Raw genomic sequence first — 72,089 nt, 5'->3', positions numbered from 1 at the left:
GGAGTATGTTTTGGCTGGCCAAGATACTATTGCCATCCTTAAACAGAAATCAAAGGACTTTGATTCTTTGAAATTCTCTTTGACGGAGCAGATATCCGAGCTTGCTGATAAGGAGGATAGCATCCAGCAGCTAAAGACTCTTCTTGAACTTGATGAAGAAAACGAAGAAGAAGATGACGATCATACTGATGTTGCGGGAGGCGAAGGTGCGGAGCATAAAGATGCTGCACCATGAATTTTTCTGTTCTTGTAACTTGATCCTTTTTTGTTTGTTTGTAATCCCATTTTTGTAAATAAAGAAGGTTTTATTTTTTATCCGGTAAACTTTGTTTATTTCTCATAATATAAGTGTTTTGTAGGATCTTCTTTGTATGCCAATAAAGGATTACATAATAATACAAGTCTCGTATGACTGAAACGAAAATTTTCATAACTAAGGCATAAGCCGAATTACAAGAAACGAAATTACAAAGGTTCTTAACATCTAGTTAGGCACGCAGGCCAAAAGAAAAACCAACTAAATGTAACATTTTCTTAGTTGGGCCCCATTCCAGGTTCTAGGGATCTCTGCCCCATCCAACCTTTCAAGTTTGTAGGCACCCTTGGATAGAACTTTTTGGATTCTATAAGGTCCTTCCCAGGTAGGATCCAACTTGCCCGAAGGCTCTTGCCCGGAGGCTTCATTATTGCGGAAGACAAAGTCTCCCGCATCGAACTCACATCTTTGAACCCGCGAGTTATAATATATTTGCAACTGCCGTTTGTAATTATGCTCGCGGATTTATGCTAGTTCTCTCCTTTCCTTAAGGAGGTTAAGGTTCATCCGGAGTTCATGATCGTTATCTTCAATCATGAGAACTCTGGCGGACGGGATTCCGATTTTGGCTGGAATCATGGCCTCTGTGCCATGAGTCAAACTAAAGAGGGTTTCGAAATTACTGGAATTTTTCTAAGTGCGGAAAGCCCATAACACATGGGGCAATTTTTCGACCCAACCCGTCCTTTTAGTTCCTAGTCTGGCCTTGATTCCTTCTTTGATTTTCCGATTAGCTCGTTCAACTTGACCATTTGCTTGCGGGTGAGCTACAGAGGTGAAGGTTTGAGAAATGTGTAATTCATTTAGCCATTCTTGTAACCCACTGTCCGCGAATTGTGTTCCGTTGTCACTAACGAGCTCTAGGGGGAGGCCGAAACGACATACGATAAATTCCCACAAGAATTTTTTAACACTCGCTGCTGTTATAGAAGCAACTGGTTTGGCCTCCACCCATTTTGTAAAGTAGTCGATGGCTACTATTAAGAATTTGACCCGTCCAGGGGCTTCAGGGAAAGGTCCCATGATATCAATAGCCCATTTTTGGAACGGCCAGGCTGAAGTAACTGGAACTAACTCGTTCTTTGGTCGTAGCGTGTTAGGGGCATGCCTTTGGCAAGAATCACACTTTCTGATTTCATTTACAGCATCCAAGTGCATCCCCGGCCAATAGTATCCGGCATTCATTAACTTCGCCACGACCATTCGCGGGCCAGCGTGAAGACCACAAATGCCTTCATGAACCTATCTGATTAGGTAGTTCGTGTCCTCAGCATCCACACATCGTAGTAGTGGTCCGAGGAAAGAACATCGATACAAGACACCGTCAAGTATTTGATAGTTCAAGGCTTTGTGTTTTATCTTCTGGGCCGCTGTTTTTCCCTCTGGAAGTACTCCGGACGACAGGTATGCTGTAATCGGTGTCATCCAGGATTCCACTCCCGTTTGGATCACTAAAACCTGATGTTGCGGGACAGACGGGCGGTCTAATATTTCGATGCGGATGTCCTTGGTAAAGTGTTCGAAGTTTGTTGAGGCCAATTTACTGAGGGCATCCGCTGATCTGTTCTCACTTCTCTTTATATGAATGACTTTGCAAGAAGAGAATTGGAGCATCAGATCTTTCGCCTGTGACACATATGAAGCCATGATATCATTTTTTGCTTCGTATGTGCCGTTGATCTGTCCCACAATCAACATGGAATCCACTGGGGCTTCCAAATGCTTAACCCCAAGCTTTTTAGCTATCCTCAAGCCCGCCAAGAAAGCTTCATATTCTGCCTCGTTGTTGGTACTTTTGAAGTCCAACTTTATGGTATATGTAAACTCATGGCCTTCGGGATTGACTAGCCTGAGGCCTGCGCCACATCCCTCACTGCTTGAAGCTCCATCCGTAAATAAGGACCAAATCTGTCCTGATTCCAGAGGTGCTTGGGGTTGTTGCTTGATCAAACATTCTTTTTCTTTGTGATGCGGGACCTCTGTCACGAAGTCCGCCAACACTTGCCCTTTGATTGCTGGCCTAGGTTTGTATTCTATTGCGTGTTTACCTAGTTCGATGGCCCATTTGGCCAATCGCCCAGACAATTCTGGCTTGCTGAGAACGTTTTTGAGCTTGTATCCAGTTAAGACATTGATGGGGTGCCCTTGAAAGTACCTGCGAAGGCGTCGTGCAGCGTAGACCAGTGCCAAAACAAGTTTTTTTAGCATGGAATATCTTGTTTCTGGGTCTGATAGTGTTCTGCTGACGTAGTAGATCGGTGTTTGAACATTCTTGCGATCTGTCAGAAGGACAGCCCCGATAGCAATGTCTGAAGCTGATAGGTATAACGTTAAAGGTTCTCCCGCTTGGGGTGCTGTTAAAGTGGGAAGTTCCATCAAACATTTTTTAACCTCCAAAAAAGCTTTTTCGGCCTCCGCGGTCCACTTAAATTGTGTTTTCTTGAGACAATTTCTTAAAGTTGAAATGAAAGGATGGGACTTAGCTGCATGATTCGCCAAAAAATGATTCAACGCGACCAGTCGACCATTTAATGTCTGAACTTCTTTGAGGGAAAATGGGGAAGGCATGCGGGCTATAGCTTGAACTTTATCATGATTAGCTTTGAAGCCCACATCCGTGACAATCACTCCCAAAAACTTTCCTTCTTCCATTCCAAATGAGCACTTGGCCGGATTCAGCTCCATGTTGATACCTTTCAAGGTTTCGAACGTCTCTTCAATATCTCTCAACATCTAGTCTTCATCAACACTTTTTACTACGAGATCATCCAAATACACTTCTAAATTTCGGCCAATTTGATCTTTGAACGCTATGTCCATTAATCGTTGATATGTGGCTCCCGCGTTTTTTAGTCCGAAAGGCATCATTTTGTAACACAAAGTGCCTTGATCGGTACGAAATGCTGTTTTTTCCTCATCGCCCGCTGCCATTCTGATCTGATGGTAGCCTTTGTAAGCATCCAGAAAGCATTTGAATTTGAATGGTGCTACAACATCAACCTTGAGATCTATTTCGGGTAAGGGATAACAATCTTTGGGACATGCTTTATTTAGATCTTTGAGATCAATGCACATCCGCCATGACCCATTGCTTTTGGGAACGATAACTGGATTAGCAACCCAGGTCTGATAACGAATTGGGCGGATGATTCCAGCTTCTAAGAGGTCCTGAACTTGCTCATTCATTGCTTTTGTTTGTTCCGGACCCATCTTACGTTGTTTCTGAACAATTGGCGTAAACAACGGGTTTACCCTTAACTTGTGTCCGCAATGTTCCTCGGAACACCGGTCATATCCGCGGGTTGCCATGCAAAAACATCAATATTTATTGATAATAACTGTTTTAAGAAGGTCCGTACTATCTCGGAAATAGCAGGTCCTATTGTTACAGTTTGATTAGGAAATTTTTTGTTCAAAACCCATTTCTTTGGTTCAGTCTTCACAGTTTGTTTTGGAATTTTGCTTGGTTTTGAGCTCTCGGTTGCAAAGCAGTGCCGATTAACATAAATTATTGCTATGCCAGTGCAAGTAGGAACTCCAACTGCACCGTGTGCTGTGGACGGATGAGCAATAAAGTCACCAATCGCTTCTCGTCCAAGAATAATGTCATGTTTTGATGTTGCTGGCAGAACCAAAAATTCGACTTCCTCCGTCCTAGAGTGAATTCCGTCACTTAAGGTGACTGGGAATGAAATTAAACCCCGCAGATGCATTATTTCCCCTCCGAACCCCGATACTGGGGCGTGGATGGGTTTTAATCTTTCCTTATCTTCCTCGTCAAGCTGTTCAAAACATTGTTCATACATAATGTCGGAAGTACTACCGGTGAGCGAATAACAAAAATTTCACTTTGCTTATATAGTTATATGTACTTCTTACAATCTTATCATTTTAAGGCATCTCTAGCAAAGTTTTTTTTTTAAATTTATTCTTTTAAAACTAAAAAGGAGAAATTGACATTGTTGTTAGTTTCTACAACAATTACGATATTTGTAGACAATACGTCTTAGTTGGGTGGAAGAGAAAGGAGGGAACCCAACCAACCACTCGACTCCCAACTTCACAAGCATTAAACCCACTCTGTCACTCCTGCCATGCACATGCTTGCCCCCACTCTCACAATCATTTCCCCACCGCAAAACGCGTTCTTCATTATATACTTTCATCTCTAATATTTCTTTTCTTAAATCTTAATAACGTTAAATTTTAGGTCCGTAGCTATAGAAAAATCTTTTTAATTAGGTTTTGAATTTAAAACTATAGAGATCTCAATACTTAACCATCACCTCCATTCCATTAGACTAGAAGGCTAATTGGTCGTCTATAATATTTATATTATTAATATTTACGAATAGTAACTTTAACCATTACATATATTTATCTAAATTAGTGCTCTTCATGAGCTAAGTCAGATCAAGCTTGAATTTGGATTGGTTACAAGCTAGTTCTGGTCCAACCAGGTCGTTTACAACCGATCAATTTCTAGTAAGCTACTCCCGAATATTTTAAAGCGAGTTGTATTTGAATGTTTTCAAGCTATTTGAGCATTGATGATGACTTGGAGTCTTAGTTACACCATTTGATTCTTCGAAGTTAACAGACATTCTGTAACATTATAAAAAGAAATGTGAAATTTTTAATAGCATATGAATCTCTACAAAATAAGAATTATCAACATTTCATAATTAAATTGTACTACTAAATGTATAACATAATTACACTACAAATAAAAGAAAATTCAACATAATGCCGAAAATATACACAAGTTCCAACAAATTATCTAAAATGATGAATAGTTGGCCACCAAATTAGTGAAAAAAAAGAAAGGTTGAATCTATGATATAAAGCATTATCTGGGTGTAACTTAAACGAGCCAAATTAAGTTGAGCCATTGTCAAGCTCGAACTATGATTGTCTCTAAACCGAGCCAACTTATTTAAAATGAGTCTTTTTAAGCAGGTTTCAAGATAATTATTTGATCCGCTCTAATCCATGTATATATGTGTTATATCATGGTTATATAACTAATAAACAAAGCAAAATTAATGTGTCATATATTCTCAGGGTTGTCTCGTGGGTAAGTTGAATGATGTCACGGGTTTATGCATCCAGTTTTATAGGGTCCGAATCTTAAATAGGGGTTATGTATTATGAGTTTTTTAAAGTAGAGTTTTTTAGAATTGGTAGCTCGTCGATGAGCCGCAAGCTAAGGAGGATTGTCTTATATCTATTATCACTTTATATAATCCATATTCCATAATGGTTGGATACTCTATGGTGTTATATGCATAAAGAAAATAAAAAAAATGCCTTAACATTTTAGTTGGTTTTAGACTTCGAAAATATTAAGCGGACCTGTATATTGTATATTTTGATACAGAATATATACTACGGTATTTATAGTAATAAATCAAAGAAACCAACATTAACTTATATATAGCTTGGTTTATTTCGTAACAAAGCAACAAAACACGTGAATGATCCATTTCTACCAAATGTAGCATATGGCATAACTCCCGTTCTTTGCATTGTCTTACTTTGTTTCTCTAAGACAATTTGTCGTTATTCTTTTCAACAATATTCTTGTTTCAGAAACGTAAACTCATAGTCTTTTAAAATAAAACGAGAACAAGACGCATAACTTGTTTTACTCTTTCTTTACGTTAATCACCAAGGTAACATAAGTTTCAATAGTATAAAGAATAGATTTTTAAATCTTAATTGTCATACAAATCTTATGCATCGTCATTTTTTCAACAAATAAATCACCGAACCAAATTGTAATAACTGGTAATCACGTAACATGTTAGTTTTTTTTAATTAATAAATTATAGCAATATCATACTCAAATTAAAGAGAATAAAATGCTATTTTTTATGGTGTACTTTTTTAGAAAAAATATTAACGTGTGAAAAAGGTATGGCTGTTAAAAAGTCGTGGAGGTTAGTTGGTTTATAAAGAGGGGAAAATGTGTAACTGTTTAATAAATTAACTAATATTGATTGATGAAGGACCATTATTGTAAATTTATTATTAAATGAGCAAAGACTATATTACCCCTACATTTTTAAAATTCTATGCATTGTTACTTGTAAAATATGCAATAAAAATGGTATCTCTTAAAATTTAAGAGGTATCTCACTCTTATATTATATATATATATATATATATATATATATATATATGGGAGATTTCAATTAAGAACCCTTTGAGTTTTAAGAACTTGAAAGAACTCAGTGTAACGATTTTTTTTTTGAATTTTTTTTACACATGCATAATATATGTAAGTTACATACACATAAAAAATTACAGAATTTTTTACGCACCTAGTCGACTTTTTACACATGTGTAACGGACGTAAAAGTTAGTGTAACCACTTACATATTTATTCTCTCTTCTACTTTGACTTTTTTGCCAGATTTAATCTCAACCACATATTTCAATCCATTTGATTAAATGTGTGGCCTAGAATTGAGTTCTTAAGTTCTTAAAACTCAACATGGTTTTCAAAATATCCCTCCCATATATATATTTAAATTGCACCCTAAAAGCGAACATATTTTTCTCTTTAATTTTAGTATGGTATTATTATAGTTTTTTTCAGTTTAAAAATTATATATATAGTATTTTATGTAGGAGTGTTTATGGTATGGTTATGATGGTTTTTAAGCTAAACCGTGAGCCAAACCATTGGTAATGTTTTTTTGTCGTCGACAACTGAAACCGAACCTTTGAAAATTGAAAATCATCGACTAAAAGTTAAAGAAAAAAAAATTAACTGTGAAATCAAACCAATAACCGGTTTAAATGTTTTATGCTTTCAAACTGAACAATGAATACCCATACACGTGTTACATGATTTTCAATGTTTGTGTTTCTCGCTGCATCGTGCAAGCATCCGTCTAGTATCACATATACGCATGTTATTATGATAATATATTAAATGGTTTATTCATCATTTTATTAGTTGATTTTATCACTTTTCTTCTGAATTTTTAAAATTATAATCATGAACACAAATAATATATGCATGTGGTGAATATGCATATATAGATTTAAACAAAATGCTATCAAAACCATACTTTTGAAATAAATAAATCAATAGATTCACACATATGGGTGATTTTCATTTTTAAAAAGTTTTTTTTTATGTACGAAGCATATATAAAAGACTAATAAATCAACATGTGTGTGTGTAGAGTTTTAGAACAAGGGTGTTTGTGTGTTATTTTGATTACAAGTGGTTGGCTTAGACACTCTTATAACCGGCAGTTCACTCATATATAATACCGTAAAAGTTTAGATGCACCGATTATTAATTAGAAATTTAGAGTTATATTGTACTTAGTTTGAAAACATCGTGGTAGTTACTTTACATGTACCATCAATAGTTAATCAACATTTGTTAAAAAAAAGTTGTTTTCTAAGATAAAACAATACTTTACTCAGATTTAAAAGAAATGAATTCTTGATTTTATGATGTTACATTTTTTAAGCAATATGTTACAAAAGCGTAGTGTTTTTAAGATAAAACAATACTATATATATATATATTCAGACGTAAAAGAAATGAATTCTTGATTTTATGACACTACTTTTCTTAAACAGTATGTTACAAAAACTTAGTTTTTTTAAGATAAAAAAAAAATACTATACTCAGATTTAAGAGCAAGGAATTCTTGATTTTATGATGTTACTTTTTTAAAGCAATGAAGTATATGATAATATGAAATCCTATTCTCTCTTTTGAATGCAAAAGGATGCTGATAATAAAAACTAGCAGGTTGTTAGAATAGAGGTACACTCCAACCATCAACTTTTACATAGATTAAACGATATTTCTTCTATTGTATGATATTTTGCTTGATTCTTTATCTAGATGACTAAACGTAAGAATATGAAATTAATAAAATTGTGGAACTAGGTTTATAACAATAAAGTTAATAAAAATAAACTTTATTGTATATTATTAGGCCTGTAACGAACCGAATATTCAGTGAACTGTTTGAATGGAAGTTCGTTTAAGTTTGTTCATTTAATAAACGAACATACATTAACAAAAAGTTTGTGTTAATTTAATAAAAATAACGAATATGAACACAAATATTTATCCGATAAGTGTTCATGTTCCTTTGATAATAAATCAATGAACACAAGCATGTCATTATTCGTGTTCGTTCGATTCGTTACACATCTATAAATTCTATATATTATGATTTATAACGTGTAACGTGATTTAGAAAGTATTATTTTATGTGATGGTACACAGTGAGTTGAAAAAAAAATATAAAGCATTGAAAAATGTGGGGTTAGTTGAAAGATGCGAACGATAGACTAATAAATAACGGAAAGGTGTTGAAAAGCAGGGTGAGTGGTGGTGGGGGTCCATGCTACAAGTGGGTGTTGAATAACCAGCAATTAAAAAGGAAGACGTGGACAGGTCACATCTGGCGTACGGCATGGACCGTACGGCAGTTTACGGACACACTTTATACGTACTGATGCTTCTTTATATATTATATTAAACTTTTTTTTAAAAAAAAAAGTACTTAGAAAATGATTTCTTCAATTCCATGTTTTATTCCTTTAAACTTTTTTTTTTCAAAAACAAATTTAAGCATGTTTCTAAAAATGAATTTCAAACATATCGAGATGTACATATGTTTATAGTGTATATTTAGTTGAAGTTAAAAGATATTTATAGTGTATAGTTGAAGTTACAACTATAATGAAAAGTTTGACAATTATTAAAAGAAAGATGTTTGAAGATAAATTTAGCTCGGGTAAATTCTCAATTCAATAATATTTAAGGAATTTCACGTTAGATCTTGTTCTTGGCCGAACTTATTTCTAGTTTTTAATTGAATGAGTTGAGTGTGTACTAAAAGTAAATTGTTTTTCATTAAGCTAATGTGAAACAAGGTCCCCTGTCTACTAATCTTATATAAAGGAATGTAACAGATTATTACCATTTCATTTAGATGTTTAGTTATCATGTGAGAACAAAATTAATAATCAATTTGAGTTGTTTGGTAAGCGAAGTGGTGGGCGGCGGGCGGTTATGATGGTTGGTGGTGATGGGGATGGGGATGGGGATGGCATGTGGTGGTGGTGGTGGCGGTTAGCGGTGGTGGGTGGCAGCGATGGTGACTGGTGGGGATGATGGTGGTGGTATGAGGATGATGGAGGTTATGTAGGGTGAAAGAGAGAATAAAATGAAGAAGAAAAAAAAAGCCATGGTTGGTGGATGAATTGAACATGAGGTGTTTTAAGAGGGGGAATGAAATTGACTAGCCAACTAGGTAATAGGTGATTCTATTTAATTGATCAAACAAACATTCTGATTTTTTTCTTCATCTTTTAACAATGATTCATTCCATTCTACCTCACATTTTCATATATCAAACACTACTTTAATCCGTATAATCAAGTCCTTGAGCTTATCTAAAGATATTTATATCCATATTACGGATGTCCTCTTAAGATTAGAAGATAGATAACAATTGGACTTGATCAAGACATTTTGTATTAAAGTTTTACTAATGGTAACATCGTAGTTGTACAAATTTACATAATGTCATTTGGTCAGACTTGATAAATATTTCCCGGCCATTATTTTTTAATGCAATATAGATGACTCTTAAGAACGTATAATAAAAAAATGCTACGAAGTTAAAAAATTATAAACAAAAAATGTAATGTGTTAATAAGTTTTGGAGTAAAGTGACGTGATAGTTTGTATAATCATTTAGTCAAGTCAACAACGTTGAACATCAAAAGTAAATTTATTTCTATTAAATTCTATTAATTTCATTGCGAAAAGTTGCGGACGGGCATTTCACTACTGCGGTCAAGGTATTATGCTCTTCAGGGGTTGCACCTTTCGGTAAGGATACTTTGAACGCTTTGTTGTCTAAGCATCCCATCATGGCACCTCCGATTATGCCTGCTTCCTTGCTCTCTGAGTCTCCCCTTGTCGTGGACGTTGATAGTGTGCTTGGGTGCATTAAGTCTTTCCCTAAAGGGACTTCGTGTGGGTGGGACGGTTTGCGAGCCCAACACATTTTAGATGCGTTGTGCGGAGAGGGGTCTCCGATTGCGGATGGTTTGCTCAAGGCTATCTCTGCGGTGGTTAATTTATTTTTGGGGGGAAGGTGTCCTAAGGTGTTGGCAGAGTTTGTTGCGTCTGCCCCACTTACGCCGTTGCTTAAACCGGACAATGGGATTAGACCTATTGCCGTTGGGGCCATTTGGAGGCGGTTGGTCTCTAAGGTGGCTATGAGGGGTGTCGGGAAGGAGATGGTTAAATACCTCGGTGACTTTCAATTTGGGGTGGGAGTCCCCAGTGGGGCAGAGACCGTGCTTCATAGCGCGAACAGGTTTCTAAATCAGTTTCATTCGGATGGGTCATTGGCTATGCTTACTGTTGATTTCTCCAATGCCTTCAACTTAGTAGATAGGACGACCCTTCTACATGAGGTTCGGAGTCGATGTCCTTCCATTTCTCTTTGGGTGGATTTTTTATATGGGCAGTCGGCTAGGTTATATGTGGGTGATACTTTCATTAAATCCACCACTGGGGTTCAACAGGGGGACCCTCTTGGGCCTCTCCTTTTTGCCTTAGCTTTGCACCCACTTGTTCACCAAATCAGAGATCGGTGCAAGCTTCTCTTTTATGCTTGGTACTTGGATGATGGCACGATTATCGGGGATACTAGAGAGGTAGCCAAAGCATTAGATATTATCAGGTATGAGGGGCCTCGTTTGGGTCTTGAATTAAATGTTAAGAAAACAGAGTTATTTTGGCCAACATGCAATGGGGTGAAGGCACATGAGGGGTTGTTCCCTTGCGGGATTGGAAGGCCGGTGCTTGGCGTGAAACTCCTTGGTGGTGCTGTAAGCCAGGATGCGGGGTTTATCAGCAGTTTGGCTATGAAAAGGGCATCTAGCACTGTGGAACTGATGAGCTGTCTCCCAAGACTTCGGGATCCTCAATGCGAGCTTCCTTTGCTTCGCTCATGTATGGGAGTCGCCAAGCTTTTGTTCGGTTTGAGAACATGCCAACCTATGTATGTGGGGGAAGCTGTTTCTATATTTGACAATGGTCTTCGAAGGGCGATTGAGGACATCGTGGTTTGTGGAGGTCCGTTCTTTGGGGATCTCCAATGGAGGTTGGCATCACTTCCGATCCGTTATGGGGGGTTGGGTCTCTGTTCGGCCGAGGATGTATCTACATATGCTTTTGTGGCTTCGAGAGCACAGTCGTGGTGTTTGCAAGACCATATTCTTCGGGGTTGTGATATTTATGGGTTGGACTCTAATTATGGGTGTGCGATGGATCGTTTACGTACTTCACTTCCAGATTTTGATCTTAGCGGGTTCTCTAATAAGGACACCGCCCCCCCTAAAGCCCAACATGTTGTGGCGAGTGCCTTATTTAGTGGAATCGTCAAGAGTTTAGAAGTGAAGTTTGATCTATCCCCTCGCCAAAAGGCGGTGTTTGAATGCCTTCGGGCTCCTCGGGCTCAGGATTTTCTAACGGCCATCCCCATTGAAGGATTAGGCCAACGTATGTCGGGTTTGGAGTATCGGGCTATCCTTAAGTACCGGTTAATGATCCCTATGTTCCCGACGGATGAACCTTGCCCAATTTGTCGTAAGGTCTGTTTGGATTCTTTTGGTGACCATGCGGTGCATTGCAAAGAATTGCCTGGCTTTAAATACGGACATGATCTGGTTAGGGATGTTCTGTGTGATGTTCTTAAACGGGCAGGGATTTCTGCTAAAAAGGAGGCCCCTGTTAACTTTCTCACGGATCCTATTGAAGGGAGGTCTACTTTACGACCAGTTGATATTCTTGTGTTCGGGTGGGCAGGGGGGAAACACGCCTGTGTGGATCTTACAGGAGTGCCTCCTCTTGTTGGGCTCAGGGACCGTGGGTTTGTTGTGGGTCAGGCTGCGTTGAAGGCTGAATCGGGCAAAGTTGTTAAACACGAGAAAGCTTGTTTAGATAATCAACATGTCTTTCTACCATTTGCCTTTGATACATTTGGTTTTCTGGCTCCAGAGGCTGTGAAATTTTTGAGTAGGGTTCAGCGCGTCGTACACGGAACCTCTTCAGCTTCTAGGTCCCAAAACTTCGTTTTTTGCAGGATTGGCTTTGCTGTTCAAAAGGGGGTTGCGGCGCAACTTGTTGCCCGTTTGCCTGCCACTTTATTGTAATCGTTTTATAGTAAATTATATAAAACTTCATGAGTAAAAAAAAAAAATATGCATTTCTAAAACACAAAATTTTGTCCATAAATTTGAAATCTAAGGCTAGAGTTTTCCTGATATATTTAAAAAATGTTGGAACATTTAGTCTCTTAACATTAACTTCTCATTAAATGCCTAACAACCGATGGTCGGTAATGAGACTGGTTTTTCCTATAGAGACAAACAAGGGGGTCTTCCAAGTTCCAAGTCCTTACGACGGTGTCTCACAAAAATATACCATATGGGCCATATTACCACATTTCATTTGAGAATTTGATTTATGTTTAAATGTTTTGAAGAATTGGATTTTTTGCATTTACAAACAAGCAAATATTAAAAAAAAATCGCAATGTGTTATATTCATATTTCATTTTTCACCATTTTATTGTTTGTAGTATATCATCACCATCCTCCGTCTTCCAATATCCTCATCTATCATAAGTTGTACACATCTTTACACTTTCAGTTATTTTTTAAAAATATTAAATACATATAGGGCCGGTGATGAGAAACGGTTTTGAACCTTCAGAAATTAGAACTAAGGAACCGGCACTGAACCGATGTGGCATGACCATTAAGGTGTCTTACTTTACGCTTCCCGGTTCTCAGTTGTTGCCACTAAATGGTTCCTTGTTTAGCTTCGGGTAAAATCGAAGGTTCAAGACGTGAAACCGAAGAACCAGACTAGTCAATTCATAATTCTGATCCATATTTTGTAACGAGCGTTTCATATTCATGAGGCAAAACGAAGAGAGATGGTTTGTTAACAAACGCCAATGATGACCTTCTAACTAAAACCCTAATCTAATCATTTCTTACAAATGTTCGATCGCAAGTCTTCAGTTATTGCAATCCCAAACCGGAAGCAAGTCGTAAGTTCTTGCTTATGTTCTTCGATTACAACCGATCATCATTTAATTTTAATTTTTGATTGTTGAATTTGCAAAGTTTAGATTTAATAATGATTTGCATAGCCAATTTGATTAAAAATCAAAGTTTTGACCCATTTGATTTGCACAACCCATTTGATAACATAATCGACGGAACCGCGTCTTACGCATAACTAATTAGTGAGAACCGATTTTAGAGGTTTTGAAAGCAATCTGGCTCACTATATTGGGGCGTGGTTCCGATTTCATTTTCCAATCATTGTTGGTTTTGGTTCTAAGAGTTCCGATTGGTTGCACAACCCTAAATACAAATAATATTTATTACTTTAAAACAATATTTTCTTAAAAAACAAAATGTAAAGATAGGCTTATTTACAATTTTTCACTAATAAGAAAAAACATTAGATCTTAATAATTGATATTATGTATAAAAGTTACATGATAAAGATAAAAGGGTCATAAACACTTTTCTTTTCTTCTTCTTCGTATTTTCTTTCAAAATTTTCTTAATAGTTCGGCTCATTAAAGGATCGCTTTCATAAGATTAACTTAACCTTTTTTTTTATTATTTTCGGGTAAAGATGACAATGTTGATCGTCTCCCTTTACTTCCCTCTAGTGGACGTTGTGGTTCTTTTACGACTTTCTCATTAACCTCCTTGTTGTGGTTAATGTGACATCTTACATCCAAAAAACTTGTTTTGTATTTGTTGGGCATGGAAGTATTTGTTCTTTTAGAATGTTGAACCATTTCGAGAATGGTCGCCTACTTTAGAGAATGTCTTACAACATCCCAAGCCGCTATATGCGTAATGTAAGATTCCGAAAATTAATATTTTCAGTTTGACAATTTAGGAAGTTGATGGACTAGTTAGTTAGTTAACTAAAATAAAAATATTATTGACTCATGAAGCAACATGTGACTTATGACTAATCGATATGGAATGGCATGTGTCAACACCGAATGACACTTATCTTCACGAAACGACATATGGGTGATGACTAATCATGCAATGCCATGTATCAGCACATAAAAAGGAGTCATTACAAAGAACGACTCATGTTGAATTCTAGTAAAACATCGTGCTTACTCATTAAGTTTCCTAACACTATAAATAGAAGACTACAGAGTTCATTTTCATTCATCTCAAGCCTGAATAGTCAAGTTATGTCACCAGTAATAGGAGGTCAAGGAACATGATCAAGGGTCAATGTTATCGACAAGTGATCTTATATCTCCACATGATCAGTTAATTTTGTAAACGAAACACGTGTAAACTTGTTTTTAAAGCAAGAAATATTGTAAACGAAAAAGAGTTATAAATTCCATATGTTATGAAGGTAAATATTTTAGCAAACATTTTCCGCTGCGTAACCAAACTTTAATAAGTTAACAAAACAAGTACCAACTATTGGTCACATGATAGGCCCTCGAGGCCTAGGGATGGCAAAAATTCCCGAGCCCGATGGGTATACCTGAAACCCAAAACAAATGGGAGGGGTATACCCGAACCCGATGGGTACGGGCCGAGTATGAGATTAGGATTTCAAAATTTAATAGGTACGGGTCGGGTATGGGATTAGATGATACTCGTCCCGGTTACCCAAAACCTTTACCCGAATCATATACCCAAATCATATCTTCAAAATATTCTTTGTATTTCTTAGGCTGTGAAGCATATATATAAAATACTATATAAAAGTTATAATGATATTATTTATTTATTGTCACGCTTATATATATGGAATGTATTATATTTAAATTTGGAATAATTGTTATATGAATAAAAGGTATAAAATAATTATAATGATAAAAAATTGTAGTCTCAACGGACATACTCGATGTGACATTCGTCATTTTCGGTTTAACTTGTATTTGTATTTATATTGGAAACCCGACCCATTTCGTCTTTCGAATCCTTCGTTACTAATAAATATTGGATTTTATGTTTCATTTATGTTTCACAATTGTCTGATTAAGAATACACCATTTACGGTGCCTTAAAACAACCTTTTATTATTAAAAGCGAATTAAAACGAACTTTAGGGACCCAAATCGCCAAACAACCAAAGCTGAAGGGGTGTTTTAAACTAATGGATAACACTTACTTTTTTCACTACCATTCACCTAGTTTGACCATTTTAACCAATCAAAATGCATGCATAACTCTTATGAGTAACCTTTGTTTTTCCACTATAAATACAAGTCCAATGCACCCATTTTTGTTGCTCATTCTTCCTCAATACTCTCCCAATCTATATCTAAGTATTCATCTTTCAAACTTTTGATAGTTTAACTTCTCAAGGTCAAACTAATGTTAATATTTGTTCTAACTAATTCTTTTTAATTAAAGCTTGTAACACGGATGGCAGTGAAACTCGACCCCAATGGGAATACCCGATACCCGACATAATTGGGACGGGTCTTACCCGTCCCATTAGGATATGGGACGGGTCTGGGATTAGTTTTTAATTTTTTCGCAACTAGGAATTCTAATATACCCGATTACCCGACCCGATTACCCGATAATATGGACCCGTTTACCCGATTATATACCCGATATAATTATATATATATACACACACACACATGGTGTTTTGGACAAAAATCTGCTAAGGATCAAGTATCCAAATCTGTTAAGTGAGGTAAGGTGCTAACTTGACAATGACAAGTGTATAAGCGTGATATCGGTGGACACAAAGGTATGATTACGAGGGAAAAATCCCTTAACCAAGATAGTCTTACTTTGGTCAAAACTTATCAAGGTAATCTTTGGTAAAATAATTCCGGTCAAGGATTAACAAGATAATCTTTGGTCGGATTACTTTAGTCAATGATCAACAAGGTAGCCTTTAGTGGATGAGTATATGATTATCGTGGTCTCCGGCACAAAAAACCCCCGGATGGTGAAAACTATCACCGTCGAGTTTATTAATTAACAAAAAGGTATTACAAGTGTTTGTGGAGTTTATGATCGAGATTACATCGAAAGCTAGTGAATAGAGAGAGTGTTTAGTTCTGCTCTAGTGTGTGCGTAAGTACATGTGTGTTTCTAGCTCGATCATACTCAAATATATAAGGAAAAAGTAATTAACAAACTTAACAACTTCGCCCTATAAATCCGCTAGTCTTCCATTCTTCATCAACGTGCTCTTGACCACGCGCTGATAGTCACTCACTAGCGAACAAAGCGGTAGACCAGGTCTAGATACCGTTGTTATTATTTAAACGTCAATCTTCTAGAGAGTTCATTCAGAATCAGCAATGTTGAATTAGGATCCTGGATCCATGCTCCAGCTAAAGGTTGTCTTGTAAGGATAATTGATGCAAGTTCGTCTTACAGTTGATATACCTGTCTAACACATCACCATACTAAACGCAATCATTAGTAAACAAACAATACCGAGGATCGTCGATCCTTTATATCCTGATATATATTTCAAGGATAAACTATCCATAAGACAGTCAAGGATAAAGTATCCTCAGTATAAAAATCGTGGCCTAACACATGATAACAATAAAAAAATGGTATTTGTGTTCAATTGTCCTTTGTGTGTCCTCCATGAATAGTAATTATATATATATTGATTATATTACATCCCGCCACTCGCTCATCCTCTATAAATTACATAGATCTTATATATATATATTTTGGTATAATTTTTTCTTTTTGTTGAATTGAGTGTATCATGAAACTAGAAAAATAAATTCTTTTGTGTTGTATTTTCAAAACCCGATAGAAACTCGATGGGACTTGAGTCGGACATACCCGACGGGTAATTTTAATAAACAAACGGGTATACCAGAAACCCGTGAGTATACCCGATACCCGATTAATACCCGACGGGTCTGGGACGGGGTTTTATAATCGGGTCCGGGTCTGGGAATACCTAGACCCGTCCCAAACTCGACCCATTGCCATCCCTACTTGTTATTATAGTTTGTTTAAAACATACTTCCCTAGTTTCCTTGGCTTTCCCTTCTCCGGCCATGGTCGGTTTAGGTGTATTTCTAGGTGGGCTACATGGAGGACTATTATAGTCGTTGTTAACACTTTAAATTTGTTTAAGCTTATTACAATTGTTTAGTTTCTAGTCATTTTAGTTTCCAAATCATTTTAATAGTTCAATGGTATTTGGTGTTTTGGATAGAAATCTGCTAAGGATAATATATCCAAATTCGTTTAGTGAGGATTAGTGCTAAGGTGATAAAAACAAGTATGTATCGATTACAAACGCAAACAAAAGGATTTGTTACGAGGAAAAGCCCTTGATCTAGTTTGGTTCGCCGACACAAAAACCCCGGGTGATGACAAATCGTCTATCACCACTTTATTAATAAAAAAAGGTGGTACAAAGGTTGGAGTTGTTGATCAACAGATACAATGAATGTTATGTGTGTGCAATTACAGATAACTTAGCAGCTAGGGTATGTGTGAACGTGTGTGTTTCTAATGTTGATCACAGCTCAATATATAAAGAAAAAGTACAAGTAACTAACTAACAACTATATCCTATAAATCCGTTAGTCTTCCACTCTTCATCATCATGCTCTTTGACCACGTTCTAATAGCCGTTTATTAACGAATTAAGTGGTGGACTAGGTCTAGGAGTCGTTGTTGTTATTTAAACGTCGGTCTTCATACGAAATTCATCCATTAATAGTTATGATGACTAAGGATCCCGGATCCAGACTTCAGCTAAAGAACTTTCCAGGAGGATCATTGATCTAAGCACGTCTTCAAGAATAACATATCTCGTCCTTAGTACCCAGTAATTGGTCCTGTCATTCCGCTACTTCTTCCACTTGCTTAGTCTTCAGTCTCAACCATGTGTTGCAGGTGTCTTGTAGTGGAATATACAGTAGACTACGTCCTATAGCCGTTATACCTATTGTTTTGGACAAAAATCTGCTAAGGATCAAGTATCCAAATCTGTTACGTAAGGTAAGGTGCTAACTCGTTAATGACAAGTGCGTAATTGTAATATTGGTGAACACAAAGGTTTAATTACGAGGGAAAAAGCCCTTAACCATGATAGTCTTACTTCGGTCAAAACTTATCAAGGTAATCTTTGGTAAAATAACTCCGGTCAAGGATTAGTAAGATAATCTTTGGTCTGATTACTTTAGTCAATGATCAACAAGGTAACCTTTGGTCGATGAGTATATGATTATCGTGATCTCCGGCACAAAAAACCCCCGGACGGTGAAAACTATCACCGTCGATTATATTGATGGTAAAAGGTATTACAATAGTTATGGAGTATATGATCGAGATTACAATAATAAGCTAGTGAGTAGAGAGAATGTTTGTTTTTTCTCTAGTGTGTGTGTATACAATGTGTTGGGTGTGGTTTCCTAGCTGATCATACCTCTATTTATACATAAAAGACAATAACTCAATGGAGTTATTAATATTAAAGACTATTAACTAATTTTCCTAAAAATCCGCCATGTCTTCAAGACAAACGTAACAACCACTTTGACCACGTGCTCCATTACTCAGGCTGCGAAAAAGGGGGTAGACCAGGTCTTGGAGCCGTTATACTTGATAAATATCAGCCTTCATATAAGATATAATCGTTAACAGCACCGAATACCGAGGATCCATGATCCTGTCAAAGCTCTGAAATTCTAAAGAAGGACAACTGATCCAGACACGTCAATATCTTCTTGACTGCAAGTTTATGGATAGACTGAGTCTTCTAACCGTTATACCTGCTTAATATAAGACTACACATGAGAACAACCATTAGTAAATAATAAGTACTGTAGATCCTTGATCCTGACGGGATCTGAAACACACGCCAAGGATAATTGATCCAAAACATATGCCAGGATAACATATCCACAGTATCAAATTTCTGTGCACTAACAATTGCCTCCAAAATAGCGGTTATGATAAGATCACAGCTGTCATTTTGCTTTTGAATTCAAACTTCCTGCAAAAACATATGAGATTTGACAAGTTGGATATAATTGTCATATTTCAATGGAGTTTCCTTGGGAACTTCCCTTTCCGGCTGTATATCTTTCTCCCTGCAAATCATGAACAACTTGTAACACCTGTTTAACCCGGGTGGACGGTCCATTTTTTGAATGGTGAAATCCGGGTTAAGAATTTTGGTAAGTTTAATAAATAGTATCTTTTAACTATCTGTTGATTGTCTGTTATTTTGAAAGTTTGTCTGATATAGCTTTAGACTTGTTGAAAATTTTGAGAAATATTCTTTAGTAAAAACTTTTTAGGATAAAATATCCTTGTAAAAATAAACCAGGATCTTAAATCCTTATAAAAATAGATTGAGAATAATGAATCCTTATATCTATAAAGATATAAACTGAAATCAAATAAGTATAAACCGATAAACAGAAATCATATCGTAAGGTCTAGTTAGACCTAAGTTACCATAAGTAATGATCCTTCTGTGATCCCGCTAGAAGCAATTTAAGGATTTTGAATTTATAAGTCTTGATCTTCACAATGAACTTAGAAAATCTTTTGCAAACAACTTATAATATTAACTGGGATTAAACCCATTAAGCTGGGGACAAGCCCATAAAATAAACTGGGGACAAGCCCGTGCAACTGGGGAAAAGCCTGTGTACTGGGGACAAGCCCGTGAGCTGGTGTTAAATTGGGGACAAGCCCAAAAACTGGGGACAAGCCCAAACTGGGGACTGGCCCAAGGATACGGATGTCAACTGGGGACTCTCCCAAACCGGGATTTAGCCCAAACGTGAGATAACGTGAAAACGTTGTAAACCTTAGCTAACATGAAAATGTTAGAAACCTTTGTCTTGAGATAACGTGAAAACGTTATAAACCGGTGGTATGGTACGTCTACCATAAATCGTAGGATCCTTCATATAGTCGAAAGCAACGAAATTGTCAGCCACTAAGCGTGTACTGGTCCCGCTGCCCCGGACTATACGTTGGATAGCGTGCGCTCCAGGCGAGAGTGTAGAAACTCTATTTATAAGAAAGGTGAAAACCTTTAAACCTTAGAGGATATGACCATCAGAGGTCATACCCAAACGTGGGCTAGGCCAAGGAAAATAGCGATGTACCTTAAGCGTGAGGGAGAGGTGGCCAACCTATTAGTCATTGAACCTCTTATTGAAACCTACAGTGTTACTTAAAACTTGGAAGAGACAAATCGTTAAGAATACATTATCCTTAAAATAATAAGAAATTGAAAAGAATAAGTAATCAGATAGATATTACCAATTTTGGGATCCTTGACCCTTTAAGGATACTTGATCCTCAGAGGATACTTGATCCTGATCAGAAAAAGTATTTCTTAAGGTGGATAGCATTCCATGCTCTTGGTAACCTGTTGCCTTCCATAGTGAGCAAATGATATGCCCCTTCCCTGCTTCCGACTCGATCAGATAAGGACCTTCCCACTTGGGTGCTAGTTTCCCATATGCCGGATTAGTTGTGTTTTGGAAGGCTTTCCTCAAAACTAGATCTCCTTCTTGAAATCTTCGAATCCTGATATTCTTTTTGTATGTCCCGGCTACTCTTTGCTGATATGCTGCCATTCTGATCTTCGCTAAGTTTTTAAGTTCTTCCACAGTATCCAAGTCTTCGAGAATGATTTCTCTAATGGCCTCAGGATCACAGATGTTTGTCCTAGCTGTTGGAACCACCATTTCTGTAGGGATAACTGCTTCTGACCCAAACACTAATGAGAAGGGTGTTTGGCCTGTTGCATTTTTTGGTGTCGTCTTGTCGGCCCAAAGTACATATGGTAGCTCTTCGGCCCATTTTCCTTTCTTGGATCCTAGCTTCTTTTTTAAGTTGTTGATGATTATCTTGTTGCTTGACTCTGCTTGACCATTAGCTTGAGGATGCACAGGAGTAGAGGTAATCATCTTGATGCCCCAACTGTCACAAAAGTTAGTGGATCTTTTCCCGATAAACTGGGAACCATTGTCACAAACAATTTCAGAAGGGATACCAAATCTAGTTATAGTATTTCGTTTAATAAAGGATATAACTTCCCTTTCTCGGACTTGCAAGAATGCTTCTGCTTCAATCCATTTGGAGAAGTATATGTCATGGCAAGCATAAAGACCTTTCCACCTGGAGCCTTTGGTAGCTTCCCAACAATGTCCATTCCCCATTTCATGAAAGGCCATGAAGAGGATATAGGATACATTGGTTCTGCTGGTTGATGAAGGATATTTGCATGCCTTTGGCAGGCATCACACTTCTTCGAACACTCTACTGCATCCTTCTTCATTGTCGGCCAGAAGTACCCAGTTCTATGTATCCTGGAGAATAATGCCCTTCCTCCTGTGTGGTTGCCGCAATCTCCTTCACAAATGTCTTTAAGTACTTCTTGGATTTCAGGATCATCGATGCACCTCAAGTATGGACCTGCAAGAGATTTTCTGTAGAGCATATCATCTAATAAAATATATTGTGGTACCTTGAGTTTGAAGGATTTCGGATTCTCTGTGGCTGGAATTTCTCCATCTTGGATGTATTTTTTGATTGGGAGGATCCAAGATCTTTGGCTGGCTTAGGATAATGGATCCAAAAGTACAATCTGTTTGTCACTTGTTATCTCCCCAACTTCTTGCTCTCCTATTGCTGGCAAGAGTATGTGGATAATTGGGATCTTTGTATCTTCTGGAATTTTCAATGACGAGGCTAAATTTGCTAAGGCATCCGCCCCGGCATTTTCCTCTCTTGGTACCTGAATAATACTAAACAACTCGAAGGATTTTGCTAATTCCTTCCCAAATTCTAAATATTTGATCATTTTCTCACCTTTCACGGCATAAGAACCTTTAAAGTGGTAAGTTATAAGTAAAGAATCTATATAAACTTGAAGATACCTGATCCTCATGCTTTTTGCTAAAAGTAAACCTGCGACGAGTGCTTCGTACTCTGCCTCATTGTTGGTGGCTTGAAATGCGCATGCAATGGACTGGGGTATTATGTCCCCTTGTGGCGATTTCAGTAGTATGCCCAATCCCGTTCCTCTTACGTTGGATGCTCCTTCTGTGAAGAGGATCCAAGGATCCTTGGCTTCTTCTAGTTGTTGGACTTCTAAATCAGCCTCCTTTTGCATGTCACTGCTGAAATCAGCAACAAATTCTGCTAGTGCTTGCGATTTGATAGCTGTTCTAGGCTCATACTGAATGTCATATGCACTCAGCTTCACAGCCCACTTGGCCATCCTTCCTGACAATTCCGGTTTTCTAAGCACATTCTTAACAGGATAATTTGTTCTCAAAATAATAGTATGAGTCTCAAAATAATGTCTTAATTTAGTGGAAGCCATAATCAAAGCAAGGATTAATTTTTCAAGGTGAGAATACATGGCTTCTGCATCTAAAAGACTTTTACTTACATAATATACCGGGTGTTGTTCACCTTCATGATCCTTGACGAGGACGGCACTTATTGCATTACCTGAAACTGCTAGATACAGATATAAGGATTCTCCATCCACTATTAGAGCTGGAGCTGAGGATAAGTAATCCTTCAAGGATTTGAGCGCAGCATCATGCTTTTCTATCCATTCAAACTTCTTATTCTTTCTAAGAATGCCGTAGAAGTCTTTGCATTTCTCGGAGGATCTTGAGATGAATCTGTTGAGACTGGCTATTCTTCCCGTGAGCCTTTGGACATCCTTGGCATTTGTAGGCGACTTTAGGTTGATGATGGCTTCAATCTGCTCAGGGCTTGCCTCAATTCCTCTTTTAGTCACCATATATCCCAGAAACTTTCCAGCCTTAACACCAAAGTGGCATTTTGACGGATTCAGTTTCATATTGTACTGGTCAAGGATATTGAAAGCTTCTTCGAGATCCCTGAGGTGATCCTCGGCCTTCTTTGATTTCACCACCATGTCATCTATATAGACTTCCATGGTTTTGCCTAACTGATCCTTGAACATCATGTTGACCAGTCTTTGATATGTTGCCCCTGCATTTCTTAGACCAAATGACATAGCAATATAACAATATATGCCGGTAGGAGTCATGAATGCCATATCCTCTTGATCAGATGGTTCCATCTGAATTTGTTGAAATCCAGAGGTAGCATCCATAAAGGTAAGCATTTCATGTCATGCCGTTGCATCCACCATGGAGTCTGTATGTGGTAACGGGAAAGGATCCTTGGGACATGCCTTGTTTAAATCTGTAAAATCAACGCATACCCTCCACTTTCCATTCTTTTTTGAAACTACAACCACATTAGCTAACCATCAAGGATACTTAACCTCTCTGATCATACCGGCCTTAAGAAGTTTTTCAACTTCTTCTTGTATGATCGCGTTCCTCTCAGGAGCGAATTTCCTTCGCTTCTGATGGACGGGTTTAATTTAATGATCAAGGCCCAATTTATGAGTAATTACCTCCTTAGAAATACCTGTCATGTCTGAAGGCAAATGTGGATTTTCGTCGCTTTAGGAAGGATATTATATCCTCCTCGATCTCGTCAGGCATACAGGATCCTAGGAACACCTTCATGTCTGGATCTTCAGGATCTAAAGATACTTCTTTTAGGTCCTGCTCTCGAGCTTCCAGTACATTCCTAGGATTTTGCAGTAATTGCTATGCTATCGTATGTTTAGTTGTCGGCTTCATGGATGAAGTGTAATAATTCTTGGCCTCCACTTGGTCACCATCTATCCTTACTACTCCCCCAAGGATTTGGTAGTATGATGCATTGGTGGTAGGTTGAGGCCACCGCCTTCAATCCATGGATCCAGGGCCTACCTAAAATAACATTGCAACAAGAAAGGTTATCAATTACACAGAATTTTTTATATGAATTTAACCCTTCAATATAAATTGCAAGGTTGATGTCCCCCAATGTCTTCTTGATTTCTCCGCTGAAACCGACTAGCACTGATGTTCTAGGGGCGATCTCGAAATCTGGAATGTTCATCTTCTTAAGGACATCATGCTGGATGATGTTGACCGAACTTCCACCGTCCACTAAGATCCTGCGTACATAGTGGTTAGCAATAAATAAAGTAATAATTAAACCATCATGGTAAGGATCCTGGATGTTTAGTTTGTCTTCCTCATCGAAGAAGATCTTTTTGTCTGTCGTTAAAGTGGTGGATACTATTGGTCGGTCTCCGTTGTCCAACTTGATCTCTTTGGCGAGCCTTTTTGCTGCTGAGAAGGAAGTTTCACATATGTCGGATCCTCCAGAGATGAAATTGACCATTCGTACATCCAGTTCATCCTGGTGAGGATCCTGGATGCTCGAATCGAAGAATATCCTTTCATCAGTTATTCGAGTAGTGGGGATGAGCGGTCTTCTTTCATCATCCAACTCGAATTCTTCTGTGGGACAAGAAGTTTGAATCATGCCGTATTATCTGGAGACGAAGTTGATCACGTGAGCGTCTGGTGGTGGTGGTGTTGCTTTTTGTGGAAGATCTTCAGGATCTTGGATTTCTTCCTTCCCAAGAGTTCTTTAAAGTGACCCTTACTCAGGAGGTATCCAATTTCCCTCCTTAAGCCAATACACTAGTCTGTCATGTGACCAAAATCTTCGTGGAAAGCACACCACTTAGACTTGTCTTTGAAGGTGGTAGTCTTCTCGTTCTTTCGGGGCCACCTTGATTTTTCCCCTAGATCCTTCATGGCACAAATTAAGCCATGGGTATCTATGGAGAAACAATACTCAGAGATTCAGGAATAGTCTTCATCACCATCTCCTTTTTCGACTGCTCGTACGTTTTGATTGTTGAAGTTGGTGTATGGCTTTGAGTTGTTGTTCCTGTATGAGGATCCTTTATTCTTGTCAGGGGATTCCTGTTTTGTTTGAGCCCCAGACGATCCTGGATCCTCTTGTCTTCTTCCAATCGTATGAATCTGAGTGCCCTGTTTCTTACTTCATCTAGGTTCCTGCACGGAGTCATCACAAGATCATTATAAAAGGGGGAGCCCTTCTGAAGTCCCATCTTGAATGCTTCAACAGCGGTAGCCATGTCAATATTATGGATTTCTCGAGCTTCCCTGCCAAACCTTGTAACAAAATCCCTTAAGGATTCATCATAAGGTTAGACAACTCTATATAAATCACTAGTTAACTTCTCAAATTTCCTACTACAAGAAAACTGGCTGTTGAACAAGTTAACTAAATGTGAAAAAGATGTAATTGAATAAGGAGGAAGACTTATCAGCCATTTAAGTGCAGATCCTGTTAGTATGGATCTGAAACCCTTGCATAGATAAGCTTCCTTGAGTCTTTCAGGAATTGGGTTGATCTCCTTCCTTTCCATATACTGAGCCACGTGTTCTTTCGGATCAGTGGTCCCATCATACACCTTCATGTTGGGGGTTTGAAAGCGTTTCGGGATCTCCGCATCGCATATCAGTGGAGCAAATCTGGACAGCTTGTGGCTCCCTTCTGGTATTTCAGGAATTGGACGGACCATTCCTGGCACGCTGGATATCATATCCTTAAGCTTCTGCAGTTCCATAGCCATAGCCTGATTGATACCTGTATCCTGCATAGAGCCAAGGTTAGTGTCTGAGGATATGTGATTATAGGCGTTACCTCTTGGTTGGTTGAACGTTGGCATCCCAGAAGTGTAGTTGGGATAAAAAGAATCTGCGATATGAGTTGGTCCTCTAGAAGCTATGGTCTGCATAGGTATAATGTCTCCTTCATGGACCTCCGAAGACCTTTGATGTTGAACCCCTGTGAATCCTTGATCCTTGAAGAAGGATCCTTGATTGTGGATGAAGGATCCTAGTGGTTGGGAGTTGAAGGATCTTTGAAGATACAATCCGGAGGATCCTGGTTGAAGGATCGATGGTCCTTGCTGAAAGCTTGAGGATCCTTGAGCTGGTTGAACCATGGACTCTTGTTGGAGGATAGATGATCCTGGCTGGAAGGTCGAGGATCCTTGGGCTGGTTGAACCATGGACTCTTGTTGGAGGATAGATGATCCTGGTAGGAAGATCGAGGATCCTTGAGTATGCTGACCCACGGACCCTGGTTGAAGGATGGATGATCCTTGCTGGAAGATCGAGGATCCTTGAGTATGCTGACCCACGGACCCTGGTTAAAGGATGGATGATCCTTGTTGGAAGATCGAGGATCCTTGAGTATGTTGAACCACGGATCCTGGAGTAGAGAATTCTAGCACCCTAGGCATCAAGAGAGTCTGATCCTCCGATGGCCTCTTTCTTTTCTTGAGATCTTCAATTTCACGTAGGATCCTCTGGTTGGTTTTGTTTTGCTGCTCCATGTATGCCTTAACTTGTGAAAACATAGCAGAAACATCATTGTTAGATTTGACCACCGAAGTGGCAGCAGTGGTTTTTGAGCTCTGGAGGACTGGAATTTGTGTCTTGTTTCCAGCCGTGGTAGTCTTTGGAGCTCCCGTGATTGGCGGAGGCATCGGCGGCAAAGTCCTTGATGAGAAAGGAACTGAAGATGGCATGGTTGATGAAGCAGAGTCTGATTGAGAGGCCATTGATAGTGATATGGGTATGAAAAAGTTGAGAATGATAAGAATAATATCGATTATAGCACCAATTGCTCCACGGTGGGCGCCAAATTGTTTTGGACAAAAATCTGCTAAGGATCAAGTATCCAAATATGTTATGTGAGGTAAGGTGCTAACTCGTTAATGACAAGTGCGTAATTGTAATATTAGTGAACACAAAGGTTTGATTACGAAGGAAAAAGCCCTTAACCAAGATAGTCTTACTTCGGTCAAAACTTATCAAGGTAATCTTTGGTAAAATAACTCCGGTCAAGGATTAGTAAGATAATATTTGGTCGGATTACTTTAGTCAATGATCAACAAGGTAACCTTTGGTCGATGAGTATATGATTATCGTGATCTCCGGCACAAAAAAACCCCGGACGGTGAAAACTATCACCGTCGATTATATTGATGGTAAAAGGTATTACAATCGTTATGGAGTATAGGATTGAGATTACAATAATAAGCTAGTGAGTAGAGAGAATGTTTGTTTCTGCTAGTGTGTGTGTATACAATGTGTTGGGTGTGGTTTCCTAGCTGATCATACCTCTATTTATACATAAAAGATAGTAACTCAATGTTGTTATTAATATTAAAGACTATTAACTAATTTTCCTAAAAATCCGCCATGTCTTCAATATAAACATAACAACCACTTTGACCACGTGCTCCATTACTCAGGCTGCGAAAAAGGGGGTTGACCAGGTCTTGGAGCCGTTATACTTGATAAATATCAGCCTTCATATAAGATATAATCGTTAACGGCACCGAATACCGAGGATCCATGATCCTGTCATAGCTCTAGAATTCTAAAGAAGGACAACTGATCCAGACACGTCAATATCTTCTTGACTGCAAGTTTATGGATAGACTGAGTCTTCTAACCGTTGTACCTGCTAAATATAAGACTACACATGAGAACAACCATTAGTAAATAATAAGTACTGTAGATCCTTGATCCTGACGGGATCTGAAACACACGCTAAGGATAACTGATCCAAAACATAAGCCAGGATAACATATCCACAGTGTCAAATTTCTGTGCGCTAACACCTATCAAATATTAACCTACACATGAGAAACAATCTTTAGTAATACCAATTGCTGAGGATCCATGATCCTGACAGGATTTGACTAAGGATAACTGATCCAAGAACATATTCCAGGATAACGTATCCACAGTGTTAAATTTCCGTGTCCTAACAATTTCCCCCAAAATGGCGGTTGTGATAAGTTCACAGCTGTCATTTTGCCTTTGAAATCAAACTTCCTGCAAAAACAGATGAGATTTGACAAGCTAGATATAATTATCAAATATCTATAGAATTTCCTTGGGAACTTCCCTTCTGGCTATACATTTAACTCATCTTATTCTCCCTGCACATCATGAACAGCTAGTAACACATCTTTAACCAGGATAGATGGTCCATATTTTGAATGGTGAAGTCCGGGTTAAAACTGTAAGTAAGTTTAATAAACGACATCTTTTGACTATTTGCTTGTTACTTGTTGTTTTGAAAGTTTGTTTGATAGAGCTTTAGCTTTATTGAAAGTTTTAAGAAATAATCTTGAATAAAAAGTTTTAGGATAGAATATCCTTGCAAAAATAATTTAAAAATCTTAAATCCTTAAGTAAAAGGGTCTACAAAGATCTTAGCCAAATAAATGTAAATTGACAAGTAGAAATCATACCATAAGGTCTAATTAGACCTAGGTTACCATAAGTAATGATCCTTTCGTGATCCTTGTAGAAGTAAGTTATGGATTTTGAATCTATAAGTGTTGATCCTCGTAATTGAACTTAGAACATCTGCTGCAAACAACTTATAATATTGATCGGGATTAGACCCAACAAGCTGGGGACAAGCCCATAAAATAAACTGGGGACAAGCCCGTGCAACTGGGGACAAGCCCGTGTAACTGGGGACAAGCCCGTGAACTGGGGACAAGCCCGTGAACTGGGGACAAGCCCAAACTGAGGACTGGCCCAAAGATACGAATGTCAACTGGGGACTCGCCCAAACAGGGATTTAGCCCAAACGTAAGATAATGGGAAAACGTAATAAGTCGGTGGTATGGTACGTCTACCACAAATCGTAGGATTCTTCATATAACCGAAGACAACGAAATTGTCAGCCACTAAACGTGCACTGGTCCCGCTGCCCCGGACTATACGTTGGATAGCGTGCGCTCCAGGCGAGAGTGTAGAAACTCTAATTTATAAGAAAGCTGAAAACCTTTAAACCTTAGGGGGTATGACCATCGGGGGTCATATCCAACCGTGGGCTAGGCCAAGGGAAATAGTAAAGTACCTTGAATGTAAAGGAGAGGTGGCCAACCTCTTGACTGTTACACATCTTATTAATTTCCTGCATTGATACTTAAAACTTGGAAGAAACAAAAAATTTTAAGAATACGTTATCCTTAAATAAGTAATAATAAGTTTACAAGGATAAGTGATTAGATAGATATTACCAGTTTTGGGGATCCTTGATCCTTAGAGGATACTTGATCCTGGTCAGAAAAAGTATTTCTTGAGGTGTATAGCCATGCTCTTGGTAATCTGTTGCCTTCCATTGTGAGCAAATGATATGCCCCCTTTCCTACCTCCAACTCGATCTGATAAGGTCCTTCCCATTTAGGTGCTAACTTTCCATCAGCCGGATTGGTAGTATTTTGGAAGGCTTTCCTTAAAACTAAATCTCCTTCTTGAAATCTTCTGATCCTTATATTCTTGTTGTATGACCCAGCTACCCTTTGTTGATAAGCTGCCATTCTGATCTTGGCCAGGTCTCTGAGTTCTTCAACAGTATCCAAGTCTTCAAGAAGGATTTCTTCGTTGGCTTCAGGATCACGGATGCTCGTTCTTGTTGTAGGAACCACCATCTCTGTTGGGATTACTGCTTTTGATCCAAATACCAACGAAAAGGGTGTTTAGCCTGTTGCATTCTTGGGTGTTGTCCTGTCGGCCCAAAGAACATATGGTAGTTCCTCGGCCCACTTTCCCTTATTGGATCCTAGCTTCTTCTTTAAATTGTTGATGATGATTTTGTTGCTAAACTTCGCTTGACCATTAGCTTGAGGATGCACTGGTGTTGAAGTAATCATCTTTATGCCCCAGCTGTCACAAAAGTTAGTTGTTCTTTTCCCAATAAATTGGGAACCATTATCACATATAATCTCAGAAGGAATACGAAATCTAGTTATAATATTCCTTTTAATAAAAGATATAACTTCCCTTTCTCGGACTTGCACGAATGCTTCTGCTTCAATCCATTTAGAGAAGTAGTCCGTCATGGCAAGCAAAAAGACATTTCCACCTGGTGCCTTTGGTAGCTTACCAACAATGTCCATTACCCATTTCATGAAAGGCCATGAAGAGGATATAGGATACATTGGTTCTGCTGGTTGATGAAGGATATTTGTATGCCTTTGGCAGGCATCACACTTCTTTGAATACTCTATTTCATCCTTCTTCATTGTCGGCCAGAAGTATCCGGTCCTAAGTATCCTGGAGAATAATGCTCTTCCCCCAGTGTGGTTGCCGCAATCTCCTTCGTGAAACTCTTTAAGTACCTCCTGGATTTCAGGATCCTCGATGCACCTCAAGTATGGACCTGCAAGAGATTTTCTGTATAGCATTTCATCTAATAAAATATACTATGATACCTTGAGTTTGAAGGATTTTGGATTCTCCGTAGCTGGAATCTCTCCAGTCCGAATGTACTTCTTGATTGGGAGGATCCAGGATCCTTGGCTGTCTGAGGATAATGGATCCCAAAGTATAATATGTTTGTCACTTGTTATCTCCCCAACTTCTTGCTCTCCTAATGCTGGCGAGAGTATGTGGATAATTGGGATCTTCGTATCTTCTGGAATTTTCAAGGATGAGGCTAAATTCACTAAGGCGTCTGCCCCAGCGTTTTTCTCTCTTGGTACCTGTAGTATACTAAACATTTCGAAGGATTTTGCCAATTCCTTCCTAATTTCTAAATACTTGATCATATTATCACCTTTCACGGTATAAGAACTGTTAAAGTGGTTAGTTATAAGTAACGAATCCATATAAACTTGAAGATACCTGATCCTCATGTTTTTGGCTAAAAGTAAACCTGCGATGAGTGCCTCGTACTCTGCCTCATTGTTGGTAGCTTGAAACGCACATGCAATGGACTGGGGTATTATGTCCCCCTGTGACGATTTTACTAGTATGCCCAATCCTGTTCCTCTTATGTTGGATGCTCCATCAGTGAAGAGGATCCAAGGATCCTTGGTTACATCTAGTTGCTGAACCTCCAAGTCAGCTTCTTTCTGCATGTCACTGCTGAAATCAGCCACAAAGTCTGCGAGTGCCTGCGATTTGATAGCTGTTCTAGGCTCATACTGAATGTCATATGCGCTCAGCTTTACAGCCCACTTAGCCATCCTACCTGACAATTCTGGTTTTCTAAGAACATTCTTAACAGGATAATTAGTTCTCAAAATAATAGGATGAGTCTTAAAATAATGTCTTAATTAAGTAGAAGCCATAATTAAAGCAAGGATTAACTTTTCTAAATGAGAATACCTGGCCTCTGCGTCTAAAAGACTCTTACTTACATAATACACTGGGTGTTGTTCACCTTCATGATCCTTGACAAGGACGGCACTTACTGCATTACCTGAAACTGCTAGATATACATATAAGGATTCTCCATCCACAAGCTTCATTAGAGCTGGAGCCGAGGATAAGTAATCCTTTAAGGCTTTGAGCGCAGCCTCATGCTTTTCCGTCCATTCAAACTTCTTATTTTTTCTCAGAATGTCGTAGAAGTATTTGCATTTCTCGGAGGATCTTGAGATGAACCTATTGAGAGCAGATATTCTTCCCGTGAGCCTTTGGACATCCTTGGCATTTGCAGGAGACTTCAAATTGAGGATGGCTTCAATCAGCTCGGGGCTTGCTTCGATTCCTCTTTTAGTTACCATATATCCCAGAAATTTTCCAGCCTTAACACCAAAGTGGCATTTTGACGGATTCAATTTCATGTTATATTGGTCAAGGATGTTGAATGCTTCCTCGAGGTCTCTAAGGTGATCTCAGCTTTCTTCAACTTTACCACCATATCGTCTATATATACCTCCATAGTCTTGCCCAACTGATCCTTGAACATCATGTTGACTAGTCTTTGGTATGTTGCCCCTGTATTTATTAGTCCATATGGTATAGCAATATAACAATATATGCCGGTAGGAGTCATGAATGTGGTATCCTCCTGATCAGATGGTTCCATCTGAATTTGTTGGAATCCAGAGAAAGCATCCATAAAGGTAAGCATTTCATGTCCTGATGTTGCATCCACCATGGAGTCTATATGTGGTAACGGGAAAGGATCCTTGAGACATGCCTTGTTTAAATCTGTAAAATCAACGCATACCCTCCACTTTCCGTTATTTTTTGAAACTACAACCACATTGGCCAACCATCGAGGATATTGAACCTCTATGATCATACCGGCCTTAAAGAAGTTTTTCAACTTCTTCTTGTATGATCTTGTTCCTCTCAGGAGCAAATTTCCTTCGCTTCTGATGGATGGTTTTAATAGATAAATCAAGGCTGAGCTTATGAGTGATTACCTCCTTCGAAATACCTGTCATGTCTAAATGTTTGAAGGCAAACGTGGATTTTCTTCGTTTTAGGAAGGATATAATATCCTCCTCAATCTCATCGGGGATACTGGATCCTAGGAACACCTTTACATCTGGATCCTCGGGGTCCAAGGATACTTCCTTTAAATCTTTCTCCCGAGCTTCCAGTACATCCCTAGGGTGTTGCTGTGGTTGCTATGCTATAGTCTGCTTGGCTATTGGCTTCATTGATGAGGAATAATAGTTCCTGGCCTCTGCCTGATCACCAACTATCTTCACAACCCCCCATGGGGTAGGTAGTTTGATGCATTGGTGGTAAGTTGATGCCACCGCCTTCTTCCCACGGAGCCAGGGCCTACCTAAAATAACATTGCAACACGAAAGGTTATCAATTACACATAATTTTTTATACGAATTTAACCCTTCAATATAAATTGGGAGGTTGATGTCCCTCAATGTCTTCTTGGTTTCTCCGCTGAAATCGACTAGCACTGATGTTCTAGGAACGATCTCGGAATCTGGAATGTTCATCTTCTTAAGGACATCATGTTGGATGATGTTGACCGAGCTTCCACCGTCCACTAAGATCTTGCGTACATAGTGGTTAGCAATAAATAAGGTAATAATTAAACCGTCATGGTGAGGATCCTGGATGTTTAGTTTCTCTTCCTCATCGAAGAAGATCCTTTTTTCTGTCGTTAAAGTGGTGGATACTATTGGTCGATCCCCTTTATCCAACTTGATTTCTTTGGCAATCCTTTTTGCTGCAGAGAAGGAAGTTCCACATATGCCGGATCCTCCGGAGATGAAATTGACCATTCGTACGTCCAGTTCATCCTGGTGAGGAATCTTCGTGGAAAGCACACCATTTAGACTTGTCTTTGAAGGTGGTAGTCTTCTCGTTCTTTCAGGGCCACCTTGCTTTTTCCCCTAGATCCTTCATGGCACAAGTTAAGCTATGGGTATCTACGGAGAAACAATACTCGGAGATGCAGGGACAGTCTTCATCATCATCTCCTTCTTCGACTGCTCGTACGTTTTGATTGTTGAACTTGGTGTACGGCTTTGAGTTGTTGTTCCTGTATGAGGATCCTTTATTCTTGTCAGGGGTTTCTTGTTTTGTCTGAGCCCTTAATCTTTCTTGGATCCTTTTTTCATCTTCCAGCCGTATAAACCTTAGTGCTCTGTTCCTTACTTCATCTAGAGACCTGCAAGGTGTATCACAAGATCATCATAAAAGGGGGAGCCCCTCTGAAGTCCCATCTTGAAGTCTTCAATAGCAGTAGCCATGTCAAGATTAGGGAAATGATTTCCAGAGCTTCCCTGCCGAACCTCGTGACGAAATCCCTAAGGGATTCATCACTTGGTTGGACAACTCGGTATAAATCACTAGTTAACTTCTCAAATTTCCTGCTACAGGAAAATTACCTGTTGAACAAGTTAACTAAATGTGAAAAAGAAGTAATTGAAAAGGGAGGAAGACTTAGCAGCCATTTTAATGTTGATCCTGTCAGTGTGGATCCAAAGCCTTACACAAGCAGGCTTCCTTGAGTCTCTCAGGAATGGGGTTGATTTCCATCATTTCTCTGTATTGTGCCACATGTTCTTCAGGATCAGTGGTTCCATCATAAGTCTTCATGTTGGGGGTTTGGAATCGCTTCGGGATTTCAGCGTCACAGATAGGCGGAGCAAATCTGGATAATTTGTGGCTTCCCTCAGGTATCTCGGGGATTGGTCGTATCACCCCGGGAACACTAGATATCATATCCTTGAGCTTCTGTAGTTCCTTGGACATAGCTTGGTTGATACCTGCATCCTGCATGGAACCATGGTTAGCATCTAAGGATAAAGGATCATACAAATTACCTCTTTGCTGGGCGAATGTTGGAATCTCGGATGAGTATCTGGGATAAGAAGAGTCAGCGATAGGATTTGGACCACCCGACGCGATAGTCTGCATGGGAATGAAATCTCCTTCATGGACTTCGGAAAATCGTTGATGTTGGACTCCCGAGGATCCTTGATTCTGATAGAAGGATCTTGAGGTTGGGAATAATAGGATCCTTGAAGATATAATCCAGAGGATCCTGGTTGAAGGATGGGTGATCCTTGTCGGAAGTGTGAGGATCCTTGAGTTTGCTGACCCATGGACCCTTGTTGAAAGATAGATGATCCTTGCTGGAAGTATGAGGATCCTTAAGTTTGCTGACCCATGGACCCTTGTTGAAGGATAGATGATCCTGGCTGAAACTGTGAGGATCCTTGAGTCTTTTGACCCATGGACCCTTGTTGAAGGATAGATGATCCTTAAGTGAACTAAGCCATGAATCCTGGACTGGTGAAATCCATCATCTTAGGTATCAGGGGAGTGTGATCATCTGCTGGCCTCTTAGTCTTCTTGAGATCTTCTATCACACGAAAGATCCTCTGGTTGGTCTTGTTCTGCTGCTCCATATATGCTTTAACCTAGGAAAACATATATGAAACATCATTGTTAGTATTAACCACCGGCGCAGCAGTAGCGGTTTTCGAGCTCTGGAAGACTGGTAATTGCGTCTTGCTTCCAGCAGCAACAGCCCTTGGTGCTCCCGTAATTGGCGGAGGCATCAGTTCTTTATGAGAGAGAAACTGAAGATGGCATAGTTGTTGAAGCAGAGGTTGATTGAGAGGCCATTGATGGTGATATGGGTATGAGAAGGTTGAAAATGATAGGAATAATATGGATTATAGCACCAATTTCCCCACGGTGGGCGCCAAATTGTTTTGGATAGAAATCTGCAAAGGATAATATATCCAAATTCGTTTAGTGAGGATTAGTGCTAAGGTGAAAAAAACAAGTATGTATCGATTACAAACGCAAACAAAAGGATTTGTTATGAGGAAAAGCCCTTGATCTGCTTCGGATCGTCGGCACAAAAACCCCGGGTGATGACAAATCGTCTATCATCACTTTATTAATCAAAAAAGGTGGTACAAAGGTTAGAGTTGTTGATCAACAGATACAATGAATGCTATGTGTGTGTGATTACAGATAACTTAGCAGCTAAGGTATGTGTGAACGTGTGTGTTTCTAATGTTGATCACAGCTCAATATATAAAGAAAAAGAACAAGTAGCTAACTAACAACTATATCCTATAAATCCGCTAGTCTTCCACTCGTCATCATCGTGCTCTTTGACCACGTGCTAATAGCCGTTTATTAACGAATTAAGTGGTGGACTAGGTTTAGGAGTCGTTGTTGTTTTTTAAACGTCGGTTTTCATACGAAATTCATCCATTAATATTTATGATGACTAAGGATCCTGGATCCAAACTTCAGCTAAAGAACTCTCCAGGAGGATCATTGATCCAAGCACGTCTTCAAGAATTACATATCTCGTCCTTAGTACTCAGTAATTGGTCCAGTCATTCCGCTACTTCTTCCACTGGCTTAGTCTTCAGTCTCAACCATGTGTTGCAGGTGTCTTGTAGTGGAATATACAGTAGACTACGTCCTATAGCCGTTATACCTATCAAATATTAACCTACACATGAGAAACAATCGTTAGTAATACCAATTGTTGAGGATCCTTGATCCAGACAGGATCTGACTAAGCATAACGGATCCAAGAACATATGCCAGGATAACGTATCCACAGTGTCAAATTTCCGTGCCTTAACATTTGGGTATATGGCAACCATCCTCGGTTTCATTCCGAGTCAAGGACCGAACCAAAACCGAACTCTTGTTTAAATACTTTATTATTAACATGTTGTCTGTAAGACTTGAGTATTATCATTTCTAAATTTATTTTAATAAGTTCTATGGTATTGGGTATGTGGTAACCATCTTCGGTCTTATTCAGAGTCAAGGATCAAACCAAGAACGAACTAAACCAGGTTCACTCGCTTAAGACACACTACTTGTGTTTTGGGCCACCGAAACTCGTATTTTTCTCTAAAACTATATTATAAACTAATTTTAATAATTTCTCAAAACACTTGGCATGTTGGATCCAACTTGGTCTTATAACAAGTTTGGACCAACAAAGCCAAACACTAGCTTAACGGACGTTGAGGTTCTTCCTAATAGAACTACACACTTGGTTAAGTTTCTTTTGATTTCATTGAGTTATCTCATAACATTTATCACTTTGGAATCTCGGATTTGGTTTTAACCAGTTATCAAGACTTGAACCGACAAATCCGAACACTCGTAAAATCTCGTTTTAGTATCTATTTAACAAAGGGTCTTGCAATATCGCAATTACACTCAAATATTTACTTAACAAAGGTTAAGTAAAACCAATGGATAGAATACCGAGACCCGATTTCGAGTAAACTTACTTTTTAAAAACCATTACTTTAATTTCTTATGTATTTACACTTTAAACCTCAAACTTTAATTATTTATGTACTTGTTATGTTATTTTACTTTAAAACTTTTAAAACCATCTACTAACTCAATACCCTTTTAATCTAGGTCTTGCTCATTGAACTTACCTTTCCTTTTATTCGCAATTAATCCTTCAAGTTACTTATTTTACGTGAGTACATTTCATCCCCCGTTTTCATGTTTATACTTTGGGGGTAACATGCATACTTATTCAAAACAAGAATTATTTAATATACTAGATTCTCAAACCACAAACTCTAGGGTGTATGATACATAGAATACTTGCTCTATTGTGTGTTATATGTTTCATATGCTTTACGTTCATGAGTGTTTATATTTTTGGTGGTGAGCCTCAATAAGTATGATCATACGCACTCCTAACTATTTAGCATTATGCTAGTAGAATATGGCCTCGTTATCCGAGTATTTTGGTTGTTTCCAATTAGAAAGGATCCCAATTTATTTATGATTTATATACCGCAATTGTTGCTTTTATTTATAGTTTCATATACGAGTTGTGGATTTCGCCTCATATTATATATACTCAAAACTATGCAATTGCTCACCAACATATATGTTCTCAAATTGTATTTTATACATTGTTACATGTTTGATTATTGGTTGATTGGAGTTTGAAGACACCATTTTATTTTGAGACCGTTTAGGTTATTAGAAGAATGAACAATTTAATTCTTGCATTTGGTGTTATTTTGTATGAACGAGTTGTATTACTTTTGATGATTAAATGAAATGAATGAGTTATTTAAATATTGTCACTTTAATAGTGTCTTGTGTTTTTGAGCAATCCGTTGCACCCCGGCATGTTCCGCCGCCTTTGGTCGAAGTGTGACACCCGATGCCCGCGGTTATGCTCCATACCCGAAAAGTAATTACCCGACAAATACCCAACGAGTAATGGGCTGAGTATGGGACACGATTTTACAAACGGGTATGGGTATGGGATTATCAATACCCGGCCTGAACCCAGCCCATTTCCATCCCTACTAAGGTCGTGTGTGATAGGTAAATTTCATTCTATTTTCCAGATGGTTTTGTCAACTTAAAAAGATCAGCTTCATCTGTACTACTTCTCCAATTATTGAATAAATATTGTTGCAGATGTCCTTAAGCTTCGTCATTTTTCGTTTCAAATCCCTCCACTTTAAGTTAATTCGATGGCATACGATATTGTTCATGTTGAATGCCAAGGTGAAAAAGATTTGCAAGGCGCCTCCAAGAAATCACCTTGATTTTACGAGTTATCGGTATCGCTATCCTCCAAAATATTGATTCAAACACGTGTTAAAGTCATTTCCTCAATCATACTTTATTGGTGTGCAGGTCAAGACTGATATGTGTAGTAATAGAACTCTTCCGTTGGGAGCTTTAAACTAGTTGCGATGGTTCAAGTTGTCCGGTGGGGATTGGGAAGGATTTAATGTAGTGATTGTTGGCTTTGGGAATAATGCAGACTTACAATACAATTCCGCTAGAAAATGACAATTGCGAGGTTGGAAAAGGCATAAGGACAAAGTGCGGGTAATACGATTGTGATGAATCAAGCGTAAAGGATTTAGGTTGGGGGTTTTTTAATAGTTTGGATAAAAGTTTTTGAGAATGAAAAAGAGTAAGATAGAACAGATGGGTAGAAAAATGAAGCTTAAAGTGATATTTATAGAAGATAAATATAGTTTTCTTAAATTAGTTATAAATTTCATTTTCAGCGGTCAAAATGATTTGAATCAAAGAGTTTTCATATTGTGCCTTCATTTTTGTGGGGATGCTTCTTTGCTGGAGCGCCCAGGCCAGCTCGGTGTTCCTGCTTGGAAACCCGTAATGCCATATACATATAGATACTTAAGTCTATGTGGGATGGGTATAAACTCACCCTTATATTCATGTACATATATAATGAGACAAGAGTGGAGTTGTACAAAAAGCTCACACCTAGGTTGAAATTGTCCCGTTTATAAATGAGCCAAGATAAGCTTATCTGGCTCATTTAAACTAAAACTTAAACTTTAATACACACACATATGATGTGGATCAAATACAAATTAAATTAACGTGATAATTGTGAAAATCAAGTAGTTAATCTATACTATATAATAAATAAAAGTTTTCCATGGCACATGTCATTCTCTTATAAATTCTTATTTTTTCTTTTCGCTTCTCTTTCCTATTAATTATACATACTTTTTAAAGTTCTTTTTGAATATTTTTGTTTAATGATTTCTCTAATTGCTTTTACAAAACGTATTTTATATTTTCAAAAAACGTTATGTATATTTATAAAACTGAACATTTTCGTTATTCAATGGGTTCATTGTTAAAAACACGTGGATCTCTAATTGAACCTGACCCGCCTTCTTTTCACCTATAACCGTAATATCTTTCTTTCTATCTATATTTTGTCGATTAAAACATTATCGATTCTCCTTTAATGTACATTCTTCAACTAATCGAACATTTTCTTCTATTGATGGTTGGTTCGTATTGTTTCAATCGTACCGTTTATGTTCTCATACTACTATTTTACTTTAGTTTCTACTATTTTTAGTGCATTATCTAATATTTTATCGAAAGAAGTATTTAGAGATTTATGTTTTATTTTTAAGTTTGTGAACAATGGTTATAATTTAACTTCGTACATTATGTATTACTCAACTTTATTTATTAAAACACTTACAAAAGTTGTTTAAACAGTGTAAGACACGGGTACATAACCTAATTATATATATATATATATATATACACTCTCTAATAAGACCCTACAATGTTTTGCCACTTGTCACTTACACATTAATCCTCAAAATTTAAAAACCAACTAAATCTCTTAAATCCTTCATTACCATTTATTTGTTAACTAGCTTTTGAACCCGTGTATTACACGGGATTTATTAGATGATAAAAATAAATAAGTTCTATTATTTTAAAAAAAGAAGCAAAATGAAAGATAAAAATAAATTAAGAAATCAGGTATGACATTTTAATTGTGATTCTTAAAAGACTTTTCATGATTGAAATTGCGTGTAGCTACATACCATATAATAAATCTAAAAGATGCATTGATGATGATAAACCGAGTTGCTATAAATGCAAGTGCCTACACAAGCCTTTGAGGCTATATTAGTTTTTATTGAAGTTGTTTTGAAATGAACTAAAATAACCATTTTTTAAAATAATCCATACGTATTTGATGATTGCCTCATGTCAAATCAGAACGAAACATGTGATACAATTGTAGTCCGAAATGCGACAAACACAATTTGGTAATAGGATTGCATGTCCAAAAGGTGTCTTCACATTAAGCGCAACATGTGATACAAATTTTGTATACAAAGAAATATTTTCAAATTTGTAAACATCATTTTAAGGTCTCATTTACCATGTAAATTAATGTATTAGACAAAGTAAACGATTTGTGAATTATAAATTTTTCATGTTTCACGACTTATAAAATGTATCTTCTTCATGTTTCACTATATGTAATACACATGGTGGATAATATGAACTTAATGTAATTTTTCGTGTAACAATGTCTAAAAGATGATGATTAATGTGCATATAGACAATAATCTATGGTATAATGTCATCAGATTACATATATGCACACTTGAATATATACTTATGCAATGTTGAAAAACAACCAACCCAATAATTGATTATATTTAGCATCAATTCTTCTTGAACGATGATTATAAAACGTGGCATTTATACACCTTTAAGTAGTTAATAAAATCCATCTAACGATGCTATAACCCAACTGATAAAATGGTTTTGACTAATGGATAGTTAGGATGAATGAGATGAGATATTAGGAATTATGATGAAAAATTAGGCTATGAGTGAATGTGGGCTTGACACTTAAGCATCAACACTTTGTTTTATTTGTATTGTTTTATTTGTAGAGTAACATAAGATTTGTTGTTGAAATTGATTATGTAATAAATGTTTATGAAATTAGAAAACAAAATTTTATAGTTTCCAAAAAACAAAGAATTCGGTTTTATAACTTTTTAAAAAATTCTAAATTACAGGACTCCAAATTTCTTAGCTGATCATTGTTTCAATGCTTAAAAGTTTTTTTTAGAATGACTACGTTTATAATTTAAATTAAAGATACAAAATTAATAATCACATTAACTGAAAATTTAAATTAAATAGCATAATTAAAAATTTATATATATGAAGTGAGAAGTCTCGCATAATTCAAATTGAATTCATGAGTCCCTATTGTTAAAACATGTGTTGACATCTTTAATAAAAAGTAATGTATACATTGAGCAAAATTATATTTTAGGTTTTATATTATTGTAAATAGTCATTAATGTATGCATCATTTCTTGAGATGTAACTCATGGGTCAAAACCATTTTCACCAATGACCCATGGATAGCATGGATTAAGGAGAAGGGAGATTAGAAGATTAGTATGGAATTTTAATCTAGGAATGAATGTGGTTAGGACACCTAGACATCATTATTTTTGTTTATTAGTATTGTAAGATTAATAAAATTAAATACCTTTTTTTTGAACAACTAATTTTTCACCTCATGTCTCAAGTGAGACTAGAACCCACAACCATTTGGTTGGAAGACATACATCTTTTCCACTAGACCAAGTTAGTGGTTAATAACATTAAATTTTTTTATTTTATTATTATATTTATTTTATTTTTTTCTTTTTAGAACGGCGACTAGCCTGTACTTAGCCTAACGCACAATCCAAATTTTGAGAACCCCGATGCCCCCACTCTGACCATACTATGTTGTCTTAACCGGGGCCACATTGACTTCAGAGTTTCGCTTGGGTGTTCCCCCGAGAAACCATACCGCTAACTGCCACTTGACATTTGTTGTGGCACCATAAGAGCAGAACTCTCTGGTGTAACACACGGTGGGACGAAAACCCAGATGGGCTCAGGGTCCGAATAGACAACCTGTACATAAGGTCCTTCATTGTCAGTATCCACCCAAACCTGACACAAATAGGATTCAAACTAAAGTCTCCACTGGAAAACTCAAGTCTCCTACAAGGCCACACGTGACAGATGGTTGATAAATTAAATACTAATTTGAATGATGGAAATAAATGAATAATATCTAATTTGTGTTAAACACTATTGTATAACGGTCGTCTCTTAATATGCATGATAAGTTTATTTATTTATTTGTTTAGATTTCGTTTAATTATTAAACATTATTTTCTTCATCAATTGCCCGTGTAGGACACGAGTCGCAAGCTAGTATACTTATAGTGTAGTATAATTACAACATGGTGTTACATAATTACAAAACTTGTATATATATAATTAAACTACTTGATTCACACAATTAGCACGTTTTTGTAGTTTATACGTTAACTTTCTCACATATAAATTTGGCACGTATTATATGTGTATGTTAAAATATAAAAGAGTTGGCTCAAGTGCCATAAAAACCAAAACTAGTTGGCTCAATTAACTTCAAGCTCAAGTTCAACCTGACTCAACATAACACAATCTATCCATTTTTTTTTCCTATAAGTAACATTGTAGAAGAAACATTGGGCTACAAGCCATTTGGCAATTAATGTTAATTTAAACGCTTAATACACCATTTGATCCCTTAATCATACTATAGGGACATCTTTCCTAGATGCCCTTTGATCGTGAACAATCAATCCACAATCCTTTCACATTATTCACATATGTAAGAGAAAAGATGAGGTTACTTGGAATTCCACAATCATGCAATGCCAAGTTGGTTAAACTTTTAATCATAGCAGTATATGTTGCTTTTTTCACGGGGAGTGTGGCATTCCTTGTCACGCCCACCTACGTGACACATAAAATAATACGCATATGACTCGGATTCAGACCACTAGCTCATCATCGGTTACATACTTTTAGTCATATACCAATCATTAAATCACATATATAATATTCTCATTCTCTACATATTAAACTAACATTTTAATGAAATTCCTTTATGATTGATTACGCGGCCAATGCATCACCATAGCTGGTACATGACTGTAAAAGAAATATATATAAAACAGGCACAAATAAATTAATATAGCCTAACTGTAAAAGATATATATATATATATATATATATATATATAATAGGCACAAATGAATTAATATAGCCTAAAAGTGGTGGATAAATTAAGTAAGATGATGACCCCTACTATTCAACTATAGGTATTATTGATTAAAAAGACTATTTATAAAAAAGTGGTGATAAAAAGATGCAAAATCAACGACAATACTATTGCCTTTTGCTTTTTCCCACGCCCTGCCATGCCATAATACATATGTAAATATGTAATAGAGGATAAGATTCTTCAAGAATAGCCAAGACAACCCATTTTAGCTCATCTAACCACCTCCACCTCCACCTCCTCTTTTCACTTAGAAAAACACATACACATACATAAATGCACCACTTAATCAAGAAACACGTCAACGCGTAGATTTTATATAGGTGTTTGTTTTTTTACACTCGTACCATACACGATTATATTCATATATAATTATATTTATAACTGTGAGAATAGTTTTCTCGCTTATAATTACAACACAAACATGTATTAACACACTTCAAAATGTGAATACGACTTTATTTCTAACGTCAAGCTTTTCTATGTGAAAAAGAATTCAGCATAACAAATCGATTTCCAAACATGTTTTTTGTGTGGACAAGATACATTTTGTACGTGGTTATAAATATGCATAGCTTTTCGTAACTACACACGTACAAAAATCATCTAATATATATTTATAATTATAATTTTTTTTATTAAACATGTTTACATAATTAAATGTTCTAAGTAAATTGAGAACTACAAGTTAATTGGCTTCCTAACTCACTCATATTCTATTCCAAACCACGAAAATGAGCCAATAATAAACCAAAATCACATGACATGACTTGTTTATGTTACCTTAATTGAATATTAATATGTTTCGTACTAATAAATTGCTTTAAGCAACTAAGCATATCATCATGTGCACATCATACACGGTATCATCATTAATCAAACAAGAATAGAGACAAAATTAAAAAGATTATATAGTGAAATAGCGTGAAGTAATCAGTTAGGGGTAGAACGGTAATAATAAAAATAAATAGAAAACGAGTAGTTGGTGACAAGTCACAAGACCCATATTCCTTTTACTAGTATATAATATTAATTAATAGTAAATTAAAATAAATAATAATTGTACCTTCCAAGTACGCTTACCTGTACCCTCACCCTCAACTCTCCTTTATATATTCTCTTGTAATCCCACACACTCCTCAAAACACACATCTCAAACTGACAAAACAACCTTAACCACAACCTTAAAAAACTTTTTTCTTAACAGCGTCAAACTGCCCTCAACCGAGTCTTAACTATGAAGAAGCTCATCCGCCGCCTCTCCCGTGTGGCCGACTCGTCTCACTACTCTCTCCTCCGGTCGGACTCCCGGTTCTCCCGCCGCTCACGGACACCCAAAACCGGACGCCGGTCCGGCGGAGTACCCGAGGGACACTTGCCGGTTTATGTCGGTGATGAGATGGAACGGTTCATTGTGAGCGCCGAGTTACTAAACCACCCGATCTTTATCAGCCTCCTTAATAAGTCGGCTCAAGAATACGGCTACGAGCAAAAAGGCGTCCTCCGTATCCCTTGTCATGTGCTTGTGTTTGAGCGAGTTCTCGAAGCCATGCGGCTTGGCGAAGAAGCCGATTATGACCAGCTGCAGATTCTCCTAGCCGATGAGTTTGAGTTACTCAGTTAGCTATAATTTTTATTTTTAATTAGGAATATTAGTTACTTTTATAATTATTATTATTATTATTATTATTATTATTATTATTATTATTATTATTATTATTATTCTCGGGATGTTTACATAGAGTCTCATATACGATGGCAGATCGGTTTTTTTATATGGTCTGTGTGTAAATTAATTAAATGGTTGTTGCTGAATTTAATTAGTACATAATTTTTAATTATATTAATCAGTGTTCTTGTTGAGTGTGGCTGTGTGGGTGGATTCAAGATCAAAGAAAATAAAAGTGAATTGGAAAAGTTGTTGTTTTGCGGATTAGTTGTTGCTAATTAGTGTTGCAAATATATTAGTGAAGAGGTAGGTTCCAGCAGAGCCCAGTTGGACCCGCAGGACTCACCTTGAAGAGAGACGTCTGCGCAGAAACCAACTGGATCCGCAGGACCCACCATGCTCAGAGACGTGACGTCCTTACGCGCAGTACGCAAGCTGTTCCCGCAGGAAATGCCTCCCAATGGTGAAGTACTCCGCCTGTTCCCGCAGCTGCGGATACAAGCCATCAGGGAAGGCCACCCGCGCAGCAAGGCTACACGCACAAGGCACTTAGCTCTCAAAATAATTCAGTAATGTCACCTGAAGAAGGAATGAGCAAAGCCGGGAACAATCCCGCACAAAGGCGGGAGGGGGAATACTCCCGCCCAAATGAGCCAGTCCGTACGATACTGGAGGATCTTTTGTACTGTACCTGACGAGGTATGGGCAAAAGATCTGACCAGAGATACGACAGCTCATTGACAACAGTATGGCGAGCAGCATGCTCTTGTACTGTATGTCACTATTAGCCGCTGCCTACTCACCAACTCCTGTCATACCACGTGCATAGCCTGCAGTTGGTGGAAAAGGAATAGTACACAGCAGGCCTGGTCACTGTCAGCCGCTGCCTACCCACCAACTACCAGCATGGCACGTGCGTAGGCCACAGTTGGTAGAACAGGAATACTATTCAGCCGGCTACACCTTCTTGGAAACCTACCTTCGGCTATAAATACCCCAAATGGTATGATCATCTTATCTCATCTTGTCTCTTATATCTTATATCATATACCTGATATCTGCTCTAGCAATCTCTTAATATACACTTATATTCAAGAGCAATCTAGTCTGATTCTCACGCCGGAGGGTGGTCACAAGGAGGTACCCCCCCCCCCTTCTCAGTGACGAGCTCACGGTCTGTTTTGCAGGTTATCAGAAGAACCATCTTTGCCGGATCTAACCCCTCGTGGGAAACATCTATTTAACCTCCCGATTACCCGTAATCTGCCCGGGGTCACTTAGTGTTTCTTCAATTTGTGACTTAGAAATTGAAAGTGTTCTAGTTGAGAATTTGGTATGGGGTCACTTTTATCAATCTAAGAAACAAAAAGATTAGTTGATGGCTACAAAATGCTAGTGATTTTAAATTTAAAAGTTTTTTTTTTCTTGTTTTATTTGTGCATATTAAATTGGTACGGTTGCCCCATGTGCTTGCTGACTAATATTTATTTCAAGATTATATTTTCCAGCTAGCCATTATTGTGATTTCTTGTTTTTGTGAAAAACAAGAGGTGGTTGATTAAGTTGAAAAGGAAAAGGATAGGATGCTTTTGAGGTGGTGATTTGTACATTGGATTGTAGGGATATAGTGTTTTTTGTTGTTAAATTTAGGGATGAGATCATTCGTATACCCGTACCCGAAAGTACTCATATCTAAAATCATTAAATCTGAGTATTTATACTCAATTTTATGGTACGGGTAAATGTACTTTCGGGTACGATATTCACTTTGGTATCACTTTTTTCTTTTTAAAAAAAATCTTCATTAAACTTAGTGTCAATATTGTACACTATCGGCAAATAATTATCTATAATGTTACACCCAAAACCGTAATAACACAACCAAAATATAATATATAATATTAAAACAAAAAATGAAATAAACACAAAATAAAATCCATTCATAATCAAGTAATGAATTTTAAAAATACAAAGTCTCCCAAAAATAAATGTTAAAAACAAAATTAACTTATGCAAAGAAAGTTAAAATTGGTTTAATCTTTGCTAGTCATCTTTCCATTTTTCCTTTTTCTTATCTTCGTTTATTTTGCTTCATCAATTTATGTAGAAAACAAGAGAGAAAGTTAATACATGTTATTTAATGATATACACACTTACACATATATTAATTAAAAAAATATATGAATATACACATATAGATCAAGAATAAACTAATTCAACTGATATATAATAAGTTTTGAAAATTTCGCTTCTAAACGGATTTTGTGTGCACATCAAAGTAGCAAATAGCAACGCCGTCCGCAGTGATCAAATTCATACTTATTATGCCATGTGTTATACTTTACTCATTATTACTCTGGATTATTTATCATATCAGCAGCCACCTCTGCTTGTTTCCTTCCACCCTTCAACCCCACCAACTTATGCTAAACTCCCTTTTGCCACCATTCTATTTATTTATATGATTTAATTACAAAAAGAAATGAAAAGTGATAAGAAAAAAAAATGGTTGGTTAGTGGCTTCCGTGGGCTTAGGTAAGTCATTAGAACTCCATCACTAGTGGTCCGGGGGTGTGGGGGGGGGGGGGGGGGGGGTTGGTTAATGAGTCTACTACTGGTGCCACCTCATAATCAGTACTAGTGGTTCTTAGTGTAGCATACCAATTAGCTTTAGCTATTTGAAATTAAAACAATAATTTATAATTATCATTATTTTTTTATTTCCATGATTATTACTTATAAACATACCACACACACTTTCTGTTAAGATTTAAGGTTTAGACTAATCTTACTAAAATCAATAAAGATAGAAATGCATATTTAATTTATGAAATTTTGTTAATTCCATGAACCTCATAATCACCTTGTTGGCGTAGTGACAAGCACTTAAACACACGTATCTGACGTTGTTTTCTACATGTTTTGTTTCTTTGACCTTCTTGAAAGCCACCTACCATAAGCTTTGCATTCTAACCTATCTCATCGCGTAATTAGATATTTGTGGGTCCCACGACGGGTTCTTGTGGTCAAGAAAAAATAAAACAAGGTTGAACATTTGTTACAATGTTAATTAGGGTTGAATAAATACTCGTAGAGATATTATTGTTGTTTGTGCTTCCTATTCTCTAGCTTTTATGTATGCTTGACTATGTATATCCAGTCGTTTATTCAAAGTCTTGCCTATTAAATTTCTGCAAGTCATGTTAATAATACATGAGAGAAAGTAATTGTACGTAGTTTGCCATTTTCCCAACAATTCTGACACCGGAGCCGAATTGTTTCTAAACTGGCCTCTTGACGTATAATGTTTTTATTTTATTTTTTTGTAAGCGTATGGCAACAAACACAAGTACACAAGTCCTCTCAATATATTCTATTTCTAAATTTACATAATTTATAATTGGAGAGAATTCTCGAAAGTGTCCTTAGAAAAGAGAGAGAGAAAAAATAGCCCTTAAATATTCAAGTTTCCCAAAATGTCCTAATAAATTTTGACTGAGACGACATTTGGTTATCGTTTCGACAATATCTCGAGCCCAATTAAAAGATGACACGTGGTTCAAGACTGACACGGTCGTCCATATTTTTGAAAATGTTGAGGATTGCGTTCAAATTATTTCGTTATATCTTTTGCTAGAAAGCAGTCTCCCTAGACAGTTTTTATGTTTCATACATGGTTCGTACAAATTCTAATTTTTTTTTTAAAAAAAGGTCTTTTAAAATTCCGTCTATCAAGGCGCGTTTAAGAAGAATTTGTTCAAAGAAGACGGAATTTAAAAGACACTTCTTTTAAAAAATATAGAATTTGTACGGACCAATTAGGAAACATAAAAAAACTGTCTGCGGAGACTGCTTTCTAGCAAAAGATATAATGGAATAATTTGGACAGAACTCTCAACATTTTAAAAATATGGACGGTCGTGTCATTCTTGAACCACATGTCATCTTTTAATTGGGCTAGAGATCTCGTCAAAACGACAAACAAAGTGTCGTCTCAGTCCAAATTTGTTAGGACATTAGAAAACCTGAATATTTAAGGGTTTTTTTTTCTCTCTGTTCAAAAGAACTCTTTTGAGAATTATCCCTTTATAATTGTTATTTCTAATAATGTAGCGAACATTAAGTAATTTGTTTATAGATAAACCAAATAACAATAATAATAATAATAAGTAACAATACTTATAACCTAAGTTTATTCTCAAATACAAAAATAAATAAATAAAAATCATGATAGTTATATCCTCTAAAACTAACGTGGGTCCGGTTTAAACAACATAGTCTAACTAGAGTTAGGCAATGAAGCTATGTCTAAATTTGGGGAGTATGGTAGCTTAACGCATAAAAAACTCGTCGTTCTAAAAGTTATATTCCTGAATTAACTAAAAACACGATCGATTCTCATCGTTTCGCGTTTCATTTTTATACATATGATGATAGTTTAGATATACATGTTACGATAGTATCATATGCACATGGTAAAGGGTACGTACACACATTGGTTTTTATGCTCAAGCCGGTTCGGATTCGGCTAAAACTGGTTTCCAGTGGTTGGTTCAAAGCCAAATTTTGAAACCTTTTTAACTGGTTCAGTTTGGTAACAACCGGTTTCAGCACAGAGTTGTCAGATCAGTGCTATCAAACCATCGGTTCGGTTTGAAAATGGTATGGTTTCCCCAAACCGATTTCATGATAACGTTTGGGTGAGGTTACAACCCGTTATTATTCACAAACAAGTTCATATGTTCACCAATACATATTGTTCACTTTACACTCCACACTCACATTTTTTTATTGTACTAAGTATAAGATCAAAGTACATAGTTACGTGAATGATAGTCGTATAAAATATTAGTTTAACGTCATTTCATACGTATCTTCATAGGTACCATCCTTTTTGCTTTTTTTTTTTCTAGATATTGTAAGTATTTTTCTCTCATGCTCATCAAATATTCTTGATATTGTCATATGAAAATGGAATCTAAATGTGAGAATGTGAAATTAGTCATCGTTACGTGGATGGTCATCGCATGGAGTTTTATAACAGAGGGCTAGTATATATCTCTAACATCTAATACAGAGACGGATCGATCAATGAATTTTTACTACAAGGATACAAAATTGATCATATCAAACGTGGGTCGGGTAAAAAATGGCTCGAGTCAAATAGAACAAGTTGGCCAACAATTTTAAAGGCCTGGAACGGAATGACTTTCAGGCCATATGAAAAATTAAATTGGTCTTTTTTTTTAAAACACCATTTAACCTAAATGCATATTATATTAGTTGCATTTTGTTAAAATTTAAACCTAAATAAACCAAAGTCATCGTTCTAAAAAAACAATAAAACAATAAAACAAGTTATAATTATAAATATAACTATCAAATAAAATATAAATCAAAAAGTTATTTAACTAAATAAAAAAAGTTACTGTTAAAAAAAGTAATAACTAGAATAGTGAAAACAATTAAATATATTTAAGAAATTTAATTTAAAGTTACTAAAAGCACTATCATTTAAGAGAAAACGAAAAATTTAAAATATATGTGTTTATATTATAAACTTTATAATATCCATCATCTTCCCCCACATTTCTACACACGGTTCCCGGTTTTAATTGTTGGTGGCCGGTAAAATTATGAACCAACAGTTTTAGAACTCGTTCTCTCTTCGCTTTAAGTATTCATCCATGTTGTACCTGACTATAATTGACGGTGGGCACTGACTGTTTGTTGACTCATCATATAAGAAATGTACTTACAGAAACGGCATTTCGGCAGGCGAACGGTGGACACCGGACCACCCTTTCCATGCAGTAAATCTAATAGATGTTATCTACACTTACCTTTGAATTTAAAATATTTCAGGCTAATGAAGCTTGTTACAAAAATGTGTTGTTTATGAACATTAAATTATTTATATGATCTTTTTCGCTTATCTTATTTCACCACTTTGAAATATAATATATTATATATTGAGTAAAGGTAAAATACAAAGTACAGCAAAAATGAGGAATGTTAAAAGAAATCTAATTCGTTGATCTTAAAGGATGATGGAGATTAATTTAAGAATAAAAATTGATGAAAATGACATGAATGTAATAACTCACTTATTATGACTTTCTCTCTCCACATGCAAGTCACATGTCAATTTCTCCATCATTTTAAAAAGTCTATAACTTTTTCATACAACATTTTTTTAGAAAATGTTTTTACCGTAATAACAAGCATTTTTATACGACATTTTAAAGCGTTTTTTATCTTTAAAGATTAAAATTAAAACAAAGATCATGTCATTGTGTCATTTTGCTTAACATTTGTCTTTATACTTATCATTGTGTTTTAGTAATTGTGCTCAATATTCACTTAATATGAGAAAATAGTGTTATGTTCATTTTGTATTACGTTCAAGTCATTGTGTAATATTTAGTTTCCATTGTGTTTTACGTTTCAGGTCATTGTGTTATATCATGTGGCAAATGGGTTGGGTTGGGTCGAACGAGTCATGGTTTGAAATGATGCATGGGTCAAAAAGAGTTTGGGTCATAATAACTTTGGGTTAAAACGAGTCAATTAAAAAAAATGTTGTTTTGGTTTGGGTCGGAATAAGTTAGGGTCGAACCGGGTTTTGAGTTTTTTTTTAAACGAGAATAACGGCGGAAACATTTTAATTTATCAGATTTTTTTGTTTTTTATTTATATTATAAGTTATGATTTTTTTATTGTTTTTTTTTTGAATTTTTTTTAGGGATTTTCGATTAAGATCAAAAACCCTCAAAAAGAATATTCAAAAATAATTATAAAAAAAGTATAACTCAAAATATAAATCATAAACATAAAAGTAAAAAAACACAAAAATGTCTCCTACGTTGTCCTCGTTCCATAAAATAAAAATAAAAAAAAACCACCGAGAATCGAACTGAAACCGAAAAAATCAACAAAAATGAAACAAAAAGCCAAAACCGGACCACATCAATCAGAATCGAAAAAAACAATCAAAATGAAACTAAAAGAATTCAAACCGAACAAAAACGAAACTGAAAAAACGGACAAAAACGAGTCCGGAATCGACCAAAAAGAAACCAAAAACCCAACTGGTCACGGGTGAGAACTCGTGTTGGCTTTCCGAAACCTGTCACATTTCATTAGGAAACTAACTCACATCGACTCATTTCTTTGAACTTGTCAACCAATTTTGACCCGAAAATAAAATGATGGAATTTCAAATGACTCATTTTGACCCATTCAGTTAAAATCTTTTACCCAAACCAACTAATTTAATTTTTAAAATAACTCATATTGACCCATTTGAAAGGGTTTGGGTCAAGATTGCCACCCCTAATTATATGTATTTATCATTTTGTCATACGTTTTAAGCTATTGTGTTATATGTATTCATCATTGTGTTTTACGTTTCAAGTTATTGTGTAATACGTATTCATCATTGTGTTTTATGTATTAGATAATTTGTTGGTATTTTTCATTATATTTTCATATTATTATTACACAGCGGTATTATTAGTATTTAAAAAAACACAATGATGAGTCGAAAGACACAATGGTGAAAAAAACACAATGACAAACATAAAGACACAATGCCGTAAGATTTTTTTTATATAACAAAATCATACTCATATTAAAGATAAAAAAACGTTTGCTATTATGGTGATTTTTTTAAGTAAATATCATATGAAAAAGTTATAAACGTTTAAAATGATGGAGAAATTAACATGTGACTTGCATATGGAGAGAGAAAATGTGTACTATTACTTTTATACAATGTTTTAAAAACCGGTTTTTTACCCGTACCAGATTGAGCTAAAAATTGGTCCAACCAGTTGAACCGGGTTATGCCGGAGGTTCAACCGGTTGAATATTTTATCTTACAATTTCCTATAATGCAACTTCAACTCCAAAAATAACCCAAAAGTAAATGATTCCATAACAAAAAATAACCCAAAAGTTAATCCATATTAAAAAAAATAATACAAAAGCCCTCAATTTTAAATATATAATCATAAAGTTTACACGTTTGAATGTTAATTTTTGTGTTAAAAGTAACTTTAAAAAAACATGGACCGCAAATATCAAAAATTTCTCATACTGAAAACCGGTTTGCCGGTAAAAACCGGTATTTTAGAAAAAAAAAAGCCACCGGTACAATGTTCTAGCAAACCGGCCAAAAATATCTGGCTCAAAATACTGGCTTGCTGTGCAAAATTCAGTTTAACGGTTCAACCGGCCGGTTTGAAGCGGTTTTTAAAACATTGTTTTTTTATCCTTTTTTCCTTTGGTCCCCACTAGACATATGTCAGTTAATTATGACTTCCCACACTTCTTATTTTTGTTGGCATTTGTTGAATAACTCGACCCATTATATATGAGCTTATGTGAGATATTGAAAAATTTTTATAAATAGGAAATATTAAAGGGGTGTAATTGTTTATAGGAGAGATAAAAATTTTTTGGGTTTCTAGGTGTTCTGCCATTTGAAATGGCGGAACCGACCATAATTGGAGAACCTGTCAGAAACTGTCTGGTGACATGGCTCTTACTTTGGTGTTCCGCCATTTCAAATGACGGAAGTGAAATATAAACCACATGTTCCCCCATTTGAAATGACGGAACACAACTTTCACCCCTTATAGGCTGCCCCTATTCATTTTTCTCACTTCCGCCATTTGAAATGGCGTAAGTGAATAGTATAATATCCTGACACATCTGACGAGGGCTGTTGACCAAAACTATTCACTTCCGCCATTTGAAATGACGGATATGAACAGTACCGACAACTTATGACATGACATGACTTTCTGGCACCTTTTTAACCACACTATTCACTTCCGCCATTTCAAATGGCGGAAGTGAACAGTGACTTTATGACACCCTTTTTTCTTCATGCTTTTTGAACCACACATTTAAACTAACACACTATTGACAAGACTTAACATACTATTCATTCATGCCATTTCAAAAAGGACGGGTTTTCTTTACACTTTTTTTTACATTTACACACAAATATAAAACTCACTATAACTGTTTAGTTTATTGTATGTTGTTAGAATTGAGTAAAATGTGTTAATAAGATGGCATTTTGAAACCGAAAAAAAAGTGATAAAATGCATATATCTTTATAGTGTTACACTTGCTTTGCCGATATTACCAAATATACAGTTGCTCTTGCTTCTAATTTTATAACCTAAATCATGAATTAAAAAAAAGACATAAAGTAAACCACACAAGTTTATTTTTTGTTGGTTATAGATGGTTAATAATTTAATATCATTAGATCCTCAATTTGAACTATTTTGTAATTTTTTTTACCAATAAAACTGTTGCAACTATTAGTTTAGTAACAATATATGTTGAAAATAACACAACAACATAATTAGAAGCAGTTTTTTTTTTACATTTTAGCTCTTGTGATTTTTCAAAAGTTTTGATGTGTTTTTGACTTTTTGTACATGATTATTTCAACTTTAAGAACCAGAATCATATAATAAAATAATGAATGGGATTTAATTTTTCAAACCCGTGTAATACACGGGTTTATAACCTAGTATACCAATAAGTATGTTGTCATCTTTCTATATTTGTGCTTCAACGGCAAATGATAAACAATAGAGTTGTGGGCTTGGTAATAAGTATTAAAAGAGTCATTTGTAAAATAAAGAAAGAATGTTGCTTGTAATATCCTGTTTTTTGAGTTTCGGTTAATAAATAAAATACGAGTTATTATGAGTCGGACTAGTGTTGGGTTAAATGGATATGGGTTATGGACTTGGGTTATGAAGGAAGGAAGGAAAGACCATGGGCTTAAGCCCATGATCCATAAATATATAAACCTTTAATCACCCATTTAATTTTATTTCACACATATTCCATACACCATCAAAATACACACTTAGCTCTCTCTCATATTTCTCTCTCTCTAGCCAAAATCACCAAGGAAAACCGATCCCGATCCAAGGTAATGATAGTATGATGTTGTTTGAGCTTAAACCCGTTAGATGTAATCACGAAACGACGAGCCGACACCGTTAAACCGTTTAAGTCACGAGATCCGGGTGGGATCGGGTATAAACCGAACCTAAGATGAGCTTAGGGGCCACCCTAGATCAGATCTGGATCGAACGGGGCGAAAAACGGTGAAAAAAACGAGTCAAAACTCGTTTTTTCCGGCGATGCCGCGTTTTTCCGGCGACGGCGCCAGAAATGATACGAGGTAAAAGGGAATGTCAGAGAATATTCCTGACATTCTCTGACCTAACCCTAATTCGTTAACGGGGAGTTAACGAATTAGGGGTGATTCGCCGAGCAGTTCGTTAAAGGTAACCTAACGAACTAGACTCAGTTCGTGTTCAAGTCGCTAAGCATAGAATAACGAACTAGCTTCCGATTCGCTACGACCATTCGTTAAAGGAGATAACGAATTACCCTTGATTCGTTATAGCCAGTTCGTTAGAAGAGATAACGAATTAGATGGACTAATTCGTTACATGGACTGGTTCGCTATGGACTGATTCGTTAAGGAGTTCAGTTCGTTAAAGGGTTCAATTTGTTAGGACCAGTTCGTTGTGGTAACCCAATTCGTTAAGGGTAAGTAACGAACTAGAAGTTTAACATAATGACAGAACAGTCACTGAACTTAGAAAAGAATGAGATAATTACACAATAACCCTTGGACTTTGATAATTTATAAAAGATACCTTTGAAGGATAACGAGTAACGATTATCTAATCCGTAATGATCCAATAAAGTAAAACCGACTTAGATACGTGAGATTAATTAAGTAGACGGTAAGAGGAGCTAGAGCCGTAATTAATATATGTATGATTATACAGTTAGTCATGCCCATCTCAGGAAAGGATTAACGATAAACGGTGAACGTAATCGCATTCAGGTGAGTTTCTAGCCCCACTTCCTTGTTATGTTTTCGGGGCTGTGTGCATACTCGATGTGATAGTTAATACACTTACCTTTCGTGGTAAGTGTATGCATTGTATGATTTATGTATGATGATTGTTTGACGATGCATGAACGATCTTCGGATATTGCATGTACCGTCAAGCGATAGTTAAAGGCATGATTGATGTGTATATATGATAAGTGAAAGATGTATGTGTGTTATGATGATAGTGCATGAACGATCTTCGGATATTTCATGTGCTGCCAGGTGATAGTCAAAGATATGACTATAGATATATATGATATATGCATGACGTATGTATGTTATGATGATGGTACGTGAACGATCTTCGGATATTGCACGTATATTAAGAAAGGTATGTACAGACAAGTATGGTACAATATACTAAATGTAGGAAACCGACCCTAATAATGTCGGCGAATGCAGGGAACCGACCCTAATAATGTCGGCGAATTGAGGGGACCGACCCTAATAATGTCGGCGAATGCAGGGAACCGACCTAATAATGTCGGCGAATGCAGGGAACCGACCCTAATAATGTCGGCGAAGGTATAGGGCGGAAGGCTCTTAAAATAGTAGGATAGATATGTATCTAAAGTGAAGTATGAATAATGTATACACCTTCGGGCATGTGTGCAAGTATGTGAACTGATTGTATGTTGTATGATTAACTAGAACTCACTCAGCGTAGCTGACTTTTAGTATGCAGGCAGGTGAGTAGACTGAGGCAGCTCGCTTGAGGGGATACACATGGCATGGAGTTGAAGGCAATGACATCTCCGTGAATTGTTATGTTATTTAATAGACAATGTTTTATGTATAAACGATTTGAATGTTAGATAAGACAACAGATGATGGTTATGTAATATAATGGTTGAAAGTTTTATATTCCGCGTAAAGTTTTAATTAACTATGATATTTGAAACTGTGTTTATGAGTAAATCCAACGTCAAAAATGAGGCACAGGTAACGGGGCCTTACATTGCTACATATTAAAGGTGCACAAAAAACCCGAACTCGAAACCGGACCCGAAATGAAAACTCGAAACCGGTTTTTTAATACCCGGGTTTTTAATACCCGAACCCGTACCCGACCCTACCCGTAGGGTACGGATAGGGTATGCATTTCGGTACTAAAATCCGAACCGGGCCCGATTTGTACCCGGTAATACCCGAAAACCCGAACCGGTCCCATACCCGGAACCGGGTTTTTCCAATACCTGAAACCTGGTATTTCAAATACCCGATGTATACCGGAAAAATATCTTAAAAATACCCGAAAAATACCCCTAAAAAGTGCAACATTTTCAAAAACCCAATCTATACCCGAAAAAACCCACAAATAGGGTTTTTTCAATACCCGAAAATAGGGTATTCAAATACCCGATTTTCGAATACCCGGTTCTATACCCAACCCGATGCAAGGTTGTCGTTTTTAGAGGTGATACCCGGACCCGAACCCTACCCGGTTTTTACCAATACCCAATTTTTCAATACTCAGTCATACCCGAACCCGGGTATTTGAAAAACCCGATTTGTGCACCTCTACTACATATATTTCAAAATAAAAAATGTGCACCCGTAAGTAATTATTATGTGTCGTATGATATCAACTCAAGTTTGCATACTAAAGTTAGCTACATCATACGTTAATGCGAAAAATGATCATACAGGTCGTATACCTTTGTAAATAATCACGTCAGTCATTTTTACCGATGAAAACATCATAGCCGTATGAATTGTCCCTAATACAGCCATATAACTTTGTCAATCAGTCAAAACATCATAGCCGTATGATTCGTCCCTAATCATCTTGATATCTAGTCATATATTAACAAAGCAACTCATTCATTTGTAACTAACCATACAATTTCTTAAAAACATATTCAACAGCAGAAAAATCAATGTCAAAACCAAAGCTCTGGCCACCATATTGAACATAAAGATAAGGTTTGGAAGATGAAACTGGTGGCAAAAGCTGATTAACTTGTGGTAAATCTGCAAGAGGCGGTTGTGCCACATCATCCCTCTTTTTAGAATAATAAACATCAGCAAGAAGCAACCAAATGAGATCAGAATCAATGGTTGAAAGTGCTCTAAGGGCATTCAGAGATGCATCTCTGAGACCACCAACACTACTGCATGCAATCCCTACAACCACCCCACTCACCTTCTTAACGACACTTTCAAAAGCCGATGCACTCTTTTTGTTCCCAGATATCTCGGCTATCATCTCCAGCACCGCCACCTGGACTTTCAGATCTGAAATCTCAGCCCTCGGATCGTCTGAAGATGTTGAAATGGCTCGGTATGGAAGCTGTAACACTTTTCGTTCTTTCAAATTTAATGGTTTTTTATGAAATGGAGACGTGCTTAAGAGTTCCCATAAATGGGGCCCATCCATGTGGAAACGGCGAGAGAAGAAATCTCCACCGCAGATCTGTACTGATTTACTGATCACGCCAGCACATCGCCGAGCCGTCTGTATTTATATATAATTATAAAAGTTAATTCTAGTACTATGAGAGGTGGCAATTTCGACCACTTTACTAGTACATGAGTCGATTTGGATTGTGATTTATCTACAACGGGTCAAATGAGTTAAATTGGTCAGAAATAGGGCCTGTAAACAAACTGAATGTTCAGAGAATCATTCAGCATGAAGTTCGTTTATGTTCGTTTATTTTATAAACAAACGAGCATGAATGAAATTTTTGTTCATTTAGTTAAACAAACGAACATGAACACATGTCTCTTACAACTGAATGTTCAGAGAATCATTCGGCATGAAGTTCGTTTTCGTTTATTTTATAAACAAACGAGCATGAATGGAATTTTTGTTCATTTAGTTAAACAAACGAACATGAACACGTCTCTTTCGTTCGTTTATGTTTGTTGGTTAACATTCATTTATGTCTGCTAGTTTATGTTTATCTAAGTTCACTCGTTTATATATTCATTTAAATTTTCTAGGTGGGCCCATTACAATATAGTCTACTTTTATGATTAAAATATCAATCATTACAATTTAGTTTAACTTAAAAAAAATAAGCCCGATAGATTTATGCTCATGTCCACTTTTGATTGGTGCTCGCGCAGGTATGTTCATTCATCTATGTTCAGTTATGATTGTTCGTTTACATTTGTGATTTGTGAATTGCGGGTTTGTAATATTAACGAACACAAACACACTCATTTGCTTAATGAACGAAAATGAACAAAAACCTTGTTTTTTTATTTGGTCAAGTCCAATTGTTTGTTTAGATAAAGTTAAACAAACACAAACATGTTCCTTTTGTGTTTGCTTGGTTTGTTTACAGGCCTAGTCAAAAGTAAATTATTACTATAATAATATAAGTCCGGTAACTTACCAATGGATTCCCATTTCGGATACATGCAATCAAAAAGGGCCATATTTTATTCATAGATGGAAGTAACCGGTTTTCATCAGTTCCATCATTTTCTGCCTCAAGAGTATCTGCAAGATCATGAAATGAATATGATTGCAAAGCTTGTATAAGAATTTCCCTCGTTTTTGTCTCATGCTTGTACGATTCTTCCACTTCAGCAAGTGCTATAATTCCATCCTGAAACAAATACATATTAGAAAGCTAAGTTAGGGGCTGTTTAGTAGCCTCTTAATGATACCTCTGAATCGGGCAGAGGTAGAGTTTGTTTGGTTACACCTCTTAATGGCTCATGGAGCATCTTAATGGTTAAGCTTCAGAGACATACTGAATGATTTAGATTTTAGAGGCTACCTCTTAATCAGTCACACCTCTTATTAATTCAACACTTAACTACCAAACAGCCCCTTAGTTAAATCTCAATATATACACATAATCATTTACCTGAATTATATCCAAGGCTACCAAACATGATGTTTGCTTTGATGAACTAAGTAAAGGAGTTGCAGCAGTTATACACGAAACGGAAAGAGATCCAACAGTTCTTCTGTAACTCTTGGATTCTTTTAATTTAAAATATGTAGCCTCTAATTGCTCCTTATGCTTATTAAAATCGCTTAAACGTTCACCATTTTCAAAACGTGATAGTTCAGACTCCACTTGCTTATGGTAAAACTCTGCTTGAGAAGGCAATGTGCAAGATTCAATCTTTGAAGCCTTTGCAATTTCTGCAACTGCCTAAATGACATACATAATTAAAAAAGAAATAAAAGAGGACATTAAATTACTAAGCCTAAGGTAGTATTAATCATTAACATTTAACAGAACAAAAACACTTACCCTCAAGAAGGAAACGGTGAGCTCAGGGTGCTTATGCCTGCCAAGAATCTCAAGTTCTTGTGAAATAGAACGCATCTGCGTATCAAAATTATCTTGTTAAACATAATTTAAAGTATTAGGTATAAACGTATAACTGTATAAATACTCAGTTTTAAACACACAAAGTGAGTGATAAATCATAATTATCCAAGTTAATGAGTTAATTCTATGTAGTTGAAATATAGCTTGCAGCCTGAAATGATGTAATAAAGTTCAAGAAATACAGATGTTCTGTTATAAAGATTCCATAAGGAAGCGGGTTAGTCTTTGTCAACAAAAAAGCCAAGTAAACACAATAAAGGTCATAAAACAAGGAATGGGAATCTTGAAAATGAGAACTTTCTAAAAAACCACCATTTTTTAAACAAAAATCTTAATAACAAAAAAGACCAGAATCTGCTTGTAGGTATGTTGAATTATAGTGTGTAGCCTGAAATGATATAATACAAGAAATTTTCAAGTATTATGTTATAAAGATTCCAAATTATCTTGTTAAACATAATTTAAAGTGCTAGATATAAAACCTTAGTTATCAATCATACCGGTTCCTCCATCAATGGTAATATTTTGTGAGCCACGCCTATGTATGAAAGAATGGCAGCAAGGACGCTTGGAACATGAGGATTAAGATCCAGATAACGAAGCTGTCGACATATCGAGTCGATTACATAGTCCGAATTTTCCAAAACTAAGTGGCCAACCTGAAATGATAAACGTAAGGTTTTGTGAGAAATAATTAATAGTTCCAAATTTCAAATTGAGGGTGTTATTGTTAATTTACCGTTGGATAGCCGGAGGTAGCTGAAATGACGTGTAACACAGCATCCGACGCGTGTCGGACTTCAAAATTTGAACAGATAAGATTCTCGAGTAGCACGTAAAGGGACGAATGAAGAAACCCGCTTGAAATAAAATCCCTTTTAAGACATAGATTAAATATCCCAGTCCCATCAATCAGAACCTTATTGAAAAATAATACAATTTCAGATTTAATAAATTTACTATGAATGAAGATGAAATAACAAAATAAGTGCAACTACCTACCTGATGAAGCATTGCATTATCATGAAAAAAGTGAACTGTAACATCACCAGACCCGACATTGGATTGATCTAACGGAAGGTTCCAGACCTCAGCAGATAAATACTCGTGCAAGATACTCCCAATGCAATTGATTAACTGATTTCTTATATCTTTATTTAAAGAAACATGCCAGATAGATTTTTTATTATGGAATTTTGTTTTCAAATTATTGATAGCTTGATCCGATAAACCGAATATCATTTCATTTAACATGCATGCAGAAGTGCTAGCTTGCCTTACAAGCTTCCCTGAATTAGTCCTGTTATACCAACTCTGCCAGCTTTCTTTTGTGTATTCCTTGTTTCGGATATCACCGATTAATTTCCGCATGTAGCTTAGTGGAATGTCTTTAATAATCGATAAATTGCCATCTCTTTGAGCACCTGCTAAAATTATATTTTAGCTTTTTTAAATTTTAACACATAATATGCAAAGATGTGAATTTAACGAGTTAAGATAACCTGCAATAAGAGACAGGCTAACAAGCCTAATGATCCCCGCAAGTGCATTGTAAAGTTTCTGATTGTGAGAAGAAAACCAAGGTGGCATACGCGGAAGATCATATTCATTCTGACTTTTGAAAGAACTTTGACTTTCAGAACCATTAGACTCAACATCAGCCTTTTTCCCATTTTCAAAGAAAGTGGTGGCTTTCATTTCCGTTATAGAACGCAGGTACCCGACAGAAGACGGTTTCTCTAAAAGCAGTTTATCTAATGAACCGGACATTAATGAATTCTGGCTCAAACAAAGAGTGAGATTATCAAAGAATTGAGCAGCTGCCACCTGTACATCAAATATTAACTCATTAGTCAAAGATCAAAGTTCAAAAGCCAACGGCCAAATTGGAGGTACACAGAAATAACATACGGGTGAATGTAGGAGATGGTCTCTAACAAGCTCGGGACCCGAGTAGTAAATTAATACAAGTAACTTTTGAGAATGTTCTAGTGAATGTTCCCCTCCAACTACCACTTCTGGAAGCTTTTCAAACAGCCTGTTATACAAAATTATAAATACTATAAACAGCTAACAAATAGAGCTTTAAATAAAATTAAAATATAATAACAATGCCTGTTAAATATATCAGCAAAGTCACGTTCTATGTGAGGATTCCCGCTTGATAACAAACTTTCAAGAAACGTTTGAGCCGTTTCTGACACCACATCATCGTCATCAGAAACTAAAGCACATAAACATTCCTGAAATTATAAAATTAACTTAAATTTAGACAAAATGATAAGTAGAAAATAAATATTTTAAGAACTAAATATTAAACTTACTAGAAGCATAAGTCGGCTTCCTTTAAGTGTAAGACTGCACGTTGACAAGAGTCCCTGTATAGCAGCCACAGTCCCCTGTCTCACCCTCTTTGCTGGATGCACACAAAGCTAAAAAATAAAATATAAATATCAAATTATGGTAATTGTAAAAATAAGAATCAAATAGTTGTCTGCACACTGCACTTACATGTGGAAAAACTGCTGACAAAATTTTATTTACATTAGAAGAGGCAGTTGTAATCCAATCTCGTGTACGGTCAACACGCAAAGACTTTTGACCGTCAATTTGTGATGACTTTTGGATTGACTTTGTTGCTAATGTTTCAACCTGATCTTGCTTTTTGCCAGGTAAGCGACGAAGCTCCTCGAGAATCGACAATGGAGATTTCTCAATATTTAAATTACTTTCACTGTCATCAAGACTCGATAAATTAGCCTCGTCTTCAAAAACTATAATGAGAAACTCGGTTAAACCTCTAAGTGCTTGGTCCATAGCTTCCATACTTCCAGCAGCCCCACTAATCATTGTTTTTGAGACGTGTAAAACTTTCCCAATTTGACTGATAACACCAGGTAAAAAGAAAGCCAGTTGATCCGCTATACCAACCTTCAACAAAACATACATAAAATGAGCAGCTGGTTATTTAAACATATAATCTCTGTTTGCTTATAACTTACTTTAGCAACAAGCACACGAAGAGTCGTGAACGCTTCTACACGAAGACTGGAACTGCCTGTATGCCCACGTGTTGCCTCAACATCTGCAGCCTACATAAAATAAATAAATATCAAACTTTTACAAAATATTTTATCGTTATATATTGGCTCAGAATTAGGAAAAAGACATACTTTTAGTAAAAGTGACAACCAGTGTCCAACACTAACAGTTGCAGATTCAGATCTAAGAAATGCAATTAAACATTCCCCGGGGTTTATTTCATGTGTTCGTGATACAGTACGAAATGATTTAGATTTTGAATATTTGTTGTCTAGAAGCATCGGCGGGTTATTAATTTGGTTGCAAGTGCATGATTTGTCAGAGCATGAACATAAACCGTTAATTAGTGCCTTAAAACACCGGATAATTCCTTCACGAAACTCCTCGGACGCTTCAGACGGAGATAACAATGCCGCGTTAGTCAGTTTTTTCAGTATTACAACCATCTGCATTTTTTATAACAATATAAGAAAAATATTGATTTTTTTTTATAAAAAAGAGAAATTAATTCAAATACCTGATCCACGGATCCTACATGGCACTTCTTTAAAAGTTCCTCCAAACATTGAATCACGCCTTCTGCAACAGCATCGCTTATTTTTGGGGAATTTTCTTTAATCTCCCCCTTTGGTGATCTACAGTCCACTGCAGCTTCAAGCAGAAGCAGCAGGGGAAACAAAGTGTAACTGAAAAGATAACAGAAAATGCACCAATTTTTACGTCTAATAAAGACGAATATAAACATACAATAAGTCATACTTCTCTATTGTAGGGGTGCTCAACGAATCTAATTTCGAATATTCGAATTCAAATAGCCAATTCGATATTTGATTCGAGTTTGTAATTCGAATTTATTCTATTCGAATCCAAGAAAAGATAATTCATTTAAATACTAATGAACTGATACAATGATTTTCAGTCCTCTGCTCAACCAACTGAGTTATCCCGACTATTCCTGATGTCTCATTTTCATTTTACTAAAGAACATTGGTCTATGTCAATCAAATGGGTATAACGAAAAAACTACTACAAACTTGAATATTTTAACAACATAAATACAAGTTTATGAAGGAAATAGACCATCCACATTCCACAGGCATGCTCCCACAGTCGCAACATCCTAAATATTCAAAGTGGTAACATCGAAAATATTTAAAAGTCGTAACATCCAATTACATGTTCACAGCAACTTACAAAATATTATGAATTAACAACCATAATGATGAACTTCCATTTGTTTAGGGTCTTTAGAACAGACATCTATAATTTTTTTTTATAAATATGTGTATACATAACAATAAAAATAAAAATGTATTATTTGAACTCGAACCGAAAATCATAAATTTGTATTTGCCTACCGAAACCAAATCAAACCGAGTTCGAACCTTGAATACTGAACACTCCCTACTCTATTGATCATTGGTCTAATTGCCATATATTGGATGTTAAGGAATCCATGGTATAATCATCAATATACAAGATACAGCTGAGGTTAATTCTGTTAAATTGAGCAACAAGCTCCATTCTTTTGGTCATTAATTGAATAATATAAGGATTCGGAAAGCGAAACGAACATACTCGAAGAAAGGCTGAAGATCATGAGGAGACGAACGAGTAATAAACTGATGCAGCCGAGAGATTGCGGCAGTGGTGGTGTGTTTATTATTATGATGATTAGGGTTTCTGATAGCTTCCAGCAGTTGTAAACAGTAACCCTTTAATTCCAAAAACCCACTGCTTCTACCTTCTTCTGCCATCATCATTGAGAACTCATCACTTTGTCATGTCTTCTCAATACGAAATCGACTTGACAGGTTTTTCAATTAGTAAATGGATGGAAGGGTATTTCGGTTCAGTTCGGTTTGGTTTGATTTGATTTGTTGTTGATGTGGTTTGAATTCGGACCGGGGCTCGCAATATGAAGAGGTCCGAATGAGTTATCGAATTGAACCGTAGAGAGAAATTATATTAAGTGAAAACTAGATAGGTTCAAAATTTATGTTATTTTAAAACTATATAAGCAAAGTTAAAACTACGTGGATTACTCACGCTCATTCAGTGTTCACATATCTTGCAAATGTTATATAGTTAATTTATCATTGTAAGGTAAATAGTGTGTTTGTTTAAGGTTAAATATGATGTTATATAAGTTAAAGAGAAAATTGCAAATTCCGTGGTTTGATGATTTTGCAAGTTTGAACCTTAGATTCTAAAATTTTAAACTTAATCTAAAATTTTGTGAGGGCTTTGTATGTTTAGTATTCATCGTTAACCAATGTTAGCTTTAAAGGTTAAGAGTATTTGTCATTTGTCAATTTTCTTTTATCTATTTGTTTAAAACACAATATTTAAATATATGGATCTAAGCATGTATCTTTTTTCATCGATTTCCACATATCCTTCTTCTTGCTATTGATATGTCATAGTTGTATGCAACTAGTTTTTATAACTCACGCATTGCGCTGGGTTTTGTTAACTTGTAGAAACATACAAGTTTAATAGTGTAAGGGGTGTTGCGAACTTGTAGGTTTGGGTTTTGTTAACTTGTAGAAACCTACATGTTTAATAGTGTAAGAGGTGTTGTTAACTTGTAGAAACCTAGTTGTTTGATATTGTAAGGGGTGTTGTTAACTTGTAGAACCCTACATGTTTAATATTGTAAGATTATCGATCTTACAACCTCGGGCATTCAGCCGGTTCCGTTAACTTGTAGAAACATATGTGTAGTATTTATAAGATTATAGTTCTTAATACTTCTTATAAATATTATAGTTATTACACAATAATATTAAAAATAATATTAAGTATTTTATTAATCTTTACCAGGCAAATTTACCTTAAACAGTGTCATTCATATATTAATATTTTTTAATATAAAAAATGAGCCAAGTAGACAACTGTTGTTGGTAACAAATATTAAACAAACAGTTCTAAAATAAACTGTGACCCTTAAGAAAATAAGGAAACATATATTTAGTTGGTAGTTCAGATCTACAGTATCGGAGCAGAGCCAAGTATTTTTATCTATGGGTTCGAGATTTTTCATAATCAATTTATATTTTTGAAGTCAAAGTTTTCGGACCCGAATGAGTCAGGTTGGTCAAATAAATACAATGCAATATCACTATCATAACAAAAGTGCATTGTCAACAGTAAATTTGATAAAATGTCATATTAAATGATAAAAAAAATTACATGTCGTAATTATACCATACGCATCTAGACTTAGTCAATAGAGAAAGAAATTGAACGGTCTTTTTTTAATTTAATTTGTATTTAGTTATTATGTTTAAGAACGTCAATTGGGTTGGACTTATTGACCACTCTATGAATGATTTTAGGTGTTTTTCATAATCTATACATAGGTTATTATTGGCCTATTTATTATGTTTGTTAGTAATTTTTATTGTTTTTTAAAGCTTTTTTATTCTCTATAAAAAATATTCACTACTAATCCATGGTTTCAAAATCTCTTTTTAAATGATCGTCGAAAAAGAATGGGTTCGCTGGTTAATTCGATACCATAAATTATATATAAAACCGAAAAAGGACCGGGTTCGGCCGAACCCGGTGTAATGTGGCTCCGCCACTGCAGAACTACATAAATCATAAAACCGAAAGAATGATAACAAGAAAAAAAACAAAATATTTAACTACTTAACTGTTTATGTGCTTTAATAATCAAAGTTTTCATTTACATTTGCAAGATTGCGGTTTACACGATATGCACATGGGCTAGGACGGTAATGGAGAATGTGTGGTCGTTAATAGGTAGAACGGCCCCACCGGATTTCCTAGCAAAAGTGACATATTTGGTATGGAACCACCATGAGGAAATAAAGCATATTGACACAGTGAGAGCATACACATTTGGTTCTCAATATTTTGTGGAGGTGGATATTGTGTTGCCAGAAGATATGTTACTCAGCCAAGCTCATAATATTGGTGAAATGTTACAAGAGAAGCTTGAGCAACTGCCTGAAGTCGAGCGGGCCTTCGTTCATGTCGACTTTGAGTTTAATCATAGACCGGAACACAAAGCCAAGGTCTAATGGTTTATCATTTAACACTTTTCTGTTTCAGTCAAATAAGGAAGCAAGATTTGCGATTAATATTATATGAACATTTTGACGATTGTAATTTGTTGTGTAGTAATATTGGTTTAGGTTTTGCAGATAGAGTGAATTTGAGTGGAATTTTGTGCTGATGTGAAATTGTGAATGAAGTTTATTTTTATTGATTGATATATTAGTTAATACAATTGCATTGGAGATAATATAGAGACTAAAGGTTTAAGGATTAGTCGCTCTAAGGAGTACCTTCATTGTGATTTTGGTGAGGTTAATGACAATGAGGACGTCCAGGTCACCATTGAATGGCAAGTGGTCCCACAGGTAACGAAGTTCAAGTACCTAGGATTATTTGTCCAGAGCGATGGGGAATTAGACGGTGATATGGCCTATCGAGTTCAGGTAGGATGATGTAGATGGAGAGCAGCCACATGTATATTGTGCGACAAGAGATTCCCAACTAAACTAAAGGGAAAATTTTATAGGGTCGCAGTAAGACCTGCAATGTTATATGGAACAGATTGTTGGGCCATCAAGAAGGCACAAGTGTGAAAGATGGAGGTAGTAGAGATGAGAATGCTACGCTGGATGTGTGGGCACACAATGTTAGACAGAATAAGAAATGGTGTGTTTCGTGGGAGATTAGGGGTAGCTAACATATATGACAAGATAAGAGAGTGGAGATTGAGATGGTTTGGACATGTGAAGAGAAGACAACCGACGAATCCTGTTAGATCCGTAGAAAACATTACTATAGATGAGAGGAGGGGTAAAGGCCGACCTAAATTAACTTGGGAGGAGAGGATTAGACATGATTTGCTAGACCTAAACCTCTCCGAGGACATGGTTGAGGATATGAATTATTGGAGACGTAGAATTAAAGTTAAGGATTTTTAAAGAGATATGAATACCTTAGGGTTTTTTTGGGTCACACACCATCATTATATTATTTTTCTTTTACATATATTATATATTCTTATCTATGTTGTATTAGTATTATTATTTTTACTACGTCTAATTATATTATTGTTGAACTTTGATCTCCTTTTATATCATCTCATATATATGTATTTTAGAGCTGAGTGTCTCTCTAAAAGTCACCCCTCTATCTCATTAGATAGAGGTATGGTGTGCTTACATCCCACCCTCCACAGACCCTACTTAAGTTTTATTTTGGTGGGATTCCACTGGTATGATTGATTGATTGATAATTCTCTTATCATATATGAATATTCAAATGAGCATGTTTGAGATTGAGTTTGAAAAATGTTTATTCACTTATTGGTGTTTTCAAGAAACCAATAAGTTAAAATATGTTTGCCATCACAAAAATCTTTTTTATTTTAGCTTTATGAAAGACTTAAAAAACAGTTTTTTAAAAGCCTTAAATTATAGCTTTTCAAAATAACTTAAAAAAAACAATAAGCCAATAAATGCTTTTTAAACTCAACCCCTGAAGTAATCCTTAAACTTACCATAACCGAATTATGGGTCTCCACAACTAAACTTGTATAAGAACTTGAAATTTGACTTACATATGCGTGAAGGGTGATTATGCTATTAACTAGGAAGAAAAATATAGTTCTTTTAGGCAATTAGTTCTTCAAGTTTTTTTTATAGTTTTCTTTTTTTATTTTTAAAATACCAAATTCATGCTTTGGAGTTTTGATTTAACATGAGCATATGTTGTTTTGAGGTTATGTTTGTTTCTAAGACAAGGTGCAGTGGGTGGTTTTTTTGAGTGACAAGTGGGCAAGACGGTGATGAAACAACCCCCCCCCCCCCGGGGGGGTGCGATAAGAGGGACGATTGCATATGATAGATAGACAAAATGAATAAATTAACAAAACTGATACAAAACATTTAAACATTGTTTTTTTACTTGGTAAAATGAATTAATCTTATAAAAAATGAGAAAAAAAAACGAAGGGTGTTATGGTAATTTTGACATAAACTAGGGTTTCCATCATCGCTATAAAGATACAACTTCCCCATCCCATGTTCACCATTCCAGCCGCCGTTTTTCTTCTTCACAATCCACAATTCGCGTCAAATTTTAACTTGTTATTTGTAAATGATTGTTTATAGCCGATGATGTATGATGTATTGTCCGTACCATCTGACTTTGGGATCCTTCTTTGATTATTACACAATCTAATTCACTGAGGCTTTTTTTTTTTATAAAAAAAAGTAGTAGATGTTGGCAACATTTTAGAGTCGCTTGTTCATCCGATTGATGGTGTACGGAGTGCTGTACGTTGCCTATAGTAATTCATGGTACTAATATTCTGGCATTTCAGGATCCAGTTTCTGTTCATGCATTCTGAGGTTCCTACACTTTTTATTTATTTTTTATTATAAACCAAACTGTTTAGCTTGTTAGGCGCTTATATAAATCTAATCAGTTAGTTGGTTAAGTGTTTACTGCACAGTAACTCTGCTTGAAATGTTTGCTCTAATGGCGTTAAGTTTTCTTTTATTGATTATCGCCTAGTGTTTAGTTCGTGTTTTTCATTATATGGTTTTTTATTTATATATTTAAGCGATTATTATTCTCAAGGTGGGAATTTATATTTTGGCTTTGTTGGCTTCGGTTATTCTTGTTTTTTTTGCTAAGCGGTGTATATTTATGTTTTTTGGCCAAGTATTTTTATATGTAATGTAAATTTTCCTGTTTTTGATTGAAAATTTTGAGTTTGGCCTCCCTGGTTCGTGAATTTCTTTATATGTATTGAGTCCGGCCACCTGGCCTTTTAATCTAAGAGGGCGTTAGGGATTCCTATGAACTTATAACTTTTTGAAAAGTGGATAAAGGGTTTGGCAAACCATAAGGTAACTTAAGGTAAAATAAATGGGTTTTAAAGAGTTAGAAATCTTAACTTATTTGATTTACCTATTATTTCTTTTAACCATTACACTCTTTTTAAAAGAGATTTTCGGTTTTGTTTTTTTATAGCACATAGTTAAACTAAACATTTTTTTAAAGACTTATTTTAAAAAATTCATAGGTTCTTTTACAAAAAGTCCTTCACTTATAAGCAATCCCGAACACACCCTAAAATTCACCACTGATTATTCATGGCACTAGTACTACCTCTCATTGGAACCACGTAGCTACTCTTTGACTTACATTTAAGGGTCTTTCCTTCTTTACCCTGTATCTGCCGTAGGCCGTTTTTTTATTCTCTTTGCTCTCGACTCTGTATTCGTTTAACTTCTGATGATGCCAACCCTCGACACATGTGTGATTCATCTGGTCTGTTGGATTTTAGACTAAGTGTCGTTGATAAATCGAGGATTTGGCAACTATCTATGTAACCTTGACATTGACTAGGTTTTGAGGCCATTAGAAGTTAAATGAACATTGTAATGTCAGCAGAGGGGATAGAGGGAGAAGGGTGCTACTGCAGTAACTTTGGAGGTGCTATTAGGAGTGTGGCGAAGTGTTGATGTAGCTTTGATATGGGTTTGTAATTGTTGTTGCGTGATAATATCCTTTGAAACAACACATTTTCTATTCTTTAATATTGTTTAAATACATTATCAAATGAAATAAATTTGTAATCAAGGAGTCTATGAGTACAAATTATTTTTACAAATGTGAAATTTATGGAATGACTCAATCCTCAAGATGGTTGTGTTTGAACTTTTGGTTGTGTTTCTGATCATTAAAGCAACCAAGAGGTTACAGTTGTTATGTGAAGTGGAGTGGCTATAAAATGAAACAACATGTGACGCCTAGTGAGCAAATGTTAGATTTTTGTCACTCACTATGAATACCCTTACCTAGGGTGTAGTTTGTTTCTATAACGTTGTTTATTTGTTGTGATGTCAAGATGGATTTGTATATTGAATGATTTTTAACTCTTAGTTCTTTCTTGCTAAGGTTAATTTGTGCAGTATGTAATTTTTCTACCATAAAAATTTTGATAAATGACTTTATGTGTCGTAGTAAACGTGTTGCATATCATAGAAACTTATCTCATGTTATAAATAACTTGGAAGTTATTCATATGCATATCAACTTCTCGGTTATGCTTTTCTAACAATAATAAAAATAAAAATTGACAAGCTATCTTTATAAACTAAATTGATTAATAAAATAAGTGGATGTCTTAGGTTACAGTTTCAGTTTATGCTAATAACTAAACTTTTTTAATATTATTGTTACTAGGTTATAACCCGTGCACTGTACGGAATTGGGTACTAAACATTTTGAATTAAAGCCTTATTTAGTGTATATTTTCTATTAAATTATAATAAGTTCTAGTGGAAAGCTTATTTGAGCAGATATAGAATTCAGTGATTAAATGATTCAGTGCCGTTCAGATATAGAATAAGTTCAGTGCCATTCAAAAAAAGATATAGAATTTAGTGATTAAATGATTTTGATAGCAATGTCACTCATTAATTTTTAAAGGTAAAAGTCATTAACGGATATGAAATGAAATTTACCAAGATGCACAAGAAGCCTCACACTCACATAAACTATAAATCATGTCATGAGAGAGCATATTCTTGGTTTTTTTTAAGTTTGTTTTAGTGATAAGATGAAGGAATAATTTATATTTATAAAGAGACCGCATTCAAGCTCCTTCATTAAGACTGCCAAAGTATGTGTCAGTTTCAGATTATACCAAATATTGTATGATGCCTAAGACTTGGTTAAGTTTTATGCTCTGAAAAGTAAAAGCTTATCCAACGGTCAGAATATCAAATAAACATTCGCCATTAACCATTTCTTGGGTCAAAACTAGCATAAACAAAACAGAATACATACTTGGGTGATCAATAATGAAAAAAACTTGGAATAGTTGGATGATCATCCATAAAAAACACTATGTGTGCCCCACTATGAAAAAAAATAAAATTATTTGGGATTCAAAATTTTCGTCACCAACTGCGTGACTTAATTCATGTCCTCTGCCTTTATATTTACTTCTTATTAGCCTTGATT

The 72,089-nt window shown here is 36.1% G+C and overlaps 3 protein-coding genes and 1 non-coding gene across 4 annotated transcripts; 3 read left to right on the top strand and 1 right to left on the bottom strand.

Moving 5' to 3' along the window:
- The first annotated feature begins 44,319 nt into the window (after positions 1 to 44,319).
- LOC143621456 (auxin-responsive protein SAUR71-like) lies at positions 44,320 to 44,755 on the top strand. Its single transcript, XM_077092877.1, has one exon. It carries the CDS (start codon positions 44,334 to 44,336, stop codon positions 44,718 to 44,720), a length of 387 nt encoding a protein of 128 aa, XP_076948992.1. The 5' UTR covers positions 44,320 to 44,333; the 3' UTR covers positions 44,721 to 44,755.
- A 12,752-nt stretch (positions 44,756 to 57,507) lies between these two features.
- On the bottom strand, positions 57,508 to 64,870 carry LOC143621508 (uncharacterized). The gene is made up of 16 exons (XM_077092916.1): positions 64,641 to 64,870; positions 63,580 to 63,748; positions 63,194 to 63,508; positions 63,023 to 63,112; positions 62,532 to 62,951; positions 62,345 to 62,452; positions 62,136 to 62,263; positions 61,932 to 62,058; positions 61,523 to 61,847; positions 61,023 to 61,444; positions 60,760 to 60,939; positions 60,521 to 60,679; positions 59,940 to 60,014; positions 59,544 to 59,837; positions 59,064 to 59,279; positions 57,508 to 58,174 (listed from the first exon to the last, which is right to left on the bottom strand). The coding sequence occupies exons 1-16, from the start codon at positions 64,823 to 64,825 to the stop codon at positions 57,551 to 57,553; spliced, it is 3,837 nt and encodes a 1,278-aa protein (XP_076949031.1). The 5' UTR covers positions 64,826 to 64,870; the 3' UTR covers positions 57,508 to 57,550.
- A 1,938-nt stretch (positions 64,871 to 66,808) lies between these two features.
- Positions 66,809 to 67,246, top strand: LOC143621417 (metal tolerance protein 9-like). Its single transcript, XM_077092845.1, has 2 exons — positions 66,809 to 67,108; positions 67,229 to 67,246. Exons 1-2 carry the CDS (start codon positions 66,809 to 66,811, stop codon positions 67,244 to 67,246), a joined length of 318 nt encoding a protein of 105 aa, XP_076948960.1.
- A 1,972-nt stretch (positions 67,247 to 69,218) lies between these two features.
- LOC143621575 (small nucleolar RNA snoR117) lies at positions 69,219 to 69,303 on the top strand. The gene has a single exon (XR_013151563.1). It is a non-coding gene; the product is annotated as a small nucleolar RNA snoR117 (small nucleolar RNA).
- The last annotated feature ends 2,786 nt before the right edge of the window (positions 69,304 to 72,089 follow it).

Source organism: Bidens hawaiensis, unplaced genomic scaffold (assembly GCF_021521415.1).
Source record: "Bidens hawaiensis isolate Kalapana, Puna unplaced genomic scaffold, B.hawaiensis_p1.1 tig00002866_1, whole genome shotgun sequence".
Lineage (NCBI taxonomy): Eukaryota > Viridiplantae > Streptophyta > Magnoliopsida > Asterales > Asteraceae > Bidens > Bidens hawaiensis.
Note: the sequence above shows the minus strand (reverse complement) of the source record. Positions and strands in the feature narration are given on the sequence as shown.

Bases quoted from the DNA above. Each gene is read 5' to 3' on its own strand.
- LOC143621456 (XM_077092877.1), top strand. From the start codon at position 44,334: ATGAAGAAGCTCATCCGCCGCCTCTCCCGTGTGGCCGACTCGTCTCAC.
- LOC143621508 (XM_077092916.1), bottom strand. From the start codon at position 64,825: ATGATGATGGCAGAAGAAGGTAGAAGCAGTGGGTTTTTGGAATTAAAG. The intron at 61,848-61,931 runs GTATGTTATTTC...TTTGATGTACAG, and splicing joins ACCATCTCCTACATTCACCC to GTGGCAGCTGCTCAATTCTT. The intron at 60,940-61,022 runs GTAGGTAGTTGC...TTTTTCAATAAG, and splicing joins ATAATGCAATGCTTCATCAG to GTTCTGATTGATGGGACTGG.
- LOC143621417 (XM_077092845.1), top strand. From the start codon at position 66,809: ATGGAGAATGTGTGGTCGTTAATAGGTAGAACGGCCCCACCGGATTTC.